Below are 56,952 nucleotides of genomic sequence, written 5' to 3' on the forward strand. Positions count from 1 at the left end.
TTTATTCCTTATTATATTTCATTTTCAAAATGGTTTCAACCACCTCTGTAGCTTATTTAGTTCCAAAGATATACGTGTTTAAATATTTTCAATTAATTTATAATACGTTAAGCGTAACAAAACTTTGAAGATAAATATTAACTTAATATAATAAATATTAACTTAAATTATTTTTATTGAAAAAAATTTATTTTATTTTTCTTTAATAAATTATCAATTGAACAACGTGGACCCAAATAAAACAGGCCGAAAACGTCAAAATACGTACAAAATAAACATAAATCTATAATTTATTTTTACACAAACAAAAAAGGTTTTAGTCGACGACTTGTTAATAAGTTCAGTATTATTATAAATTCAAAAAGAGATTTAACCGCTTATAGTCTACTGTTTCGACTAATTTATTGTTTTCAGCACCTACGATAATATTTTATAGATAAATTTATCGTTGATAAAAGATCTACGATAAATTTCTATTTTTTAATGGGGTTAGGGTTTTTAACTTTTTTGAAAATTTTGAAAACAATGAATGAAAAACTCGTTGAATTGTTTTATTTTATTGTGTTTGGCTTTATTTGATTGTGTACTCTCGAGTCCATAATTGAAGGAAGGGGGGGGGGACGTTTATTAATTTTAGAGAAACTTTGCCACCCACCCTAAGCTTATTAAGACCCCCCTCCCGTTTATTAATTTTTACTTGTTATTAACGAAAAAATGAAAACTAAAAAAAAAATGTGAAAAAAAAAAGTGAAAATCAGCATTAAAAATTAAAAAATATATACTAGTTACTGATAAGTAATAAAACTTTCAGTGTAAATTCTGACCCCCCCCCCCGGTTTAATAAATCTTGACTTAACTCCCCACCCCCACCCACACTTTTATTACCCCCCTCCCTCTTGTATTAGGAAATTGAGATTACATAGATTAACAGATATGGAATTAACATAGATTAACAGTCATGGATTCCATGACTGTTAATCTATGTTAATTCCATATATGTTAATCTATCCATGATGGAAATAAACAGTCATAATAACATAGATTAACAGTCATGGAAATACTTATACGGATTATCTTATCATTCTATTTGTCTTAAATTTTTTAAAGATGTCTTAAATCGTTTTTTCTTCGAAATAAATTATCGCACTATTAATGTACCCAAGTTTGACTATATGTTGCAAATTATTTGAACACAGAAATTTCAATTTTCAAAATTCATTCAAAACTATACAGACATCATATTTGTAAATTTATGCAACTTTATAAATAATTTGCCTTGGCTATTTCGTTCATAAATTAGACAAAATTGTCTAACTTACTTAACAAAGTGCACTAACGATAAGGTAAGCCATAAGACTTTGCACTCCATCAGTGAGCTGTCATGTTAAAGCCTAAAGTTAGCCATTTTTAAATTATAATGTGCAGTTCAGCTTCAAATAAACAACAACAAATAAACAAAATTGGTACAGATAAACATATCAGATATGATTCATACTATTTATAATAATAAAAACCACTGAACTCAAATGCAGTAAAAACACTTTATTGGAACATAACAATAAAATAAATAAGATTAATATATACTATAACATTATTCTAAATTTACATTAAATAAAATTACCTTGCAATCCTAGCTACAAAGAATAAGATCGCCTTTTTCAAAATCAATTAATAAAGGAAATGACCATACTTCATCAGGTTCGTTATCATACTTAACAAGGTATGTAGTTCGTCTACCGTTTAATTGATCAATATGAACCACTTGCGCACGTTCCCAAGATACTTCATGAGCATCTTCTTCTCTAACACGATGTTGTATAGAAAAATCTACAAAATCAGATATATTGTTAATAAATTTTGATAAGGAGTGCTTTTTTTGTTGCTCTATTAATTTGTTTAGTCTTGCATCTTGAATTTTTTCCATTAATTCTTTTTTTTTTTTTTTCAACAGCTGCATCACATATTTTACGAGGCTTTAAATTATTCCTTATATTAGTTAAAGATTGCTTGTTTGGTGTTAAATTTGCTTGAATAACAATAAGAAGATTTTGATATAATTCCTCTGAAAACAAGTTTATTCTTTAGCTTCCTTCTACCTTTGTTTTACAAAAAAGTTTTGTCACAATCGACATCTAAGATTATGCGATAAAAATTAAGTTGAACAAGGAGTACTTTTGATTTCAATGGCTCTTCTATATTAGAAACTGTTTCCGCTGCTTCCTCTAATGATATCCATGCCCTTACATTTAAATTTATCAAATCATTACAACCTGCAACTTTTTTATGTTGTAGTTTAATTTCTTCTTGATTTTTTTTTTCTTGCTTTGCTAGAAGGTGCATAGCTTTATCTTTTTTAAGAGCTTCTTTTCTTTCATCATATTTGCTTTTCATTAATGTTACTTTAGTTCTTGAATATTCAAGTAATTGTTTTCTTTCTTCATCTGTTTTACCATTAAGCCATTCTAATGTTTGGTTCTGAGACCACATTGTCAAAGCCTGGATAGTTTGAACATTTGCATTGGGTTTTGTGCGAACCATTAAATCCAAAATGGCAAAGTCACTTTCTGATGCTTTGTTAGTGACAGGGACATTAGAAGCAGCTTCAGAAACTGAGTTAGATGGATTCCAATATTTACCACCTGGTAACTGATCAGCACACTGACGTTCCAAAATAACAAGAATTGCATGGAAAATAATTTCAAGTGATTGCACAGTTAAAGAATCAAACTCATCATTTTGAGTGCATTCAAACAGTTTGGTGTAAACCATATCTTGATGAAGAAGATTAGTATCCTCAAAAAATTTTCCATTAGCAAATAATAAGGAAGATGCATCCATACAAAGTGATGAAAGTCTAATTTCTAAGCGAAGTAAGTAGGGGTTTAAAGATCAATACTATCAAGTGGTTCAATAGTTCGCCACATTGGACCAGTAAGTAGTTTGTCAACAATACCTAATGCACGAACTTCAGCAATGAATACAAGATTTGTGATGTCTTCTTTAATTGCTTTTCATAACTTATTAGGGTTAGGCCAAGCATTAAGAAGTTCTGTTATAGCATCCTTATAATAGTATAGGGCAGCTGCATTGTAATATAAAATATTAAAACGATTTCCAATAAATGGAACAAAAAAAAATTTATCATTACGAGAAGAAAGAAAAGAATTAAACCATGATGCAACACCAGCTTCCTCACTACCCCTTGAATGAAATGCCTTACATGTGGTACGAACTAAACTTACAGCACCACATTCTTTACCATTAAAAGCAAAAACAGTTTCAAAATCATTTTGAAGCAGAATTTTTTCAAAAGAATTCAAAACCTTATCAGTTTCAGATGCAAAATTAGCGAGCAAATGAAGTTTACAGAAAAAATTACTCATGTCCTTCATATTGTCTTTGACATCTGAAGAAAGCAAATGCCAGTTATTAATTGCAATCGGCAAAAGTTGTTTTCTTAATGTTTTTAACTGTGAGTTAAAAAGAGGATTAACTGAAGATAGATCAGACATTGTTGATTTAATTGATGTTATTAACTTAGCAAAATTAATTTCTTTTTCAGTGGCTGAGTTGCTAACAACGTCACAAATGTCATCTACTATATTGGTAAAGTTTTGCAAGACAGTTGCTGCATCTTTTCCAACCACTTCTGACAAACCAAAAGATAAAGTTTTCCCACTGGTTGTAGTAATTTGAAAATTTTGATAATGCTTATGGTATTTCTGAGTACCATCACCATGCAAACAATTGCCTATATTAGAGTTTTCTCTAGTCAATCCTTAAACTTTAAGTTTAAGGATTGACTCCAGCACAAAAGTTAAAAGTTAGAATTCTACCTGGTTTTTACCGGAGCAATGATTTTAACATTAGTTTACACAGAGCAACATACACTCTTTTTCAATAAGTTGACAAGTTAAGGTGGACCTGTGAACTTTTTTGATAGTTGTGTGGCAATATCTATGCAGTCTTTGACTTCTTGCACTTCATTGGTAGCATGAAGTAGGCTAGTGTTTAGTAGGTGGTCTGCACACAACAGTGATTTATATTTTATTTTGTTCTTGATTGACACAGCATGTTTTATGTTTGCCGCCGCATAGTGGACAATGACTTTCTTGAGCACGTCAAACACCTGACACTTTTGGATCATTTCTTCCAGAGCCTTAAACAAGAATGAATATAAATTAATGGTTTATAAGATAACTTATGCAGCTTTTGGGTTTTACAATAAATTAATAATTCTTTCAATAAATAACAAAGTCCTAGAAGAAACGCTATTCTAGCGGAAGGATAAGATTTACTTTTTTAAATTATTTTTTTTTTACGAGCACAAACTATATCAACATATAAAAAATTACTTTGCTAATGTGGTAACCAGTGTGTTTTCCCAAAGTTGTCAAAGTTGAGAACATATTTCTTCAGTTCAAACTGACTATTAATATAGTGAAGAGTAAGAGTCATGTATGGATCCTTTGACCTAGAGGTCCAGCCATCAGTGGTGATAGCCACCTGTTGACAACTGGAAACTTATTTTTCAATTAGGTTTTGCACAGTATCCATAACGCTTTCATAAAGCAATGGCAGCTTGTACCTTGAAAAAGTCGAGGAATGTTTCACAATTACTTTTGGATTTAAATGTTCCACCATTTCCTTGAAGCATGGTTCATCTACTAGAGTGAATGGACTACTTGACCTGGCAATGTATGACATGATTACCATGTCTGCCTCCAATTACCTGGCTGATTAGGAAGAATATTTCCCAATAGTTCCCACATTAACATTTTTAGATAGGCCTTTTTGTGATCGTTGATCTAAAAAAACGAAATAAAAATTAAAGTTAAACATGAAAATTATCTTATACAAAGAAAAACATTATTTTATGAAAAATAATTAGAAACTTACTGTATGCGTCATTCAGTTCAAAGACAGCTTCTGTAATTTCTTTAATATCTTCTTTTCTTTGGCGCTCAAGTTCGATCATTTGGGCTCTTAACATCTTAGTGTAGTCGGTGGGATGCTTGGTTTTCAGATTGTACCTGACACCACTAGTAGATCCATTAGTTAACTTGATTTGGATTTGACACTTTTTATATTCCCCACACTTAACACCTGACACAGTTTTTTTTTTTTTTTTTTTCTGTTTAACATAGTATTATACTTTTTACAATGCTCGTTTAAATATATATAAAATAAATTCTGTTACAAGATTATACACTAGTGTTACAATAAAATAAGGTTAAAGCAGATAGGAACTCAAAGAAGATAAGGATAACATTACGTTATCGCAATCTTTTCATAGAGTCCCTTTTAAAAGAATAATAAATCGTAGATTTATGTAATAAATAAGAAGAGTAATAAATCGTTTTAATAAATCGTAAATATACAGCATTAAAATCGAGTATAATATAAATATAAAACTCATAATAAATGTACTAAAGAGATCGTATTAAGAAGTATAGAACACGTATAATATAAAGCTCGTATTAAGAAGCAAATAAGTAGCAAAGTTACCGGTAAAATAGTCAAACAAACAAAAAATTAATTAGTTAAAATAAAAATAATTTTTTAATTATTAAGATCATTACATTTTAAAATTTCTTTTTTTGCTTGAAATTTAAATGAACTTAAGGACTTCACCGTAAACTTAAAATCCTTTTGGCATTCATTTCAAAATGTAGGTCCTCGATAAGATATACAATATTCTGAGAGTTTGTTACATTTCCGAGGAAATTTATAGTTAATATTTCTATTTGATCTTAGATTATGCTTATCATTTAGCTTTATTTCGGACTTGTCATTAAAATTTACTGGTAAAAGATTGTTGTAGTGTCTATACATAAAATTTAGATGCTGATAGATATTTGTTTCAAGTGTATCATCATTTTCATATCTTTCATAAGAGGTTTTGCATGTTCACGTTTAAATTTAGAGTATAAGATTCGGCAAGCGTGTTTTTGTAGCTTATAAATTTTTTCAAATTTTGTTTATGTGTACTTGTCCATGATATATTAGCATAGTTAATGAAACAGTGAGTCAGCCCAAAATATTTCAATTTAAGACTTGAAATATTCACGTATGGGCGGACTCGATACATTACGCCAATAGTTCTGGTGATTTTTGATTGAATATAGATTATCTGGGGAAGCCAGGATAAACTTTCATCGACAAAAATTCCTAGGAACTTTATGCTTGTTTGCTTTTTAATTAATTTATCATTTAGATAAAGTTCAGGCAACTTTAGTGAAATGCTTAATTCTTGTTTTTTCTTTATGAAATAGAGTATAATTTGTTTTTTTCAACATTAAGTGACAGTTTGTTTGTCCTAAACCAAATATTAACTTTATGTAATTCCATATTCATATCTGAATAGAGATGTTTAATATTAATATTGGTAAGAAATAGATTTGTATCACATGCAAACATTATTGAGTTTAGTTTTAATGATGCATTACAAAAGTCATTAACATAAATAAAGAATTGGAGCGGACCAAGGATTGATCCCTGCGGAACTCCGCATACGACATTAAATGTTCCGGATTGTTCATTATGAACATATTGCTTTCTATCTGTAAGATAACTTTTTATCCAGGAATATGTTGTATTATTTATACCGTAATGCCTAATTTTTTCTAAGAGAATGCAATGGTCAACTGTATTGAATGCTTTAGATAGATCTATAGATACTCCTAAAGTATATTTGTTAATGTTAAAACCGTTAGTTATATGGTTGACTATTTCAATAATTGCATGTTCAATTGAGTGATTTTTCTGTAACCCGAATTGTTTTGGGTAAAACAAACTGTTTATAGTGAAATACTCGAATATTCTATTATAAATTACGCGTTCAAACAATTTTGAGAATACAGAAAGTAATGATATAGGTCTATAGTTTCTAATGCCCGAATGATCGTTGCATTTGTAAATTGGGATTATTTTAGCTATTTTAAGAGCATCAGGGAGAATACCGAACTTTAATGAAAGTTTCAGTATATGAAACAAAGGTTTGCTTAAGCTAGTTTTGTTAAAAATCACTATATTACTAGAGATTTCTTCATATCCTGGGGATTTATTTATTTTTCAAAGAAGAGTATGCTGTTTCAAATTCACAGTAACTTTATTGAAATAATTCCATAAAAGTGTAGCTTTTATAGGCATGATTATATGATTGAGAATAACTATGATGTTGAAACAATCAAAATGATGACTAAAATTAAAAATTCTTTTTTTTAGTTAAGTGGAAATTAATTTGAATGTTTAAGATTCAAATTAATTTCCACAAAAAAATGTTTACATCCGACAGATGAAAAACTGGTTTTTTCATAAAATTGTTTTTATAATAACTTATTTAATAATTTTCAAAAAATATTTTTGAAAGTTATTTAAAAAGTTGGATATTTTTAGGAGAAACAAATTTTTAAACAATAAATTAATTAGTTTTGCAGAATATTTAAAGTTAACACAACAATATCACATTTAGAAAGTTATTTAATAGAATTTGAAGTATTTTATTCAAATAATGATTGCAAACTCTTCATGCGAGTTTATATACAAATATAATTTATGTCTGATGAACTTAAAGTTAAAATTTTATTACAGTAAAACCTACCTATAGTAGACTATCTTTTTTAACTTCGTTAGATGTGCCTTATGAAAATGAGCTATTGCATTGCTTAGTTAATAAAGTTTTTAGTTAAACTTTCGTTTATGAAACATTAAGTTAGTAAGTATTAAACGTGAAAGTTCATATATTGCTCGGGGCGTGGGAATCATGAAATATCTGTTTGGGGCGGGGAGTTATGAAATGTTCCGTAAAAACCGATACGAAACAAAAGAAGTTTATTTTGTTTCGTAAATAACGGTACAAACCGAAACAATAATTTCATGTTTCGTAACAACATGATACGAAACGAAACAAGATTTACGTGTTCGTATAAATGCGATACAAAACAATATGATATTTTTTGTTTCGTAAAAACGGAACGAAACGAATATTCACATTTTTTACCGTTTCAAACTTCCGAGAGGATACGAGCAGACGCAGACCCTTAGTAAATTCGACTCAAAAATAAAATTTACGATGCTGTAAATCTGATGGGTGAAAATGATAAATTAATGAATTTTAAAATAAATTCGAATTTCATTTAATGTCTAAATTATAATTAGTTTTTCTTTCAAAATAAAATTAACCTTAAAATTAATGTCACAAAAGAAACCCCGTATAAAAAAAAAACACTACAACGGCCCTATTTGCTTGGTAACCCTATATCAAATTTTTTTTTTGTAAAAATAAACATATATCAAGTATACAACTAAAAACAATAACAAAATTATAAATAATAAAAACCATGAAAACAAAGATTATTTTACGTTTTCATGTAAAAACGCATTAAATTGCATAAATATTAAACTATATTTCCATAAAAACACGCATTAAACTAAGTATCGTATGTTAACAATTCGTCTTCTAACAAGTCATCAGTAATTTCATCTAAAAATTAAAAAAACAAAAAAACATTAGTAAGACAAAGTAATATAAAAAATACAATCAAAATACATACATACATAAAAATAGAGACGTAGAAAAGGTTATACTACTCAGAAAAACACAACAACAAGCAAGTCAAACAAATAAACACAAAAACTGCCAAGCAACTGGCCTAGTTAGAGGGTAGTCAGCAGTTTTTCTAAATTAATTTTTTGAGAAAAGTTCAAAAATATATTCAGTTTTTGCTAATTTTCTGTTTGGCCAGGTTTTTACTTTTTCAATTTTTACTTTAACAATGTTTTAAAATTGGTATAGAACTTGAAAAATTTTTGCAGCGGTTTCATAAATTTGCAGCGCAATCTTTTCATAGAGTCCCTTTTAAAAGAATAATAATTCTACGATTTATTATTCTTTTAAAAGGGACTCTATGAAAAGATTGCGATAACGTAATCTTATCCTTATCTTCTTTGAGTTCCTATCTGCTTTAACCTTATTTTATTGTAACACTAGTGTATAATCTTGTAACAGAAATTGCATAAATTTTAACTTAATGTTAAAATTTATGCAATTTATTGATTTAGATATCCATCATAATGGAAAAAAAGAAAAGCAAATAAATAAAAATAGCAAACTAATTTTTGAATCAAATCTACTACTACTTTAGAAAGTCAGTATTTATAATGCTAATACTGCATACAATGTTGCTACTGGATGTTTTGGCACTTGTTAATGAAATTAGCAATAATTTTTTTTAAAGCCAAACAGTTACAAAATTAGTAAAAACTGATTGAACAGAGCGTAATATATACACAATATCAAATCAGATTGTTTTAAAACGTTTTCAAGAATAAAAAAATATTACGGTTTAAACGTGTTGACAAAAATGGTGGTGTACCTATGTTAATAAAAACTTGCAGGGTGACAGGCCTCGGCAGGAAGCGAGAACTTTAGCTCTCGCTGTCGCCCACTCCCCTAAAACAGTTTACGGGAGCAATTTATAGCTCTCGCAAAAGTATAGTTTTTTTACTCTCAAAAGTATATTTATCATTGTAACTAAAATGAAAAACACTAAGTCATTTTTATAAAAAAAAAAAAAAAAAAATGAATTAATTGCATAATAAACTGCAATGCTTTTTAAAAGGCACGGTTGCCTTTTTAAAAAGCATTAAAAAAAATAATAATAATAATAAAAATGAGCGCGGATTTAAAGGCAAATGTTTTTGATTAGATAAGACTAACTGATAAAATATAAAATTATTACTCACTAAATTTTTTCACGGCGCAATAAACGACGCTTGTTATGTATACATTTTTGTAACATTAACGTCACAAACATATACTTGTAACTAGTATTATAAACATATACTTGTAACAAGTATTATAAACATATACTTGTAACAAGTATAAAACCAAATTTTGTATTTAATAAGCAGTTTTTTTATGAATAAATTATAATGAATAAATTAAGATAATTTATGAAATAATTAAGATAAATTGTGCAAAAACCAAAAGCTCTCGTAAGAAGCTGTTTAGAGCTCGCATAGCTCGCCATGTTCGTTTTAGGATAGCTTTTCTCCGCTCTCGCGCTCAATTACGAAACAAAAGTTTATCAGACAATGTACTTTGATGATAATGCAAGGCAGTTTAGTCAATTTGAAGAAATGAATTGAAAAAAAAAGATTCTCCGAAAAAAACACTGAAGCAAATAAAAAATATTTATATTTGTTAATCTAAGTGAACATACCAAACAGCTATACATAAACAAATTTAAATCAAAACTAATCTTTTAAAACAACTTTTAGAATATTTATGTTCCACCTAAAGTGTGACAATCAAAAAACTCTTAGGTGAAACTACGATGCGTGAGTTAAATGGATAGAAACTTTCAATGATAGAAATGCTAATTGCACTGCAAATAATCAGCAATTTTGTAATGTGAAGAATTTGTTGACTTGAATACACCCTCAAAAAACAAATCTATCCGCAAAAAATTAAAACAATTAAGTTTTCTCTAGACCAAATTAAACACAAATCAGTGCAAGTTAAAAATAATGGAGGCATAACTCACATTAATGAGTTTACCACTTGAAAACGTGTGTGAGCTTTCAAACTTTCTGGATTACATATTATTAGAGGCTATTTTTTTTGCCGACATTATCGGTTGCTTCAGAAACAACAAGTATTAAGAGTAAAAACAGCATTTAAAATTTAATACAGAGAGCTTCCTGATAGAACTTAAATGAAAGAGAAAATATGTTCATATGACTGGCAATACTGTTTATGATGCAGGTGTTTGTATAAGTTCTGGCACGACAAGGTACGTGTGATCTATGATATAGGTATATCTAAAAAAAAAAAGGCAATATACTTGATAGAAAAATTTTGCTCGTCAAATAATATACACATCACACGCATTTAAAATTATCAAATTGAAAGTGAAATGAATATTGATAACTTTTGCAAGGGTCTGTTAGATATATCTAAGAAAAGTATTTTTAGGTTTATTAAAAAAATAAAAATGGAATAAATGACGACTATTACGATTTTAACCAAGTTGTTGTAGTTGATAAAATAAATACAAACAACATTGAATTGAAAAAAACTTTTCAACAGTTTATTTTAGTAATATATTTATTACTTAAACCGTTTAAGAAATGAAAATTCAGGTAATTTAAAATATTTTGAAAAATGGGTGTTATTGTCAGAAAATCTTGAAATGCAGAATACATTTGAAAACACAAAGTTGATTTGAAAATAAAGAATACATTTGAAAACACAGTATTCATTTGAAAACACAGAATGCAACTAAAAACACAGAATACATTTGAAAACACAGATTTTGAAACCAGCAACGAATATAAATGATAAACCTAAATACTGAGAAATAAAAAATCATAAAATATGATAGAATAGTGATAATGATAGAAAAAAAGATGATAGAAAATCGAAAGGGAAAAGAGAAAAAGATAATAAGAGAGGATCGGAAAACGAATACTTATTTCTAAATTATGAATGTAAATGTTTAATGAAAATAAAATAAGAAAAAAAAAATGATTTTAGAATAAACTCTATGATTTTTGTGTTGAGTACTTTCTAATTTAATGCATACACATTATTAATTTGTTTCATATTTTTTTAAATCTTCAATTGAAACTCATTTGCTTCATCACTTTAAAAGTTATTTTCTATAACACTTTTTATGAAATATTATAAGGTGTTATAAATTTTTGAAAGCATCATGTTATGGAGATTTTAGAACAAATTCATACTTTTAATTATATGGTTTTGTTTACTAATAATTAATTAAACTACAAAATGAGCTAGAAAATAAAATTTCTTAAAGTTCACGAATATTTTTATATTCGTGAACTTTAAGAAATTTTATTTTCTATTATATTTTTATATTGTGGTTTCAGACTATATCTTTATAACAATAGTTTTATATCTCTATAACAATAGTTTTGCGTAAGTTATTTTGTCAATTTATATTGTAAATTAATTTTGATGGATATGCATTCTATAATTGGTATTATTATTGGTTGTTTTAGATGAAATAAAAAGCCAAATATACTCTTTACAGCCATCTATAATTAAAAAATGTTGTATAGGAATACTAGTGAAACATGAACTTTTTTTAACAATGATAGATGGAAAAGTGGCTCAGGTATTAACGGATATGTCTTCTGAATGATTCGACTAAAGTGTCAGCTAGGCCCGAAAATGAAAGTTCGTATCAATATGGACTGTCCACATTAGATGCCTGGATTCGGTGTATGGAAATGATATTACATATTTCCTACAACCTGTCTTACCAAACATGGTCAGCTAAAAGTGAAGAAAAAAATGACAAAAAAAAAAAAGAGAAGACCTTGGTACAGAAAAGTTTTTGTGAGCAGCTAGGGTTAATGTGGTAATACCAATGATGGTAATGGTTGCTAGGAGATTTTTTTACAATGCAAGCTGCTCTTCTCAAATCACTGGAGTAAATAAAAAATTGATTAAGCAACTTTAAATAATTCTACATGGTAGTTATAATAAATGCTGAAAACTTTGGTACACATGCTACAGAAACTGCCCACGTTTATGTGAGTAATTATACCTGGTACTATATGCCGTCTTCAGTACACGAAATTTTACTTCATGGAGAAAATATCATAAAACATTTTACAGTACTGCCTATTAGTCAACTTTCAGAAGATGCGCATGGATCCCGTATTAAAGATTTTAAAAAATTTCGCCTTCATCATGCAAGGAAATGTTAAGCTACAAATAAGGACGTATTTCATACTCTTCTGTACACTTCCGATCCCTACATCACCAACATTTGAAAAACGTACAGCAAAAATGTCCAAGAACATGATGAAGATACTTTGCAGCTTTTAAAAGTCAACATATTTTATTCAATAAAAATCACTGTATAAAAATTGTTATTAATAAATTATTATGAATATTTCTATAATAAACATTTTATAAACTCTTGAAAATATTCATGTAAATGTTGAAATACATGCAAAATAATTAATTACACGTAACATTTAAAAAATCAAATTATTAAAGCATTTAAGCCTAATATCAGGAAAATGATTGTTAAAAAGTTTAAAAAGTATGTGTTTGTTTTTAGTCTAGAGTTTAGCCAAAAGCTCGTATAAATGTTTTTTTTTATAGATATGAATATATTTTCCAATTAAATAAGCATATTATGTATTTTTTGCTGTTTCGAATACTTTCAAAGTTTTTTCATATAAATAAAAAGATCATGTTTAGTTAAAAATAAAATAAAAAATGAAAGGTTTGAATTTTTTTATTTTTATTTACAAATTTTATATTAAAATTTTTTTTTTTTTATATAAAAAATATTTTCTTAGAAGCGACTTATACTACTTTACAAAATTCCGACACTTAATCTTTAGTAACAAAAAAGTTTTTGATTTTTGATCCAAAACCTTTATTTTCCACAGTGCACTATTAAGTTATGAGTTACTTTAAAATAGAGAATAGGTTAAAATACTAAATAGTTAACTGAAAACTTTAAAAGCTGTCAGACGTATAAAAAAAGGAAAACATGAAGATGGGAAAGAGTTATGAGGCTTTTTTGATGTGCAAGGGAAAAAACTGTATTAATAAAAGTTTTCATAGTATGAAGGGAAAGATAAAGTAAAAGGATACAACTTGTTGAATAAGAAGCCAAGTTTTGGGTTATCTTAATTACCATTTTGGTTTATCGTAGAAAAAAATTTATAATGCCTAATATATTATAATTTTATGCTTACATTTACTATTTATTAAATACTGGCATACATTTATAACTTTTTAAAACTCTAATGAACTTTCAACAAGATTGCAAGCAACCACTATTAAGTTATGAGTTACTTTAAAATAGAGAATAAGTTAAAATACTAGGAAGGGTATAACTGAAGACTTAAAAAGTTGTAAGTTGTATAAAAAATGAGTTTTGGTTTATCATTATAGAGATGACAGCTAGTTTTAGCATTGACCATGATTGTATTTTTTTAAAAAAAGAAAGAAATGCAACCTTACAACAATGGGAAAGTGGTTCAAGCTTGATAGATAAAGCAGGTCTAATTGCATTTACAATGTGCTTTTAGACTTTGTCTGAGAGTAAGAGGGTTTGTTATTCGTCAATATAGGAATGCCAACAATATTGCAATATTTTTTTTGCAGTAAATAGATGAGTTTTGTTGCCTAAAAAAATTGTGGATTATAAGTCTACAATTTAAATCCACAAGCCATTGCAAGCCTTAAGCTGTTACAGAAGAGAGATCAGATTAAAAACCGGCTGCTTGCTCTAAGCTATCAAAAAGTGAAGATTTTTTGTCATGACAAGAGTAAAAAGTTGAGTGGTCAGCAAATAGAGGCACTTTAGATGTAGAATTTTCATGAAGATTGTTATTGTAGATAAGAAACATTACAGGAGCAAAGATAGAACTTTGTGGTATCCTTAAGGTTACTTGAAATAAAGAGGAGTGTAGGCCTTCAAGAATAATTTTAATACTGCAGTTAGAAAGAAATAATTTAATAATCTCAAAATCTTTATATAATAACTAATAATATATATAGAAACTAATAACTGGGTGAAGACTAATCATAGGATAGTTGGAGACATCAAAGTGTTTTCTAGAGTTTTGAAAAATTGGAACCACTTTTTAAAAGTTTAGCAAAAAATGAGAGAATTCTAGAGAACACTTTTTTAAGACTGCAATGGAAATCATATCTGGAGAACATGCTGTAATATTGCTTAATTGAGAATTAACTTTAGCATTAGAAGCCATAGTAATTTTGATGTTTAACTGGCAGGAGTGTGAGCATTAGGTTCAAGAGTTAAATTAGAGTAAGATTTATTTGCAAAAAACTCTGCCTTATTCTTGGGAGAAGTAAAAAGATCAGACCCATGAATAAGAGATTAAATGTTAGGCTTACTTTAGTTAATGACACTGTTGAAGACTTACCAAAGGTCTCTAGAATCTAACATCTGAGATAAGAAACAAGATTTAGTAAACTGAGAATAATAGAGCTTAACATCAAACAGAACATTTTTACATTGGCTTCTTGATTAATAAAAGGACATTTGTTTATAAGAGAGATATTAAAAAAATATGAAAAAAATGATTACTGTTTAATATAGCAACTGTTCAAGGTAGTAAAAACTGCAGGGTAGAATTAGCCTTGACTTAATATTGATAAATATTTAATATGTATGCATAAAGCGCATCTCGGAAGCTTTTATTCCTTCTGGAATAAAAGCTTCCGAGAAGCGAATACGATTAATCGAATTTCTTTGGTTTTAAAAAAGTTTTTCACAAGGGTCGAAGTGTGCTTTGGGTCATTGTCCTGCTAAAACATCCTTCCTTGAGGCATTTTGTCTTTAACATGTGGTAGCATAACATTCTTAAGTATGTCCATTTTGCCATCAATCAAATGGATAGGACCAATACAATCTCTATTCAAGTTTCAGGGCTCGAGGATGGATATTTCAGCAGGACAATGACCCAAAGCACACTTCAACCCTTGTGAAAAACTTTTTCAAAACCAAAGAAATTCCATTAATCGAATAGCCTTAGCAAAGTCCTGATTGCTTAGATTTAGTAAAAATTCATTTGTTTTTAGATTTTTAATCAATTTTTTTGACATTTCAGTGAAAATTTGAAAGAAATTGGACTTTTTATTCAAAAGTTTAGATACTGGCAAACAATATCTTTTCATATTTATATAAACTTTAGTATTTATATGGTGTAGTATTTGCCAAAAGAGAAGATGATCAGATGTGGTGTGATTCTAAAATGACAAGAAAAGGAGGTATAGTCTTAGATAAGAAAAAAATGTCTTATCGGACAAGGTTTGTTAGAGAAGATTAAAGGGATTTAGGTATCACCATGTAGAGAGATAGCAGCTTCAGGAAAAAATGGTAGTGGTAGAAGTAAGAAAACTCGAAGAGAGTGCTTTATATATTGTATGAATGGAATTTAGATAAGGAAAGAAAATGCTCTAAATTGTTTATATTAGAGAAACAGTATAAAAAAGGAAGGCTAAAGTCTGATGACGATGATGATGATAATGATGATGATCATGATGGTAATGATGATTATGATGATCATGTTGATCTTGATGATGTTTATATATGCATATATATATAAAATATAACTTGAATTTTGAATTTTAAAAAAATCCTTTAGGATGTATAATTGTTTATGCAGCCCCGGTCACAAACCTGGCCCCGGCCATATTTTATCAAACCCGGCCCCAGTCAAAAACCAAACCCGGTCACTTACTACTTGTAAATTTTTGGTGCGTGGAGCTAGTCTCTTAACTATCATGTTAACTTTCATGTTTCGTTAAAGAGTTTTATTCAACTCTTTTCCTTTATTGTATAGTATTATATAGCATAAAGACACAAACAACAAAGTTTCTCACACAATATTTATTAAAATAACAAAGTTGCTCACTCAATATTTATTAAAACAACAAACTTGCTCACTCAATATATATTTAAATTTTATTTTATATTATATACTTAAATGTTTTAAAACATTTAATAATTCATTATTATGAAAACATTTTTTTTTTTCAATTATTTTATTATTTTTTTAATAGCCATAATTATTTTAATTAATAATTAGTTTACCAAGTAATTGGCTCAAAGACTGATAGGACTTAATCAATTATCCTATCTAGCCAGTCTGTCCTTGCATATTTACATACAGGGTTCGAGTAGCAAACAGTAATGGTAAAACATTCTTTAATGTTTGTATAGTTAATATAGTTTAACGCCAATATTGCATTAACAAAGCAGAGATAAATACTTATACATAAACATGTAATATTGCATCAATAAAGCAGGGATAAAAACTTATACATACACATGTAAAAGTTTTATAAATATACAAATAGTATTTATAAATACACAAATATTATATACATGTGTATGTTTTAATCTATCATTTCATTTGTGTCACATAAAAAAAAAATTAAAAAAAACTTACCAAAATCATCAAGTGAGTAATCAATATCTGAACCAAAAGAATTTTTTAATGTTTTGAGATCTTCAACGTCTGATTGTTCTAAAGTTCCCCAAAAATCGCTCTTTATGCTTTTGTTGTGTTGTCTTGAATTTAAAAGATCAATAGATGACTCCTCTAATGATTGGTCTAAGTCATTTAATGAAAGAACAGTTGTTACAACAGGACTAGAAACATCTAGTTTTGCTTTGCTCTGATTGTGTTTCTTTTTATCATGCTTTTGTGAACTTGTCAAACTTCTTTGAGTATAATTTCTGTAATCATTTTTAACAGAACCTGAAACAATAAAAAATATTTTAAAAAAAGTGAGTGATCACCACACTACTCTCACCTGTCGAATAAAAGGTAGGATTTTTAAGTTCTTTTAATACCTTGGATCCTAATACACCCCTCATTTATTAATTTTAAAGTAATGTAAAACAATTTTGCATTTTTTTTTACTTAAAAATCATTTCTTTCTTTCCTCAAAAGTATTGTATGAAAAACTAATTTGAAATACTTGATCAAAGTATACAAAAAATGTTAAACTTTTTGTTTTTAAACACAAAAATGCTGGTTAAGAAAGATTAACCAGTAAAAAATATTAAATTTCTTTGAAGTATCCAAGTACCTTGTTTAAACATTAATGAGAGTTAAACAAATGACATTCTTTTATTACAAAAAAAACTTGTGATAAAATTTAATAAAAGTGATAAGTTTTTAGGAGTTATAATAGAGATAAAGGATTTAGTAAATATACAAGAAACCAACATGTTCAAAAATGGTTGAAAACCTATGCAGGTCAACTTTTGTCAATGTTTTACAATCTGAAGCATAAGCATTGCTTTACAACTAATTCGTCACAACCTGCATCACAACCTTCGTCACAACCTGCGTCACAGCCTTCGTCATAACCTGCAGCCCTTTAGAATTCTGCAATCTGCAGAATCGTTCTATGCAAGTGTAAAAATTAAAAAGTAAAAAAATAATTTAAGAAAGAGGTGAAAACAAATCATTAAAAGAGCAAAAAATACTTGAAAATTTTGGAACATTTGCTAAATGTGTCTTGCTTCTTGTATGCTCCTTCAAATCATTCAGATCTTCACTAAAACACAAAAATAATAAACACCATTTTATAAAAGTCAAAATAAAATTTATTTCATTTGTTACAGTACAAAGAATAAAAATGTAATCTCTGTTAGACTAACCATTTACTGAAATAAAAATTCCAAAAATCTACCAAAGATGAATGTTTTTATAAATTTTTAGTTTATTTATATTTTATTCATTTGTTTTTAACTAGTCAGCATTATGGGTGTCAGCATTATAGGTGTATAAATGTATTGCATTATGAGTGAATGTATGCTTTGTTTAAAGTACATGTTTTTGTTTTTTTACAGATTACAATTTTTTTTTTAAAAGGAAATGTTAATGAATCAATATACACGTATCAATTGAATTTTTTAATTTCATTTTACTTTTTGAATATTATGAAAAAAAAACTTAAAATCACCTCACTTTGAACAGTTCATGCCTAATATCCTCTAGAGACTGTTCTTTTTTTATTGTAGAACGGTGAAGTATGTTTTGATTTTGTGCAATGCTTTTAACATCCTAAAAAATTATTAACTTTTTCAAAGAAAAAACAAAACAAGAATTGAAACTAAATTTAAAATGCAGAAAACAACAATTTTTCACACAACACCTTCAAAAAATTTTCAGAAATCTTCAAAATTTTAGTTTTTTAATCTTCAATCATTTTAATCTTCAAACAATGAAATAGAATAGAATGGCACAAAAAGAATGGTAACTAAGCATTTTGTATTTTAAACAATAAATTAAAATAGGGTGGTACAAAGAGAATAGTAACAAAGTATTTTGTATTTTAAATAATGAATCAGAATAAAATGGCACAAAGAGAATGGTAACAAAGAATTTTGCATTTTAAACAATGAATCAGAATAGAATGGTACAAAGAGAATGGTAACAAAGCAGATTAAAAATAAAATGTAAAAAAGTGAAAAACAAACAAATTATAAACTAAAAATAGACAAATAAACAAATCATAAAAGTTAAAATGATTTTCTAAAAATTAAAAAATTAAAAAAACTTTTTATAAACCTTTTCAATACATGATATTTCACCAGTAATATTTCTAGAGTTGGTTTGGATATCTCTCTCAAGAATTTCTGTAAAAAAGAATTTAGCAATAAATATAGCTTATAGCATAAGACAAACATTAAAAAAAGATTTTTTGAGGATGTATGAGTGCTTACATAAAAATTTACAAGAATGTGATAAATCAAAAAATTATATTTAAATTTTTAAAAATTCAAAAAAATTAAATTACTAAACAGCAATGACAAAAAAACTTTTTAATGTATAATGAACAAGCTCACTTATTTTTTGTTTCATTTCAAATGCATCTCTTTTCATTGTGTTAATATCATCTTCTAAAGATGTGCTAAAAATTTTTTTGAAACAACAGCTAGATAAACCAACAAGTATGTAACAATAGTATTACAAAAGTATTAATAATAATAGCAACACTAATATAAATAATCCAGGAAAAGTCCAGGAAGCACAGCATTGAATCAATTTGAAATCGACGAGAGGGCTGATTTTAGCACCTTCAATGCACAAATAAACAATGTGTATTTTATAATAGCTTAAGTTAAAAAAGTGATACTTAAAAAATACTGATGACTTGCAACATATGTTAATTTAATAATGCTCTTTCTCTTCTAGATAAAGTCCAAAAACGCATTGTAAACATAGATGCTTTATATGTCAAGCTTGAACCTCTCTTTTTTTAACTCTATTTTTTGTTTTCTAGCCAACTGTCAACTTAATAGTGATTGTCTGCAGTTGTGAATTAAAATAAAACAAGCAAGAAAAAAAATATAATAAAAAAAAAAAAAATAAGAAATAAGTACAAATATAATAAGAAATAAATAAAAATAAAAAAAGATTTAGATTAAATAATGTTATAAACTTTTTTTAGTACTTTTAATGTAGTAAAATTAAATTATTAAGATATAAAATATGTTTTTAATATGGTATTGCAAACATAAATACTTTATGTTTTATCACTTGAATACTTTATGATAAAAAATGTACAAGCGTGTAAATTGTACAAAAATTTAATACATAACATACGCTCGATGCAAATTAAGTCTTCAAACTGTTTAATATAATAAACAGTTTGAAGAATATTTATGCTTGCAATGTCATATTAAAAACATATCTTAATAAGATACTTTTACTATTATTACTATAATGTAGTATTTAAGTTAATTTAGTATTGAAGTAAAGTATTAAAATTCACCATGATTGGTTGAAATTTAGACTATTTGTAATTGAGTTTTCTCAATAACCACTTAATCCATGATATTTACATAATTAGTTTTTATTGCAACAAAACGAAATTAAACGAAATTTACAATATGCAAGTAGTTATAAAGTACCCGCCATCATCTTTACAAATTATGTTTACACATTGGCATTAATGTTTTTTTTCCATTCTGAAGCCTTTCATTGCTGGATGCATGCTTTTTATTTTTGTAATGAATTTTTTGTTTTATTTATTTTTTGTTTGGTGACATATTTTTTGTATATCTTCGTTAATATTAGTGTTTATAAAACAATTTATTGTTTATTATTACTGTTAGTACTGTTTAGGTGCATTGCCTGTCTTATTTATAATTTAAATATTTCTCTATTAATCTTTATTTTTTGTCTTGACAACTGTCAAAATATGCTTTGTTCGAAAAATAATTCTCCTTTATTCTAATGTACTTCATTTCTTCCCTCAGGCATTCACTGTTTGTGTGTGACCATTCGGCGAATTTATATATATGCCAGAATTATATATATGCCAAAGTTTTTAAATAACTTGAGAAAAGTGGAATATATAACTTTGCTCTCCAAAAACAAAGTCTTGAAAATAATGAGCAAATTGAACAACTTAAAAGTATACTTGATGAGTATTTACCCGCCATCTCTATCCATCATCTTTACAATTTTACTTTGTGCCACTTTTTTGTAGCATTAATCCATAAATCTTGGAAATTTCATTAAGATTCAATAACTTGCTGCTCAGGACAGTTGGGTGAATTAGTATCCTTTGGAAAAAAATTGAATCAATTTTTCTTATAATACTGCATTACTTTTTTGGAATAGTAGAATGATGCCATATCTGGCCAAAATAGGTTGGTTGTTTGTTCTTTTTAATTAGAGAAAGAAGTAATTTTTTCAAACATTCCGTCACATATAGGTCTGATGTCAAAGATTGATTTGTTATAAATAGAGAGCTTTTAAAACCACAATTGCAAATAGCCTGCCATACAAGAAACTTGGGAGCTAATTCTTTAACTCAAATGTACTTAAATTTGCCAGAGGCTTTATATTATTTTGACTGATAATAGTAATGATTACCTGGAAGTATCAAGTGGTCTTTATTACTGTAAGTTTCATCATCTTCTAAAATGAGTAGAATTTTTTTTTGTAATTAATTTGAGCAAATTTTTAGCTCGCCTAATTGCCTTGATTTCTCCATCAAGCAATTTTTTTAGTGTTTTTTTCTTGTAACATGCTTTCAGATTTTCCTTTTTGAATATTCTTTAAACAAAAGATCTGCTGCATTTAAACTTCATAGCTAAATCTTGTTGTGACTGAGTCAGATTTCCTTGAATTGAGTCGACAATTGATTTTGCCTTCTTTTCAGAAATAAATCTTGATTTTCCACCACTTCTCAAATTTCTTTTTACAGTTTTATTTTCCTTATAACATTTCATAACAATTCCAAAAGTTGATTTTGGAATTTTACGAGTTTCAAATTATTGTTTTGATTTTCAGGCTCGATTCACTTGACTTTGCAAAACATATGAGAAGTAAACTAAACTACACTCACACACAAGAAATCTAATTATGTAAGCATCATTATAAAAAACTAATTATGTAAGCATCATTATAAAAAACTAATTATGTGGGCTGGAAAGATTTGGTAAGTTTATATAAAATAATGTGTGCTGGAAAAATTTGGTAAGTTTATATGTAATAATGTGTACGGAAAGATTAGGTAAGTTTCTATGAAATAACGTATGCTGGAAAGACTTGGTAAGTTTATATGGAATAATGTGTGCTGAAAAGATTTGGTAAGTTTATATGAAAAAGAAAAAAATAATTTTATCAAGATTACAAATCTTTCATATAAATCTATTCACATAGGTGTAATTAGGTGTAATTCAACATAGGTGTAATTGATTGATAAAATGTCATCTTTGTGTTTGTTAACAAGAAGACTCTAGCTGCTCCTAAAATTTGTGACTTTAAAGAAACTTCCTTAAAAGAATATTACTTATATTACCCGAACATTAAACAAGAAGGTACGGACATACACTTATAAAACTTAAATAGAGCTTCATACGAAAATGTCAACGACAAACGACTTCAAGAGTTGCTAACATTTGCTGAAGCTGTTACAGTAATGCCCAGAAGAAAGGGCTAGAAGTTTAATTAGTCATCCACAAGCGAAACTAAAAACGCTTCGTCAAATATGCCATATGGAGTTTATTCAATTAGAAAATTGTTGACTGAAGATTAGCAGATCAATTAGAAGGCAAATTTGGAATATACAGGTAATTAAATACTTTCTTGCATATGTTCAGGTTTTTATTATTACATTGAAGAACACTATTTTCATATATCCTTTTACAGCAGGAAACTTTGTGCTGGATAAACCCATAGTATCCAATTTACTGAACAACTTCAATAGTTGTAAATGCTAACTATTTTTAACTTATGCTGAAACATGATAACTCCTTGGAGTTTTTTGTGCTCAACTATGTCACCATACTTCTCGTGGTCAACTATGTCATCATACTGTCACCATACAACTATGTCACCATACTGAGCATCAACTTATCATATATTCATATTCTTTTTTTATTGTATTACCACAGAGATGTGGTTGCACTGTGTTAGATACATTTCTAAACTTTTTATATATTTGTATACAGCTCTACCTTTCAATTTAAAAGCATTATATATCAACACAGTTGTTTCCACCATTTTGAATCATTTTAAGGGTATAGCAGTATTGGATAAATCATCAGAAAAAATTTCTTTAAACATTGATGACCGCAAACTTAAAAAGTTTTGCACATAATTAAAACAATGTACAATATGTGGTTGAAATGGCTAGAGTTAGGGTTAGGGTTGACATTGTTTTAACGTAGAAGTTATATTAGTTTATATAAGACTTATACATTTAATTTATGTGTTACATAAAAATTAAATTACAATACAATTTGTTAATTTGTTATACAAACTTTTTGTCTACTTTTTTTATTTGTTTTAAAATATTTGTATTTAATCAAAAATAATCTTTAAAGATTAATAAGTAATAAATATAAATATATTTATAATAATAGATGAAACAATTTAAATAATAATTTTTACCTAATTAATGGTTTCAAATAATTAAAATTTAAAGTTCCTAATTAAAGTTTTTGTAAAATTTTTTTGTTATAAACTGATACAAAATTAATGAGTTTTAAATATTAAGATATTATTCAATTAGAAACTAAAGATATTATTCAATAAGTAACAAAAAATAACTCTTAAAATCTGTTAATATTAAAATCAACACTGTTAATATTAGCATCAAAACCATGTTAATATAAAGTTAAACTTTAAAAAATTGTTTTTAAGCATATTAAATTTTCAGTTGTCTCGTCAAAAATCACGTGGAATTGAAGGATCCATCTTGCTATACTATCCCTGATAGCAATAATAATAATAACAATAATAATAATAATAGTAATAATAATTATAATTATAATAATAATAATAATAACAACAACAACAATATATAGGTAAACATATACATAAGCAATTTATCTGTTTTGCTATTATCTTCTGATGATGACATATGCCTTAGCTTCTGCTGTTTGGAAATTACAGAGCAAATAGAATCAATTTGAGATTGAAAGTCTTTTTTCATATCATCAGCTATATTTTCTATATTTATCTTGTTTTCAATAAACTTTTGGCTTTCTTTTAATTCTTGAATTTGTTTTTCTTGCGATTCAACAACTTTCTTCAGACAAACAACAGCCTATAAAACAAGTTACAGGAAAAAAATTAATTTTTATTTGATGCTATATATAAATATTTATTTATATTATTTAATACAAATACTTATTTATATAATACATGTGTTTATTTCATATTTTTAGATTCCAGTTTTAGTTTCATTTTAACTCCAAAATAATTAAAATAATTTTTTTAACTTTTAAAATAATTCATAAATAATTGATAAACTATAAAATAATTATGAATATACTATAAACAATATGCTAGTTTACTATAGCTAGTTATATATATAGTTTTATATGTTATATGCTAGTTTATATATATAGTTTATAGCATATGTTATATACTAGTTTGACAACATCTTTTAAAACATTGCACAAAACTCATGCTGACTAATGTTTAGCCAAATTTTAAATATTTTAATAAACTAAGACTTTAAATTAAGACCTAAAAGTTAAAATTAACGGGTGATGCGGAAGTTATCAGACAAATCCTAATTTCATTATTTAAGCATAATAATTAGTTTTTGTGGTTTTATGCGTAGGCATAAACATTCTATAAAATATAAACTTTATTACATATAAACTTACCAAATTTTTCCAGCACACATTATTTTATATAAACTTACCAAATCTTTCCAGCCCACATAATTAGTTTTTTATAATGATGCTTACATAATTAGTTTTTTATAATGATGCTTACATAATTAGATTTCTTGTGTGTGAATGTAGTTTAGTTTACTTATAAAGATTCTCGAAATTGGATGGACCAATATGTCTATTACGTTGATAAAGAATCCAATCCCCCAAATGCCTCAAGCACGACCAATTGAAAATTTTTGGGGACATTTGGCACAGAAGGTTTACGAGGGAGATTGGCAAGCTTCAACAGAGCAAGTTTTATTTTAAAAAAATATAATAGTAGTTTGTTTTTTTATTTATAAATAAGTTATTGACGTTTTTATTTTGTCCAATAACTTCCGCATCACCTGTTACTAAAAGTTAAGATAACAGAAATGCAGTAAAGCAACAAAGTGGCAAATAACAGGTATGATGGATGTCTCCATGATCAGTAAGAGAGAAAAAGTAAGAAGATTAATAATTTCAGAAAAATTGCATCAAAAATACTCAAAAACAAACTACAGGTGGCCTAAAAATGCATGTAGGATCCAGAAAGTTAAAAGAAATTATTTATAGTTATTTATAGTTTTACAAAATTTGGTTTGGTGTCAGTCGTGTAGTTAAAAATAGTCATTGGAGTGACGCCTTAATAGAATAAACAAATAAAGCAAAAAAAAGGTAATATAAATATCAACCAAAATAAAGTAATACAAAATAAAAAGTTATTATTAAATAACTAAATAACATTATTATTTAAAAAAGAGAAGAACAATAATAGAAATAATAATAATAGAGAATAAATAGAGAAGAATAGTTTAATATTTAAAAAAGCAAGATAAATAACACAAAAAAAAAGGTAAAAATGAATAAGCTGACATGAGAAATGACAAATGAATGAGATAACACAACGTTTGACAATCACAAGGATGATAGAAAATAAGAAAAGGATTAAATATTATGATGAGACAAAAAATAAGAAATAACTTGAATAATAAAATATAATAATAATAGCAACAAACATAAAAAGCAACAATAATAATAAAAAAAAAATAATAGATGTAAAAATAAAATATATAAAATATATAAATGAAATAAAATATATAAAAAAAAATATTAATAAAACAATAATTAGCAACAAAAAAATATACCTCAACATTAACAATGCACAAATGTACATGTTAATATAAACGATGCACAAAATTACACAACAGTATAAACAAAATATAGAAATACACAACAGTATAAAAAACACACAAAAACACACATTATAAACAATACACAAAAATACACGATAGTATAAACATTCTAGACAACATAAATTAATAAAACTTAAAAAATGTTGTCTTTGTTTTCTTTTAATAACTTATTAAAGTTTTTTATTTTTGAATTTATCACAAACATTTCTATTCTTTTAAATTTGTGTTTAGTTCTTCTGTTTATTTAATGTTTTTCTTCAATTTTTATTCGTTAAACAATTATTTATTTTTTATTTGCTCTATTATTTATTTTTCACCTTATCACCATTAAAAAAATACTTCCTCCATTTGTGATGTCAAAGCAAAGTAAATTTACCAACAAATTCATCAAAAATTGTAAAAAATGTCTTTCTTTAAATACAGTTGGAAACATTTTACTTAGGAAAAACATTGTGTTTGTGCAGAAGCTCTGAAAAAATTAAAGTAAGCAGAGTATTAAGTGGTTTTTGTAGGAATAGTTTAAAAAACTCATTTTCAGTAATAAAAGTAGAAAATCTATTATACAGCTTGAAATTAGGGTCAGTATTTGGAAATTCTGACCTAACTGCCGATCAAAAAGTGTTTGAGATCAGCAAAAATTAGATTTTATTTTCAAAGGCCTCTGTCTTTAATTTATATACATATCATTGGTTAAATTTGATTAAAAAGAAAATATTGAATAAGATTTAAATAAGATACAAAAGTTCATCTTATTTTGCAATTTATTTTATTTAAAATATTTCATCACCGCTATATTCCTTTAGACTATTGTAATTTGCAGTTGTTTTTTAATATTGCATTGTACTCTATGCTTTATTTTTTTAGTTTTATCTGATGATTTATCAAATGAATTAATAAATATTAAATTAATAAAGTTTAAATCATAACTTTTAATAACAATAAAAATAGTAATAATATGGTTTTATAGTAATAATATGGTTTTATAATGAGACTTTATATCATAACTCAAGATCAATATAAAAATAACTTATTGAATAACAGTTATTTAATAGATAAAAACAGAGTTAACGGTTTTTAAAAGCTAAAAATTTAAAGCCTTGGGAAGGCAAAACCCCTTATAAAATTGGTAGAATCTGTTAAATTGGAAACTAGATTACTTCTTAGAATAGCGATAATGATGCATAGTGTTTTAATACAACTTTATTAATTTTGTCACAAAAATGTTACAAGTATACTAAAAACCTTCTCATTTGTTTGTTAAAAAGCACTTATCTATGTTGAGGGTAACTTTTGGTATTGATTAAAGACATTTTGGAAAGGTTTTCAGGTGTAAATTTTGGAAAAATTAAAAAATAATTTTGCTGCAAGGATATTTAGGTCATAATTTAAAAGAACAAAGTATTGAAAATTTCATAAACTTTGCTTTCTTATAGGCTATAACAAAAATACATATAAATGTTAATAAATATGTATATATATTTTGTAATACATAAATAACATAGATACAACAATGACAAAAACAATAAAAATTATCAAAAGAAGTACTAAAATACGTTATTTATTCAGATGTTAATATTTTAAAATATGTTTCATCTTCAGATACAATCTTATAAGAGATATTTTGTTTATGACAATATTTATCAGAATGTCTTAATTCATACCAAAATTTAAAGAATGATTTTGACTTGTATCTCTTGTCAAAAAAAATTTGATTAGATGATATCCACATTCAGTTAATGGTATCCGTTAAATTGACAATTTAGGAGTTTTTTCTCGAGAGTCTAAGGTAAAAATATATGAAATCATCCAGAACATGACACCCTTACGTCTCAGAATTTGTTTATTTTCACACCACTTGCAGTCCATATCAAAAAAATAATAACTGCGAAAATTTTAGTTAAAAATACCAATGGGTTCCAGAGATATCGTCACTTGAAATAATGCTGACTCAGCATTTTAGTGATTTTCTGAAGTGACTACAAAGCAACTTTGACATACAGTATCTTCATAATGGCTTGGGGAAATTTCCTAAAATTTGGTACTCTAATAGATTTTAACTTGAGAAATCCAAAAATAGCACTCTTAAGACTCGATTATCCCAAGAAATTTGCCTCATTTATCCAATTTTTATTGACTTGTAAATTAGTGATTTTTGGAGGTAAAATGAAGACTGTGGCCCAAAATCCCGAGTAAAAAGTTTAATTGTATATCATTATTTCATCTTAGGTCTACTGAAAAAAATTAGATTCATCAATTGTCTCTCTAATACTTGATCAAAATTTGCATTTAAAAATGGTGTCTTTTTAGAAAAATTTAAATTTTGTAACAAAAGCAATTAAAATATTTTTTAAAACATTTATTTGAATAAAACATCAAATAGTGTCATTTATTGACTAGTTTAGGACATTTATAGTCATGGGCCAAGGGAGATACCCTCCCCTCCCACGGGAGGCCCCTACGCCCCTCCCCCAATCTCTCTAGATTTTTTTTTTTTTTTTTTGCATAAAATGAATAAATAATGCAAAAACATACAATTTAATTTTAATTTTGAAAAAAAAAAAATTTTCATTATTTCAAATTAGTGACTTAAAACCTCCTTTTATATAAAAAACAAACATAAGTTTTGTTTTGTTCTTTTTAAAGGTATTTACTTGTTTGTATTTACTTAAAAAATTACTTTTAATTTTATAGTTTTTATATTATTTTGTTAGGTAATAAATAATAAAAATAATTAATATGGAGAAATGTGACATTGGAAAAAGTCTTAACATTCATTGCCACAAAACTGGATTTTCAAGAAAACAAGGTTTTGTTCAATTTAAAGATCTTCCTTGTGAAAAACAAGAAGAAATAATATGGCAAGCAAATTTAAAGGAAAAATATAGTTTAATAAGAATTATATGTTGTTATCATGAGCAATTCTATGGAAAATATTTTGAGAGAAAAATTACAAAGTGTTGCAATCCTTTTGGAACACACAAGGAAAGTAAAAAAATTGCTATAAAAGGTAATCTTACCTTATTTACAACAGAATTGATATGGAAATTAAAAGAAAACAATTTATTATTTATAAAATGTTTGATAATTTCAGTTATTTTAACCACGTAAAACTAAATTTGTTTTTTAGGTAATATAAAGATTTCCATAGACATGGCAAATTATTTGCAAAAAAATAATGTTTATGTAACCCCAGGAAATTCTGCAGTAAATGTTACAAAAAAGCAATAGAAACTGATGAAGATTTAAATTCACAGGAGGAATGGGAATCCAAAAGTGAGAAAAAAATTAAGTTAGATACCACTATAGAATTGCTTGGAATTTCACCAGTCTAACTAAAAAGTCTTTCAAAACACAGCAAATTGCCTGTAACAAAACAAAAGTTTGAGAACACTATTGACAGAGTTGCATAAAAGGTCTCATTAGCATATAATATTAAAGAAACTTTTTTAACAACAGAAATAAAAAGCCCCATTTTAAACAACAACATTAACAATGACCATGATCTAGACATTTCAATGTATGAAACAAAAAAATAAAATTTCAGAGACTGACTCTTATTGCCATAAGGTGCAAATGTTAACACTCGCACCAAAATCATGGACACGTAAAAAGATATCAAGCTACTTTGAAGTGTCTGAGTATCTTGTTCGAACAGCAAGAAAAGTTAAAAATGAGAATGGAATTCTATCATTACCCGGAAAAAAAACTGGAAACCCACTTTCACCAGAAACAGTTAATTTAGTGATTAACTTTTATCAAAGTGATGAATTTTCAAGAATGATGCCAGCAAAAAAAGATTATGTAAGTATTAAGAAAAACCAACATGTTCAAAAAAGATTATTGCTACTCAATCTTAATGAATTACATGTTGCATTTAAAAAAGACTACCCTAACGTCAAAGTCAGTTTGTCAAAATTTTTTACTCTTAAACCTAAATGGTGTATTACAACTAATGCGTCAGGTACCCACAATGCATGTGTTTGCATACATCACCAAAATACAAAATTTCTCATTGATGCCATTAGGTGGAATAAAAGTTATAAAGATTTCATGGCATTGATTGTTTGCTCTCTTGAAAATGCAGAATGTATGTTGCATCGATGTAACCAATGCCCTGGTATTGAAGTGTTAAAAAGTTTATTAGTGCAGGAGTTTATGGACCATGAGCATGAAGAAGATGTAGTATTTAAGCAATGGCAGAGTACCGATTGTACAACACTACTTTCACAGTCATTGCCACTAGATGAATTTAATGATTTATTATGTGACAGCATTGACAACCTTACCACTCATTCATATATTGCAAAAACACAAAGTAGATACTTAAAAAACTGTAAAGAAAATCTTAACCAAAACGAATGCTTAATTTTAGGAGATTTTGCTGAAAACTATCAATAAGTTGTTCAGGATGAGGTTCAAAGTTATCACTGGAGCAAAAGTCAATGCTCACTTTATACAATTGTACTTTATTTTATAGAGAACAAACTTCTCAAACATAAATCTTTTTGTTACCTTTCAGAAGATGTTGATCATGACACAGGATTTATTTACAAAACTCAGGAAGATATAACTAGATATATCAAAGAAAATCTACCTGATGTATCAAGTGTGAAATACTTTTCCGATGGTTGTGCAGCACAATTTAAAAATTTTATCAATCTTTGTCATCACAGTAAAGACTTTGATTTAAATGCTGAATGGGTATTTTTTGCTACCAGTCATGGTAAATCCCCCTGTGATGGTGTTGGTGGCACTGTTAAAAGAGTAGTATGTCAAGAAAGTCTAAAACAAATAACTACTGGGCAGATTTTAGATGTTAATTTAATGTACTCCTTTTGTAAAGCCAAGATAAATGGAATTTATTTTAAGTTATTTTCAAAAGAAGAAATTGATCAAACACGAGCACAATTAGAAAAAAGATATTTAGGTGGAAGAACAGTTCCTGGCACAAGGATGTATCATCATTTTATTCCAATTGCTCCAAACACTATAAGTTATAAAAAAATAAGTACTGATGCATGCACTGAAATATTTGATATCATTCCAAAAAGCAAACATTATGTAGATATTTCATTAAATATTAAAAAAATGGATTATATTGCATGTTTTTATGATGGATTTTGGTGGGTAGGGATTGCTGAAGATGTAAGTGAGCTTGATATAAAAGTCAGATTCATGCATCCACATGGACCAGGTAAAAACTTCTTTTGGCCAATGAGAACTGATGAGTGTTGGGCGCTCAATTCTGAATGTGAAATATGCTGAAGAATATAAACTGTTGGTTACAAAAAAAATTAATTATGTTTAAAATAATTTTGTTTTTAATTTATTTACCTATTTTGCATTTAAAATGTCTTTTATTTTTTTGAAATTCTTGAATTGTAGGCTGAGAAGGAGGGGTGGGGGTTTAAATAAATCACAAATCACTCCCATCTTATTATGTCAATGACTATATTAGTCTAAAACTACATAAAGATATTGATTGTCAAAATGTTTTAAAAACGTTTTAATATCTTTGGTTTTAAAATTTATGACTTAAAATCGTAAAAAGATCTTTGAAATAAGAGGTAAGTATTTATCCATTTGAAGTAACGCAAATAAACTGTTTCTCAAACTTAAACTGAAAAAATATGTTTTTAAAATGTATTTTAACAATCAACTATTATTTATTCATTTTATGAAAAAAAAAAAAAAAAAATAAATCTAGGGAGATGGGGGGCGGCGTGGGGGCCTCATGTGGAACCCATTGGTATTTTTAACTAAAATTTTCGCAGTTATTATTTTTTTGATATGGACTGCAAGTGGTGTAAAAATAAACAAATTCTGAGACGTAAGGGTGTCGAAAATTATTTTTTTTGGATGATTTCATATATTTTTACCCTCTAGTATGTATCAATCTTAATATTTTGTTATTACCTTTTAAACCTGAATCATAAAGATTTCCCAAACCACTTTCCTCATTATTCAAAATTAGCTCCCAAGAATGACCAATCAGTTTGTGAAGTGATTGTGTTATATCCATGGTCCAGGTAAATTTATTTATGTAACAGGTGGAAACTCGTTAAATAGGAATAAATAAAAATCTGTACAACAGTTTTTATATTGATCCATATAAATTTTTCTTTTTGAGGAAAACACTCAAAGAATTACTGAGAGCACCAAAACACTTAAAGAACACTGAGCACCAATTCAAACTTTTGAAACGTTGCATGGTATTGAACAGGCAATTGTGCAATAATCAAATCCCTATATGATTTTTGTGAAATAGTTCTCTAGCTATATAACCTGTTGTTGCTGTTTCTCCTTTTCCTATTGTATCAAGGTAGTCCCATTTTATAACTGCTTATTTTAAAACCTCTTTTTATAATGAAGTGTCTGCTTGCTTCAGAAATCTATTTGAAGTACTGAACGGGGACTAAGACCAACCAAAAACACTAGCTTTCACATGTAGTGGTGGTAGTGGTAGGTGGTAAAGCGCTTGCTTCATAAACAAGAGGTAGTATCGCGTCAACTTGTTTCTCCGCGCAGCAGCCTTGTTCATCAAGGTTTGTGTTTTCAAATGTACCCAGTAAAGCATGAAGAACCTATAAAAATATCAGTAATTTTTAAATGTAACAATTTTTAATATCAAGTATGTTCACATATTTAAAATACAAATAAATATGAACACTATTACAAGATGCCAATTTACTTGTATTGGTTTTACATCACAGGTTGAAATTGGTTTTAGGATTTTCCGACCCTTTTTTTAAGTAAAGAACTGTCTTGCTGTTCAAATTGGTTAAATATTTCATTCATAGTTATAGTGTCTTGATTGATTACAAAACCATTTTTTAATTCTTTCAATATTCAAACACTGATCTTTTGAGAATGTGCCTAGATCACAATGTGCATCTCCAACTCCTAAAAAAAGATTTGCTGCTTTCATATCCATCATATATGACTGCACTTTCACCTTAACATTAAATGTTTTTCCCTCTTTTAACATAAGAAAACTATTATTTTTTAACTCTTCAATGTCAGAATTAAAGACAGACAATGATTGAAAAGTTTCTCTTGATTCTTTTCCCATTTGAAGACTCAGTGCTTTGTGACTAAGTGGGGCATTTTGTGACTTTAGCAACCATATTAACAAACTTGCTTCTGTTTCAAGTGAAAATGGACAAAACATTGTCAGTATGATATTGCTAGTGTTAGCATTATCTTGTTAATTAAATATGGCTTCCAATACCATCAAATCCAAACATTATATATTTTAGTATATTTTCAATGTTTATTTCTAAAAAATTGTTCTCCAATATCTTTTGCATCCTCAGTTTAATAGCATGAAATAGACTTAAGTAAACACAAGAATAAAGTTCAAGATAATTAAAAATAATTGGTGTTACTTCAGATTGTTTTCTTCTGAGATGTTTCCAACTAGGCAATATATTAAAACCAGTAGTTGAAAAGGTTTTTTTTTGGTTTGTATATGAATGCCTACTGAGGACACAAACTGTTTAAATTGTTTCTATTGGAAACTTATTGAAAGAGTTATTCTTTAACATACTCTTCAAGCAAGGTTTCCTTACCAGCCTTGAATTAAATGCCAGCATATCCCATTTTTTAAAGTTTACTTTCCAGATGCAGATCTTAGCCAGCTATTCTGAACTATTGTTTTTTGTGCAAATCTCAATTCATCGGAGCATTGTGCCTTAGCAATAACCAGTATATAACCTGTTATATTTGCAGAAATAGTTTTTGGTTGTTTATTTTCCTCAGCAATTTCAAATAAGTCAAACTCAGTGAGCTTCATTATTATTAAACTAAAGATATAAATATTTTTGTTGATTCATTATCTAATAACTTTTTAAACAAAATGAATAAAACTTAAAATAATATAATTCAAAATATAAACAAGTTTACGTGTTAAATAAAAATATTATATCATTACTACATACACCAAAAAGCCCTTAGTTTTGATTTTAACTCTTGCAATTCTTTCATTTTAAAACAGATTTCAATGCTGCAGTATTTTTTTTTTATTAATGGTTGTACTAACTAGATTAAATTTGGTCAAAATAAAGTTCAATAGAAAAGAGGGCTGGTGGTGGTGGAGGTGGTGGTGGTGGTGGTGGGAGGGTGGTGGTGGAGGCGTTGGTCAAAAATTGGTCTAAACCTTTTATTAATTTCTAGACATACACTTAATTTATTTAATTCAATTTATTTTGGTAACATTGATTTTTGAGCAATGTCCACTGTTCGGCTGTGGGATGATTTACCAAGACTTGTTGCAAACAAGGACCATGTACATACAATTTTTAATATGTTCAATTGTTAACTTTATTATGTGGTATACTGTATTTATTAAGTGGTATACTGTACTTATTAAATGGTATATTGTATTTATTAAGTGATATACTGTATTTATTAGGTGGTATACTGTATTTATCAAGTGGTATACCGTATTTATTAAGTGGTATACTGTATTTATTAAGTGGTATACTGTATTTATTAAGTGGTGTACTAAATTTATAAAGTGGTATACTGTATTTATTAAGTGGTATGCTGTATTTATTAAGTGGTATACTGTATTTATTAAGTGGTATGCTGTATTTATTAAGTGGTATACTGTATTTATTAAGTGGTCACACTGTATTTACATCATGCAGTAAATCATCAAGAATGAAACATATTGAATCAAATTTGATTATATTGCAATTTTTCTCTTTACAATAAAATACTACTGGATACAATGTTGCTTGAAGTTTGTTTCATTGAAAACTTTGCATTTTGTTTTTTGTCTAAACAAACTCATAATTTTCTGAAATATTATAAAAGGACAATCAGCTCAATTCATTTTTTAATTTTATTGAAGAAGCAACTTTATTAGCAGCTAATTTATCATAATTTATCATAACTTATATAGGATTTAATATGCTCATATAAGTTTTATACTTTGTTGAGAAATGAACCAAAAATTTTCAATAAAACATTTAAAATTAAATAAAGTTCAATAATTTTGTCCACAATCTTTTCTGATATTTCCTTTGCTAATTTTTTTAAAAAGATAAAATACCTTTTTTCTACAGCTGATGGGATCATATTCAAATACTAATGCAACAGGATCAGAAAAGATTTATTTTACTGTTTCATAATTAAATTTATGATTTCTTTTTAAGAAGAGCAACTTTCGAGTCAGTAGTCACAGTATGCAGTTATAAAAAAGAAAGATTTTAGATTTTCTTTTGAAAATTCTTTTATAGTAAGTTCATTCCCAGTGGGCACCCGTTGCACGAGGGACATTTGTTGGACGTCTCACAGATGTCCAGATGTCCATAAGATGTCCAACGGACAACGCATGCCCAATGGGTTATCTTCATCTCCGTAAATCCAGCTGCAAGTCAGCTCTTCAAGTCCATCATCCTTAAATGATATCAATTTAATTTTACTAGAAAGATCTTTTTTTCTAGGAATAACATTAAAAGTTTTTAATTATCCCAGCAAGTTGAATATTAATTTCTTTTCACTATTTTAAAAGCTTCATTATGATTAAAACTTCAAATATTGAGTATATTCATATGCTTCAGTAAAGATTTTGCAAAAAAATCTTTAAAAAAGGTTTTTAAAAAGTTTTTTCATGTTGTAATATCTTTTTTCACTCAAAAAAGTTGGGTATAAATTTTCATCATATTGAACATAAATTTAAGAAATCATTAGCACTGAAAAAAACAATTAAAAAAGAGATTAAGGAAGAGTATTGATATCTCTGAAACTGTAAGGTGTTGGACACTAAAATTTGAAGCGAAGTTTCATTTTCGCTTGATTAATAAAAATGAAAAAAATCTGATGATCTAAAAATGAAAAAAAATTTTTTTTTTTTGACAATAAGTTTTGTTGAAATCATTTGATAATAAGAAAAAATATTTAAACACACTAAAAAAATATTAAAAAAAAATTTACTTGTGAAAGATCTTCTACTTTTAAAAACAACGTTTTTACAAGAGCAGAGGATGATTCCTTTATTAATTTGTCTTTTGAAGTCAAATAACTTGATTTAAAATTTGGATGAATATTTTTCAAATCCTTTTTTAAGGAAGATAAAGACGTAAAATCTGAGGTACCCTCAAACTGTCCATCACTCAACAAAGAGAGAGATGATAAAATGTTAGAACCTGTATAACAAAATTATAATGCATTAAGAAATTGTTCAACAAGTGATGTCATGTAACATAACACGTAACAAATGATGTCACTTAAAAACATATATTTATCACTAACTCTATAGTTCTTTGCATATTTTTAAATATTTGCATATTTTAAGGATCATAAAATACCATAATATATAATGTGCATTTTTTTAATGATCAACTGGGTCTACATAATAGAGTGCAAATGAAGAAATATAATAAAGTGCAGATGGAAAAAGATCACACAATGTGGATAAAGGAAGATCATAAATTACAATAAACTTTCAACTTACTCTTATTTCAACTTTTTAAACAAATTTTTTAAATCTCTTTGAACATAAAATGTAGAGTAAAATTGGATTAAAAATTTAGGAAAAAACAATGAATAAAATTCAGATAAAAGTTCCTTTTCAATAAAACTAGAACACTTTATACAACTAAATATAATTTCAAAACTTTTATGATCATGTGACCTCTATGGTCATGTGACAAAAAAATTACCTTTATGATTATGTGACAAGTTGATTTCTTTTGCCTTTTTCACTTGCAACTGTTGCTAAAAGTAAAAAATCAAAAAATATCTTCAAAAACCTATAAACCATTTGTTTGTGCTTCATAGTTACTTACAAAGATACTTGTTTACTTTTCATATTATTTTAAAACTTTAAAATAATTTTTTTTTTCAAATTAATAAACTAAATCAAAATTAAAATTTCAAATTAAAACTTCATTATCCTATTTAAATATTAAACATTTTTTCAATGAAATCATTTAATTTTTCTATTCAAACGAGTTAGTGACTGTGATTGGTTGACATTTTGAGAAAGAACAATGTGCCTGTCTAAATACGGTTTCGATCCTTGCTAACTACTGTGACTGAAAGATTTTATTGTACATTAGGCAGAGAAGCTTGGACTATTGCTGCTGACATATCTAAAGTTTTCAATAAGGTTTGGCATGGCTTTTGAAAAGGACATTACAAAGGAGGCACACTCATGGCAAAGAGATTAGCAAAGAGTATCACAAAGAAGATCATGAATGAGAGTCAGTCTTAAGGTATTTGATGTAGAGTTTTAGTGAGATCATAGCATAATCATAAGATAGTCATAATCTAAAAAAGAAAAAAAAGAGCACAAAAATTCGGGTCAGAGTGAAGAATGAAGGTAAGTGAAGATTATCTGTCAAAAAATATGTGTATCTGAAAAAGAAAAAGATTTTGAGCTCTTGAGTCATCTGGGTAAGTGAGACTCAAGGCAAGCCATTCAGTCTCACTCCTGCTAACAATACATACAGTCATAATCTCATTCCTGCATATCAAATCATAACAAAAGATCATTTTTGTTCGCAACAGGGCACACCAAGCACACTAACAGGAACATATTTCATGAGGATAATGGCACTGTTAATACTTTTTAAACTTGTGTTGGTGGAATTAGTCTCTCTGTTAGCTACTACAGAAATCAGAAAATTTGACTACTAGTCAGCCACAGAGTTGCATCTTCTTTAGTAGGGTAATTCATGGTCTGAAAGACTTTATGCCAAAATAATCATAATTCCAGAAAATCGGCAAATTTGAAGCATATTTAGAGCTCAACATCTTTTAAAATTTATCAACATAAATATCAAGGGAAGTTTGGAAGAATTTTGCTATCATAAAGTAAGAGTCAGAAGTTACTGAAAGAGAAAAAATGAAGCTTATAGAGCAATATAACGATTGACAGACAACTTAAAAGATTTCAAAAATTAAAGCAGTGCCCGTTATAGTATTTGTAGAAAAGTGAAAGGGAAGCAACATTACGACGACGTGATAATAGTTGGAGGTTGGCTGCAAGAGTAGGTTTAACTATGTTTACAACACATTTTTGCACCTTATCTTAAAGAGAAAGAGCATCACTGGAAGATTCACCCCAGATATGGCAAAAGTAATCCATTCAAGGACGGATTTAAGATTTATAGAGCCCCATGCTGTAGCAGAAGTAAGATCCTTTTCAAGTTCAAATGCCCCCTCCAAGCAATCAGAGAGTGTTGGCTTCTTATCAAGACAAGAATAAATGGTAGTATCATCAGCAAACAATGCCACCTTAGATGTGAGAATATCTGGAAGATCATTAATGTAAATTAAAAAGAGTATAGGTCCAAGAATAAAACCTTGAGGAACCCCTGAAGTTACAGAATAAGAAGAAGAGTACTGTCCATCAAGGACAACTTTTATACTAGGATTGGAAAGGATGGATTCAATAATCTTAAACCTAATACATCGTAAGAAGAAACCTTATGGAAAATGACCAGAATGTCAAACTTTATCAAAAGCTTTAGAAATGACAAAAGCGATAGACTTAACCTCTCCACCTCTATCTAATGTACAATAAAACTTATCAGTTATTACTGTTTGCAAATCGGCAGTAGAATGAGAAGATCGAAATCGTTATTAGATTTAAGATGACAGATTAAGTGTTTGTTAACTAAAGATTCAAAAACCTTGCTTATGAAGACTAATGAGATGGTAGTTAGATGAATCAGATTGCTCTCCAGAATTTTTTAAATAGGGATAACAGATGTCGCTTTCCAGCATGCCGGAACACAAGACTCCAATAAGCACTTGTTAAATAGTTTTCAAAGAATAGGCAACAGTTCCGGAGAACACTTCTGCAAGACTACAACAAGTATGTTGTAGTCTAAAAATACAAATCAAATATATGTATTTTTAAGAAAAAATACAAATATTTTTAACTTATTTTTTTATATATTCATAAAACTTATGTTTTTACTTTAAATACTTTACAGTCAATTTTTTTTTTTGTAGAATTACGTAGAAAAAATAGTTTTAGTAATTGAAGGACAATTACTGAAACTGCTTGATAAACTGTTTGATGAAGAACTTGTTTTCCAAACTTCTGTGTTTGGACACAGCTGGGAGAGGATATTTAAACAGCATTGTTTAAATGTCCTCTCCCAGCAAATGCATTAGTCAACGATTTAGCCCCATCAAAGAAATTAAAAGCTTACAAGACGATAAATAAGAAAACATCAGAAACTTCTGCCTTATGTCAACACTTGTGGTACATGAGCAAACTTCAGACTTATCTTACATTATGGTACATGGAATGGCTCTAGTTTTTTCCCTTAAAGTTAAACAAATAAATGGTGAAAGAATTAAAGAAGAAAATTAAAGTAGAAAAAATTTTAAAATAATCGAAAGTGACAAAGTAAAATTCTCTTGAAATCATTCCAAGATTTTGTACAAATAAAAATTTTTTGATCACACTTTTCATTAGGAGATAGAAGACAGACACAATTGCATAGTCAATACAAATGAGACACAAGCAAATTCCCAGAGTAGAGTCCTAAGCAAAAAACAATATAACACATGTTTACATCTATACCAGCTTATAAGATAAAGTGCATGGCTGGTCATCAGAAACTTTCAGCTCAACCTACTTCTAAACCCAAGAAGTCTTTTAATTGACATTAAAAGAATTTATTCTATTTTATAGACAACTTTCCTGCAGAGTTGATGGATTTAAACCAAATGGTTTAAAGCATTTGAAAAACTAATAATTTTGGAACAATTTTAAATTTACAGCATTAAAACATATTTATGTTTACAAATAGAATTTTTCGTGTAAATATTTAATGTGAATACACTTATTTAAAAGCATAAAGATACATGTATATATATATATATATATATATATATATATTTATATATTTGTAATATGTATGTATGTGATATTAATAATAATGATAATAATAATAATAATAATAATAATAATAATAATAATAATAATAACATCTAACATGTCTCTGTATGTGATTCAATTAAAAATTTGTCAACAACTGGAGCATCATTTTCAAAATGTTTGAAAAAGTAGAGGCTTGGGTGCCATAATTGGTAGAAAAGTACTGCTGAAATTTTTAATGGGCAGATAAACATGATATCATTTTTATCAAATGAAAAAAAAAAAAACTCTTTCAAATCGCTCTAAGCGATTGTAAAGAGTTTTTGTCTAGACAGGAGCATAAAGTTGAGTCATCAGCAAAAAGAGCTGTATTAGATGTAAGGTTGTCTAGAAGAACAAAACAGGACCATTTCTTCATTTCCAGTAACTTCTGAGAACCTTGAGGTACTCAGAAGTTACTGGAAATGAAGAAGAGTGTTGGCCTTTAAGTATCACTTCAATAAAATGATAAGAAAGAAACGATTTGATAATCTCAAAAACTTTCCTAGATACACCATATGAAACAAGCTAATGGAAAAGCCATGCCAAACCTTATTGAAAACTTTAGATATGTCAGCAGCAATAGTCCAAGCTTCTCTGCCTAATGTACAATAAAATCTTTCAGTCACAGTAGTTAGCAAGGATCGAAACCGTATTGACTGTCTGACAGTAAGTTATTTGACTCAAGATGGGATGTGAGAAATTTTTTTATCAAAGACTCAAAGACCTTGCAAATAACAAAAAGAAGACTAATCAGACGATAATTAGAGGGGTCAGAATGTTCACTGAAGTATTTGAAAATTGGAAGAACTGATGCCATTTTCCAGCAGGTAGGTAAAGCAGACTCAGTAACTTGTTAAATAGTGAGAATTAAAGAGAGTTCAGGAAAATAATTTTGTAAATTATATAAAAATAATAACTATGACAGAAAAAAAAGATTTTTCTGGATTTTAAAAGACAAGAATGTTGTCTGGACCACAAGCCTTAGAAGAGTTTAATCGAGATATGACTATAGCAATAGAAGCTGGAGTGATTTGAATGTCTAATAATTTAATTTGAATGGAAGGAAAAGAATGGCCATAAGATTCAAAAATCGAATTTGAAGAAAAGTTCTTTGCAAATAGTTCTGCCTTATCCTTGGGAGAGGTAATAAGTCCCATGAATGAGAGATGGAATGTTAGACCTACCCATGTTAATGACCCTGTTGAATATTTTCTAAAGTCTCTAGAGCCTAACTGATCACTAGAGCCTAATCTGAGATAAGATACAAGATTTAGTGAACTGAGAATAATGGAACTTAGCATCTGACAGCACCATTTTACATTGATTTCTTGCAATAATAAATAGCTGTTTGTTTTCAAGAGAGCTGTTTTATTTAAAAAAGATGGAAAAAATGATTATAATTAGATATAGCAGCTGCACTAGAGGGTGAAAACCATGGAATAAAAGAAGTTTTTACATGGAACCGACAAGAAGGAATAAAAGCTTCCATTCCTGTCTGAATCCAGGAGGTTATGTAGGAGGCACATTTTTCAACTGAGAGTGAAAAGACATCAACCCAAGGACCATCACAAAGAAAATCACGAAAAGAATCCCAGTCAGCTTTAGGGTATTAGTAAGTAGTTCGATGATTGTGTGAGTTGGAAAAAGAAGTACGAGATGAAAGATTTAGAGCCAAGCCGTTCAGTGTGATGAGTATTAAAGTCACTAATAACAACAATATTGGCAGAGGAGTAAAAAGAGAGGGAATGGTCAATTTGATCAGAAATTGCATCTAAAAGAGTGCAGTCTTGGGATAGATGTGGAGAAGCAATCAATCTCATCAAATTTTTTAAAGCCTTTGATAAAGTTTTCATGCCGGTCTTCTCCATAAGCTCTCCTCTTACGGTGTATCAGGGAACATCTTTAAGATTATTGAATTCTATTCTTACCAATCATAGTATAAAAGTTGTCCTCGATGGACAGCACTCTTCTTCATATCCTGTAACTTCAGGGGTTCCTCAAGGTTCTATTTTTGACCCTATACTCTTTTTAATTAACATTAATGATCTTCCAGATATTCTCACATCTAAGGTGGCATTGTTTGCTGATGATACTACCATTTATTCTTGTCGTGATAAGAAGCCAACACTCTCTGATCGCTTGGAGGGGACATTTGAGCAATTTTTTTCAGTTAATTATTATCGCAATTATCTAGATCTTCCTATATTTATGAACAGTAATGTAGTCAATGAGTCATCTACTCATCATTTTCTAAGATTAACTCTTACTTCCGATCTTTCTTGGAAACCATATATCAAATTGATTGCAAAATTAGCATCTGCTAAGGTTGCATCTCTTTATTGTGCTCGCCACTTTCTTACTCCGGATTCTATTCTATATCTCTATAAATCTCAAATCCGTCCTTGTATGAACGAATTTAAGATATACTGTTGTCATATCTGGGGCAGATCTTCCAATGATGCCCTTTCTCTTTCAGACAAGGTGCAAAAACGCTTTGTAAACATAGTTGGACCTGTTATTGCAGCCAACCTCCAACCATTATCATATCGTCATAATGTTGCTTCTTTTTCTCTTTTCTATAAATACTATAATAGGCACTGCTCTATATAGCTAGCATCTCTTGTGCCATTACTAAAATTCATTCTCACGTTACTTGTCATTCAATAAGGTCTTATCCTTTTACTGTGACTGTTCCTAAGTGCTCCAAAAACTCTTATTTGTCTAGTTTTTTTCTTCAAACATCAGTTCTTCGAACATCAGTTCTTTGGAGTTCACTTCCTTTATCTTGTTTTCTTGATTCATATAATTTGCAATATTTTGAGTTGTAACTTATTATCTGGTGAATTGTTATCTTGTGAATCGTTATCTTGTTCTATAAACTTCATCTTTTCTCTTTCAGTTGCTTCCAACTCTAATAGTGGGAGCTTGAAACCTTGTTGAAAGTGAAGCTGTTTAAAAAAAAAATTACGTAAAATTTCTTATGCTTTTTTTATTTGAAAAAAGTTAACAAAACATGACTTATTAACCAAAAATCACCAATGGTTTTTTGGTTTTTTTTTTTTTTTTATTTTAAATAAAAATGTTTTTTTTTTCAAACCTACTTTCCTAAAATCGAATTGGAAACAATTTTATTCTAGTTTTTCTTGTATTCAAATGGGCATTTTTTAACAGCTGCTTTAACATAATTCTAATAGGATTTAATATGCTTATATAAGTTAAAACTTATATAAGCACATTAAATCCTATAAAATTATGTTATGTTGAGGAATAAAACAAAAGCTCTTTATCAACAAATAGAGATAAATAACATTTTTCAATGAAGGATTTTTTTTTATTTGTGATTGATGTTTACTTTTTTTTATTTTTATGAGAAGTTTACAATGATTTGAGTTTTAAGATTTTTTTGTAGATATTAAAAATTACATCTTAAAAAAATAAGAAACAAGTAAAATTTAATAAATAGGGGGTATATTAAATAGGGGCTAATAATAAGTTAGTGGCAACAACGAAAGTTTTTCAAAAATAAATAAACATCCCCTCTGTTTAATAACTTGCAAGAGTACTCCTGTCATGACAAAATGTTTTTTCTTTTAAGAAATCACGTAGAACATACAGCTGATCTTGAATCCGATTTCTCTTATGCAGCTTGGGGCTTGCAATGGATTGTGAATTTTAACTCAGTTATTCACTGAAAACAACTATTGGAATACCGCTGACATTCCAATATTAATGAACTCACTAATTGAGTTCTCTTCTTTATGTCTTTTTGGAACTCTCATGGAAACCATATATACAATTGATTTGCAATCTGCTTAGATTGCTTCTCATTATCATGCTCACCATTATCAAACTCCTGATTCCATTCTCAACCTCTGCAAATATCTTATTTGTTCCTGCATGAAATAGTGTTGTCATATTTGGGCTGTTTCTACTAATGATGATCTTATTCTACTAGGCAAGGTCCCAAAATGCATTGTAAATGTAGCTGGACCTGCTTTATCTTCCAAGTTCGAGCCTCTCTCCCATCATTGTAAGGTTGCATTTCTCTTTTCTTTTCTACAAATACTATCATGATAACTCAAAGGATCTCTCTTAGCCTCATGTTTTCCTGACTTATACAACTCAACTTTTTAAGTCTTCAGTAAACCATTTTCTTGCTTATTAACCCTAGACATTTTTTATATTAAAATTAAGCTATAGAGCCGCATTATATAAAAGCAGCTTAAGAAACTGTGTTTTTAGCCTAACTGAACATCTCTTGAATTATCTAGTAAAAATAATAGTAGCAGGGGCTATTATAGACCATTTTTGACAATGTTGACCGTATTTGAGCGCCGCAATTATAATTTAAGGACTTTTTTTTTTCTTTTTTTAAGTTTTTTATGGCAAATATTACTTTTATTCTTGCGAAAAAATGCTGATTTTCCGCTAAATTTTGCCGGGGTAAATTTTGCTGGGGTTTTGGGGATACTGCCGCCAAAATTTTTTTCTTAGAATAGGCCCCGAGTAGTATTTAAAAATTTCTGAGTATTTATTAAGTATTATTTGTCTAACTATTTAAAAATTTAACCTTTTTATATATATTTACTATGCCTGTTGGATTTTTTTTGACTATGTGTTTAAGATAATAAAATTTATCAACATAAACTAACAACCTGCTTAAGAAAACAAAGAAAAGTTGTCTGACGCTTTTTTTTATTATTATTAGGACCATTTTATCTGCATATTTCAAAAAATAACTGTTCTGTTTAATCACTGAATACATATGTTTTATATTTCATAATCAGTTTTAGATTTCACTAAAGACATATTTATCGCTTTACAAATTTTGATTGATAAATGTCCACATAATAACCATAAACTAAAAAAAATGCTTCTCTGCAATGTCTTCCATATATAAATGATTCTATAACAAGCCAGTAAATCTATCAAGTGCCTAAAAATGTTGTACTTTCTGTTCAACGTGCATTCTATGCTGGTCATTATACAATGCTGATCAGCTGTACAATGTTTAAAAATGAATCCTCTACTGCCAATCCACTAATTACATTAGCATTGTCACTAATAAGATTGTCAATACATGTTTTTATTTACCTAAACTTTTTATTTTAATTATTATTGCAAGATATTATATTTGGAATTTATTAAACATGACTCATGTATAATACATTCTTAAAACAGCTTTCATGATTTTGCCAGTTTTAATGATTTGAGAAGAATCAAAATAAATCAAACGCCATCAATGGAATTGATAGTGTTTAACCATGCTATATGAGAGTGAACCACCAATTTAAATATTGCTTTAAATTTGTTTAAATTAAACAACACATATACTTACTTTAATTGATGCAATATTTTTATCTGTATCTTTGATTACATTATGAAACTCTTTACTCCATTCACTATTATTAGACATTACTAAATTTTTATTAAGATAAATTATTACCTATATCTATATTATTAAAATAAACAAGAAAACACATTTGTTTTTAGTTTATTTCCGGAACCGATTACACGGAAATAAACATTTTTTTAAAGCGTTGTATAAAGTTCCGGCATACTAACGCATGCGTGCAAGGTTTCACGCTTGAAAAATCAAAATCATGAAGTTTCCATTTTATTTAACCTAATTTTCAAATTTATCATGTTATAAAATTCTTTAAATCTTGGAAAAACAAAATAAAAATCTTCCATTTTGTCTTGAATCACACGTTTTTTGCTATAAATCATGCAAAAATCTAACCTTTTTTTTTGATCACAGCGTTGCCGCATTATTGAACGAAAATTTAAATGTCAATATAAAGAGTGCAATAAAATACACATATTAAAAATAAAATAACGCTTAACGTTAAAAGGTTATATTTCCGGGTAAAAGTTCAACTATAAAACAATCTCCTGCAATCATTTAAAAATATTACATTTTCATACAAATTAATTAAGTGTACCGTACCAAGCGTTTGATTTGACTTTTAAAACACATTTCAATATGTTCTCAGGCATTTCAATGTCATGGGTAGTGGAATCATTTTTAACCAATGTTTCGCTGGCAAAAGATTCGAAATTTTTATGTCTTTAAATTAGTAACTTTTATCTTTTTGAATTTTATTTTTTAACTTTTGTCTTTTTGAATTTTAATTGACTGAAATCTCTTTCAGCTGTAGCATTGTTTACAGGAACAGAAAAAAAGGCCAAGGCAGACTAGCAATTTAGGAAATCTCGGAACATCAAAAACTGTCTTGATAAAAATTTTCCAAAAATTTTCCGCCATCATTGCCCTTAGAACAGATTCATTTTCCACGCCTCAAAATTTTCAAACACCACGCGTTTTTAAATTTGGAAAACGTTTTTTGAAGAGCAGAAAGGCTATTCAAAGCTGAGTTTTGACTACTCTAAACGTAGATGGGGTCAAGTATTTTGCAAATATAAAAAAGTGATCCTCGAATGAGAATCTTTCCTTCAAGTCCTTAATGACAACAATCATAAATTCCCGAGAATTTCCAAAATATCTATCTAAATGTTCAAGCTGAGAACATACATGAACAAACGCAAGTGGACCAGGTATAATTGGAAGAGTAAATGGACCGTTTTCTTCAGACAAAGACGCTGCAAATGCGTCGACGAAATCTGCGATTAATTATACCCAGTCGGCAAATTTAGTTGTAAATGCGCATTAGAAACTCGTTTAAATACGTATCAATGTGGTATGTATGTTAGCCATTTTATCGTGTCGAACACGCATTAGAAACACGCATTAGATGCGTATAAAGACAGGTATACAATACGACGCCAACTGAGTATCAGACTCGCATTTGAAACTCTTGTAAACACGTATAAAACACGATAACCAGAGAATATTCAATACGATATTTTCCTGGTATTACATGCGCATTTAAAACTTTCCAGAATACGCATTATTTACGAATATATGTTAGCCATTTTATCGTATCAAACGCGCATTAAAAATAACATCAGATGCGTATAACGACAGGTATACAATACGACGCCTACTGAGTATCAAACTCGCATTTAAACACGTATAAAACACGATAGCCAGAGAATATTCAATACAATTTTGTTAACTAATATGAACTCATAACATAATTATAATGACTACCAGTAAGCAACCCGTAATACGGGTTATGAGTTATTAAATCATTAATAACAATAAAAACACATTAATAACTTGATATATTATCTAAAATATTAAATACAAATTTATCTATAAATATTTTAACTTTGACTCCGTATCAGCAACGTCATTGCTTATAGGTAACGACATAAAGACCGCATTAACATCAGTTGAGTTCTTTTTAAAATCTGTCACAACACAAGTACCAGAAAAGGAAAGTCAAGTAAAGCCTGCAAATACCTAAAAAAAGACATGAAAAAAAAATTACAATTTTTAATTACAAAAGTACTATTTGCATTTTATTGTTAGTAGAATTAGGATAATAATAACAGAAAATTAAATGAACCTGTCATTTCGAAAAGGGCACAAGTCCATATACAAAAACTTTTCAAAATCAACAAAAATATGATTTTTATTAAAATAATGTCTAGGTTGCTAAAGAAATTAAACATAGAAGTAGATAATTAAAGAACGTATATAACTTATGTATTTTTTATTTTTTATAAAAAAACATAAATCATACAGAAATTTTTAATTCAAACTTATAAACTAAATGCTTAAGGTTTTGGACTTATGTCCTTTTCAAAATGACAGGTTCATATATTCTGGCTACAGAATAATTAAAAAAGATTATAAAAAGGCTAGACAACACAATGTATACATTGTTACTATAGGAACGCTGGCAAATAACACCACAACTTAACAAGATATTTTATTAACTTAAATACTTGGACTAAAAAGATTTTATTTATTACAATATTTGAACAATCAAGGGACAATTATAGTTAAACAATTTGAGCAACTTTATCATAAAATAGCAAGCAACTCGTAAAATATTTCTTATAATTGGTCATTATCATTTGTGGTATTAAGAAATACATAAGAGCTCAGTAATTGCATAAGTTTTATTAAATCTCCCTCTCATCTAAGAGAGAAAGAGAGAAAAAGAAAGTGTTTCCAAAGCAGCATGTTAACAAACGTAAAAAAGGACGGAATAATTAGTAGTAACTGGTTTTATTATGTTACCAGTAAACAAAATTATTTTTACCTTGATTAAAAGCTAATTTCCAGCATTTCTTAATTAAGCTCCAGCTTCTCTATAACTGTTGCCTAATGATTAATAGAGTAAATTTCACATCATACTAAATTTACAAAATTAAAACCATGTTTCAACAGTTAGCTAACTAATCAAAAGATGACAAAGGGAAGACAAACTAAAAAAAAAAAATGAAAAAAAGAACATAATTATGATATAAATTATAAAAAAAAAAAAAATTATTTAGATTTAAAAGTGTTAATTGTTACTATAAATAGCTAAACTCATACTTTGCTTTGTTCTGAAGTGTCTAAAGTAAAATCAAATTAACAGACACTAACACTGTTTGACATGGAATTCAGTCAAGTAAGTTTCTGCATCCCGAGTTGCATTTCTTACATTTCAACAACGATTAATTTCATCCTGCCTAGATCTATTTTTTTCATTTGACAACTATTTTCAAGTTGCCTATTAGCATTTTTCATTAATAACTTCGTTGAGCCTCATACTACCTATTTCAATTTCACTGTTATCATTAAACATATTACCAGTAATCTTACTATTGTTACAATTGAATAAATGAACACAAAAGAATCTTACAAATTAATAAATCTTAAGTTTAGATAAAGTCTTCGATTAGAAAAGATCACAATCTTTTCTAATCGAAGACTTTATCTAAACTTAAGATTTATTGAAATCCATATCTTTTTATATGTTTATATACATAAGTTGTTTATCAAAAATATTAAACAATATTTATTTACATCAATTATTTTTAATTTCACAAAGATTCTACAATGCACTAAATTATTTTTACCTTAATGAACAAAAATAATAAATGCACAATCTTGTATAAAAAATTTAAGCAATGTCAGTCAGTATATTTTACTCTAAAGTAATTATATATATATATATATATATATATATATATATATATATATATATATATATATATATATATATATATATATGTATATATATATATACATATAAATATACTGAAATATAAGCAGATTTAAGTTTATAAACTTTCGTGTCAACAAATTACAGTCAGTTTTAAATACACAAAACATATATCTAATATAATATATATCAAATATAAAATAAATCCAATATAAAATAAAACAAAATAGTAAATTTACTCAAACCAGTATCAGCTACACCGTGTAAAGTAACTAAAAAACACTTCAGTTCTTTTCAATCACTCTAAAAAATAACTTTCAGCTCTTTCCAATAGCACTAAAAAATAAAACAAAACTTGCTTAGCTGAGTTGCCTAGTTTATAAGAATCTGAAAACAGATAAGTAAAAAACCAAGAACAGACAAACATTTATTTGTTTAGAACTGCTATATTTAAACAAATTAAATTAAACAAAGAATAACGCCAATTCTCCTTAAAAGCTAAAAAAAATTTTCATCTCAAATTTGCTTGCAGACCTTACTTGTAAAATAAAATGTGAATAAGAAACACATTTAGAAAAGCCTAGAAAAAATTCATTAAAATTTACATACGTTTGTTCTTTTATATCGCATAAATCCATTATATGATAAATCTGAAATGAAAAAATGTATTAGATAAGTAAATACAAAGAAAAATATCAAATATAAATCGAAAATTAATATATCTGATAGAGATAAGATGTCATGATAAGAGAGTAGTAGTTGTTAAATATTGTTATTTCATTTTAGAAAACAAATCATGTTGGTACTTCATGGTTCTAAAAATTCAAATTGAGACATAAACAAAATGTATATACGACAAAATGATTTTTCTTGAGTGGCTTTTAGTGAATGATTAAAAGCAGCGAGTTTCAATAATAAAACCACTTATAATTTTGAACAATAGACACCAACATAAAGGTAAGCCAAATGTAACAACATTAGTAATATAAATAAAAACTTTACGCAAAATCTTGCTCAACACGTTTGCCAAGTTTGAAAATATGGAAACAACATAATATAAACATATATAATAACTATAAAACACAATACATTTATTTAACTTTATATAACATATATAAACACCTCGTATAATGTTTATATACACAGTAGATACATTTTATACTATTTTAATGACACATTTATAAAACAATTACATAACACATATTACCGCATACATATATTTATCAAAAACTTTTTAACTTTGAACATAATATAAACATATATGCAAACTATAAACATATATAACTTGAATTGCGCGAACAAAAAATTTTAAAATAACATGAAAAAATCTAAAAGATTCATATATATATTCATATATAAAAACAAATGTCTCGTAATAAAATATCAAATTATAATCATATTTAATTTATATCAAATACTTATTGAATAAAGAGCAAAAAAAAGATAGAAGAACTGCAATCCTTATAACACAATTTAACGTTTAGCAACAATAAAATGTCAGTGTTGGCTCGATATTTTAATTTATTTTTCTAAATTTAAAACAGTACAAAAAACAGGTAATACCATAACAGAAATGTTAATAAAATAATAATCATCATAATAAAATAAACAAGGTATGAAATGATAGGATTTATAATATATTTGAATTATATTAATTCAGGACTTAAATTAAAACTAAATAAATTTAAAAGTTACTTTCAAATTTATTTAGTTTTATGAAGTCCTAAATTAATATAATTCAAATATATTATAGATCCTATCATTTCATACCTTGCTTATTTTATTATTTTATATTATTATTTTATTATTACTACTTTTAAAGTAGTAATAAATATTTTTATGACAAAAGTTTTAGTAACTTTTTTAGTACAAAAAAGTACTGTAACTGTATTGGAGATATGCGATACTGCTTTAGCAGAACGATATCTCTTCATACAACTTTTCCTGTATTCCTGACTATTCCTTTTCATTCCAGACAAACTTTTTACTTAATTTCTTAAGAGAAAACTTTTTAATTCACAATTTCACAATTTCACTATTTCAGTTTATTTATAAAAATTTTACAATTTCAGTTTAAGCATGCGCTTTAAAGCAAAGATTTTCTTTTTTACCGTTTTATGTTGATATTTAATCAAAATCGGGTACGATATTGTATCCGATTTTGATCAAATATTAAATAATACGTATTTTTGATAAATGAGTGGTATTGAACTCGAATTCGAAACTTAAAACTAAATGCGTATTTTTCTGGTATCAACGGCGGTATGTTATACGTGATCAATACTCCGAGTATTTACAATACTAGATATGCCGACTGGGTAGTATTGAAGATCTCCGTTTTGTGGTTGTTCAAATGGAAGATAAAGAAACATTAGACATTATTCCAGATAAAAGTCTGGCAAATCGATAATAATTTTTAAAATAAAAAAACCAAAGCTATTTCATTTGAATGGCTTCCAAAATCACTCAACTCACTTAATTTTAAATTATCATTCAATTGAGATGGAGGGACGATCTACTTTATATTCAATGAATATCTTTGTTGAGAACCGATGGTCTTCATCAATAGTATAAAACGCATCAGGTCCTAACATAAATCAAGTAAAATTTTAATAATTAAAATTATTAATAATTATTAAATAGTAAAAATTATTTTCATCTCAAATATAAAAACATTATAATAAAGATTAAAATAGGAGAATCAATTTATCAATAAATACACTTCTCAAAGGTAAATACTTTGACGAAAGACGCGGATCGAAACCCAGTCGGCATATCTAGTATTGTAAATACTTGGAGTATTGATCACGTATAACATACCGCCGTTGATACCAGAAAAATACGCATTTAGTTTTAAGTTTCGAATTCGAGTTCAATACCACTTATTTATCAAAAATACGTATTATTTAATATTTGATCAAAATCGAATAAGATCTCGTACCCGATTTTGATCAAATATCAACATATAACGGAAAAACGAAAATCTTTGCTTTAAAACGCATGCTTAAACTGAAATTGCGAAGGCAAAATTTAAATTAAAAGTTTCCTCTTGAGAAATTTAGTAAAAGGTTGTCTGGAATGAAAAGGAATAGTCAGGAATACATGAAAAGGTGTATGCAGAGATATCATTCTGCTAAAGCAGTATCGCATATCTCCAATACAGTTACAGTACTTTTTTGTACTAAAAAAGTTACTAAAACTTTATCATCAAAATATTTATTACTACTTTTAAATTTATTTAGTTTTATCAAGTCCTAAATTAATATAATTCAAATATATTATAAATCCTATCATTTCATACCTTACTTATTTTATTATGTTGATTATTATTTTATTAACATTTCTGTTATGCTATTACCTTTTTTTGCACTTTTTTAAAAAATTAAGAAAAATCAATTAAATCAATCAATCAATCATTTATTTCACTTTATAAAATAAAATTAATACAAAGCTAGGATCAGTCACAAACAGTTATGTAACTGACAAAAACGTGACGACCTACAAATATTAACCGTAAATTTGTAAAAGTATATAAACTTAATAGTAAATTAATAATAATAATAAAATTAATAATGATAATAAAGTAGTAATAGTTGTAATAATAACAGTAGTAATAACAATAATAATTATAATTATAATAATAACATTAGTAATTTGCAACAGTAGCAATAATAAAAATAATAATATCAATTATAGAGATAATAATAATGTCAATTATAGAGATAATAATAATGCTTAACAATAACAATATGTGCATAGAAGTGGTCATTTGGGGAAGTGCTATAAATAATACCATATAAGCTATACCTATATTTATTTAAGACACACACATACATTATATATATATATATATATATATATATATATATATATATATATATATATATATATATATATATATATATATATACATACATATATACACACACATATATATATATATATATATATATATATATATATATATATATATATAAATATATATAAATATACACATATACACACACATACACACACATACACACATACATACATACACACATACACATATACACACACATATACACATATACACTTACATTCACATATATATATACACATACACACACGTACATACACATACATACAAACATACATACATACATACATACATACATACATACATACATACATACATACATACATACATACATACATACCTACATACACACATACATACATACATACATACATACATACATACATACATACATACATACATACATACATACATACATATATATACACACATATATACATATACAAACATACTTACATATACATACATATACATAATCACACATTTGCATATATGTAAATAAACACATATAAATAAATAAGTAAACACATTATGCATATACATGTACATACACATAATGCACACTCAGGTTCATACAAATATGTACATATATGGAACAGAAGGGTAAGGAGTAGTAAAAGAGATAACTGAATAGGTTTAAAAAAAGGGAAAACTAAAAGCTGTTATATTTTAGAAAGATAGACAGGATTAATTGAAGATATAAGATAGTGAAAATGCTGTGTTGGAATTTTATTGAGTGTTTTTATGAAGGATAAATTTTTTGATATTGGCAATGAAAGCATTTCTAGTAATGTTTGGGAGATTTATTTTTATTGAAAGTGGCAGAGAGTTCCAAGAGTGAATTGATTGGTATTTAGTAGATTGAATACCATATTTGCTAGTTTTTTTTGAAGGTAGAGCTAGTCTATAACAAGATGTTGATCTAAGTTCGTTATTATGGATATCACTTGTGAATTTAAAATAGTTGTTGAATGCAATAGGCATGGTATTATGAATGATATCCCACACAAAAACACAGTTTAGCAAGAAGATGAGTTCATCTAACTTCAAGATATTTGATAACCTATACAATAAGTCTGGATTAAAATTACTTGGCTGGAAATGAACTATTCGCATAGATTTATTTTGAAGTTTTATAAGATTTTTAATTTGAGTAGATGAACTTTGCCCCCATATTTGGCAGCCATACTTTAGGTGGGAATTAAATATGCCTAAATATTTGATCTTATCTACAGTATTAATTTTTTTACCGCTTATTCTGAAATTAAGTTTTTTTGTAATTTTGTTGCCTTGAGATTTAAAGATAACTATTTCAGACTTCTTGGTATTTAAGGAAATTTTGTTTGATTGTAGCCATTGTACCAAACATGCAAGGTCATGATTAAGATTTTTATTTAGTTTTTTAAGAGATTTACTAACAATAAGAAGATTGGTATCATCAGCAAAATGATATGTTTTGGAGAATTTTACACATGTGTGCAGATCGTTTATATAAACGAAGAAGAGTAGAGGACCTAAGATTGAACCTTGTGGAACACCAACACATGTAAACCTAGTATTGGAGGAAGTGTTTCCAATGCTTACAAACTGATAGCGCATATACAGGTATAACTTGAACCATTTGAGAGCAACTCCTCTGACACTGTAATGATTTAATTTAGACAGCAAAATCTCATGATCAACAGTATCAAATGCCTTCTGCAAATCAACAAACACTCCAGCAGCAAACTGTTTTTGAACCAGGGCTTTACGTATTGTCTCAGTTATATCAATGAGTGCTTGATTTGTACAGTGCTTTTTGCGGAAGCCAAATTGAAGGCTATAGAGAATATTAGATTGATTAAAAAAGTTTTCTAGTCTGTTAAACATGAATCTTTCAATTAGTTTGCCAATATTTGAAAGTAAAGATATAGGTCGATAGTTACAATGATCTAGTTTGGATCCACTTATAAAAATAGGTACAACTTCAGCAATTTTAAACAAGTCAGGAAACACTCCAGTTTTGAATGATTTATTCATCATAATACTCAAAGGGTAGCTTAAATCTTTCGATGCTAAGATCAATATTTGCGTAGGAATGCTATTAGGCCCAGTGCTTTTTCTAGGGTTCATACTGGATATATAATCATTTATTTCTTGTCGTGTAACAGGGGTTATATAAAAGGAGTTAGGATTTTTATTGTTAAGGTAGTGGTTAAAGTTATGCCTAGGAGATGATTGTTTTAGATTTTCTGCAATTGTGGAAAAATAGTCATTAAATGAGTTAGTGATTACGGCATTATCAGTTATGATTTGGTTATTTATAGTTAAACTTTCAATTGTGTTGTGGCTGTTTGGCTTTATAGCAATAATCCTTTTTATTCCTCTCCAATAATCCTTTTTATTCCTCTCCAAATTTCGAGCCAACACTGACATTTTATTGTTGCTAAATGTTAAATTTTGTTACAAGGATTGCAGTTCTTCTATCTGTTTTTTGCTCTTTATTCAATAAGTATTTGATTTAAATTAAATATGATTATAATTTGATATTTTATTACGAGATATATGTTTTATTATGAGATATAAGTTATATATGTTTATAGTTTGCATATATGTTTATATTATGTTTAAAGTTAAAAAGTTTTTGATAAATATATGTATGTGGTAATATGTGTTATGTAATTGTTTTATAAATGTGTCATTAAAATTTTATAAAATGTATCTATTGTGTATATAAACATTATATGAGGTGTTTATATATGTTATATAAAGTTAAATAAATGTATTGTGTTTTATAGTTATTATATATGTTTATATTATGTTGTTTCCATGTTTTCAAAGTGTGTGACTTGGCAAACATGTTGAGCAAGATTTTGCGTAAAGTTGTTATTTATGTTACTAATGTTGTTACATTTGGCTTACCTTTATGTTGGTGTCTATTCTTTAAAATTATTTAAAATTAGTGGTTTTATTATTGAAACTCACTGCTTTTAATCATTCACTAAAAGCCACTCAAGAAAAATCATTTTGTCGTATATACATTTTGTTTATATCTCAATTTGAATTTGTAGAACCATGAAATACCAACATGATTTGTTTTCTAAAAGCTAACATGAAATAACAATATTTAACAACTACTCTCTTATCATGACATCTTATCTCTATCAGATATATTGATTTTCTATTCATATATAAGGAAAATAATAAGCTTTTAAGGAGAATTGGCGTTATTTTTTGTTTAACTTAATTTGTTTAAATATAGTAGTTCTAACAAATAAATGTTTGTTTGTTCTTGGTTTTTTACTTATCTGTTTTCAGATTCTTATAAACTAGGCAACTCAGCTAAGCAAGTTTTGTTTTATTTTTTAGTGCTATTGGAAAGAGCTAAAAGTTATTTTTTAGAGTGATTGAAAAGAACTGAAGTATTTTTTAGTTACTTCACACGGTGTAAGTGATACTGGTTTGAGTAAGTTTACTATTTTGTTTTGTTTTATATTGAATTTATTTTATATTAGATATGTATTTTGTGTATTTAACATGGAAAACTGACTGTAATTTGTTGACACAAAAGTATATAAACATAAATCTGCCTATATTTCAGTATATTTATATATATATATATATATATATATATATATATATATATATATATATATATATATATATATATATATATATATATATATATATATGATTACTTTAGTGTAAAGTATACAGACTGACATTGCTTCAATTTTTTATACAAGATTGTGCATTTATTATTTTTGTTCATTAAGGTAAAAATAATTTTGTGCATTGTAGATTCTTTGTTAAATTAAAAATAATTGATGTAAATAAATATTGTTTAATATTTTTGATAAACGACTATTGTATATAATTTATGTATATAAGCATATAAAAAGATATGGATTTCAATAAATCTTAAGTTTAAATAAAGTCTTTAATTAGAAAAGATCACAATTTGTAAGATTCTTTTACATTCATTTATTCAATTGTAACAATAGTAAGATTACTGGTAATATGTTTAATGATAATAGTGAAATTGAAGTAGATAGTATTAGGCTCAACAAAGTTATTAATGTAAAATGCTAATAGGCAACTTGAAAATTGTTGTCAAATGAAAAAAATAGATCTAGGCAGGATGAAGTTAATCGTTGTTGAAATGTAAGAAATGCAACTCGGCGTGCACAAAACTTACTTGACAGAATTCAGTGTCAAGCAGTGTTAATGTCTGTTAATTTGATTT

At 27.4% G+C, this 56,952-nt stretch overlaps 1 protein-coding gene and 1 long non-coding RNA gene across 2 annotated transcripts; both read right to left on the minus strand.

Moving 5' to 3' along the window:
• Nucleotides 1-8,114: 8,114 nt before the first annotated feature.
• On the minus strand, nucleotides 8,115-45,316 carry LOC136082463 (chromosome partition protein Smc-like). The gene is made up of 10 exons (XM_065801833.1): nucleotides 45,139-45,316; nucleotides 36,580-36,634; nucleotides 35,852-36,063; nucleotides 23,886-24,115; nucleotides 19,395-19,459; nucleotides 19,117-19,184; nucleotides 18,509-18,609; nucleotides 18,030-18,100; nucleotides 16,981-17,292; nucleotides 8,115-8,485 (listed from the first exon to the last, which is right to left on the minus strand). The coding sequence occupies exons 1-10, from the start codon at nucleotides 45,214-45,216 to the stop codon at nucleotides 8,433-8,435; spliced, it is 1,245 nt and encodes a 414-aa protein (XP_065657905.1). The 5' UTR covers nucleotides 45,217-45,316; the 3' UTR covers nucleotides 8,115-8,432.
• A 1,659-nt stretch (nucleotides 45,317-46,975) lies between these two features.
• LOC136082464 (uncharacterized) lies at nucleotides 46,976-50,491 on the minus strand. Its single transcript, XR_010639708.1, has 4 exons — nucleotides 49,478-50,491; nucleotides 49,108-49,204; nucleotides 47,978-48,039; nucleotides 46,976-47,169 (listed from the first exon to the last, which is right to left on the minus strand). It is a non-coding gene; the product is annotated as an uncharacterized LOC136082464 (long non-coding RNA).
• Nucleotides 50,492-56,952: the final 6,461 nt, after the last annotated feature.

This window comes from Hydra vulgaris, chromosome 07 (assembly GCF_038396675.1).
Source record: "Hydra vulgaris chromosome 07, alternate assembly HydraT2T_AEP".
NCBI lineage: Eukaryota > Metazoa > Cnidaria > Hydrozoa > Anthoathecata > Hydridae > Hydra > Hydra vulgaris.

Coding starts and splice junctions, on each gene's coding strand:
- LOC136082463 (XM_065801833.1), bottom strand. CDS start 45,216: ATGTCTAATAATAGTGAATGGAGTAAAGAGTTTCATAATGTAATCAAA. Junction 19,185..19,394: donor TGAAATGAAACAAAAAATAA/GTGAGCTTGTTC, acceptor TCTTTTTTACAG/AAATTCTTGAGAGAGATATC. Junction 18,610..19,116: donor AAATATCATGTATTGAAAAG/GTTTATAAAAAG, acceptor ATAATTTTTTAG/GATGTTAAAAGCATTGCACA.